The following is a 72,089-nucleotide window of genomic DNA, read 5'->3' on the forward strand; positions in this document are numbered from 1 at the left end:
TTGGGATGGTTCACACCATGTACAATTCGGAACAAGAAATTGACCAAACAAACCAAAATGCTAATATTGCAGGTGAATTCTCCCAAGTAAACAATGTCGCCAACTAGCAATGTCTAACTTGGAGGTGAGGGTTAGATTTTCAAAAGACCCAAGGGGGATGAGCAATGTACTTAGTTAGAGAGATGCTCTTATACCATGCTAACTTCGGCATGAAATAGGATTCAAATAATGACACAGGCAAAATGAATGAGACAAAGTTGAGTTTCAATCTCATGTGTTCGCAAGTGAGCAAATACAATATATACAATTTTGTGGCTTGAAGTGTTCAACCAACCTTAGTTCTTTCTATCAAGGCTGCTTTAATACATAAAATTGTTAATCCTAATGGTTAATTGAACTAATATAGATGTGTCTCAATGACCCTCTTCATTGATAGTGCTCAGAGCATCTACTGGTGCATGTTCACATGTGGACATAGTTTATTTTAGCTTTTAGCTTGATTTAGTTCACTAATTATCTTTAAAGGTCACATACTTGTAAATCTTTTCTTCTTCCCGTACTCTATTAAGGGGAACTCTATTAGTTGACACCTACCTAGTTTATGATTTTAGTGTCAACCTTGAATTCAAGGATTTATATCATGCAAATCTAACTACAAAAGAAAAAGAAATGAAAGCAAACTATCATCCATATTAGTGTTACACCTATATTACATGCCTTTTTTATGTTTTTGTTATATTGTAAATGTCATATGAACAAGTAACAATGCATTGTATTATGCCTTGCATGTAATGTGTTGTTGTATTATGCATGGTTGCTTGTTGTTATACTTCTCCATCACCCCATCGATATTAATAGAATAAATCATTGCGTATCATAGTCGTGGATTACATTGCCTTGTTATAGAATTGAATGTTGTTCAGCGCTATAATTTGAGCAAACAAGCATTACGATGAATTTATGCAATATCAAATGTGGTTGATTATACTATAGTCTCCTTTGTGAATTACCAATAATCCAATCCATCAATTCTACATATATTTTTTGTGACAATATCATTGAAGGTGTGTTACAACTGAAAATGAAGTATTTGTTTGATTATTCTTTTAATGAAGTACATTCCCTTTCCTGGGAGTATTTAGTTCTATGTCTATGCGAGATGTGCACGGATCTCCTTCCTTCCTTTGAAACTTTAATCAAGGCGACAATCGTCAAGAAACAACGGTGGGGGAATCCTCTCTAGCCCACCCATTCCCCGTCACCTCTTCCCTTATGAGGTCCCGGGTCGTGACAACAATAAAAAAAAAGGCCGAGTCTTAATAGACAAACTCTTAGGGTTTGGGCATTCGTTGTGAAATTGGGTGCACCATGTGCCATATCACGCGGCAACATCTTCGATGTGTGCTAGTGGGTGGGTTTGGGCCAGGGATCGTGGGCAATTGTAAGCCCCGTAGAGCAATGCAAAATTGTGTGGAATCTATCGATGAAAAATGGGTTGGAATTATTACCCCCTTGGGAGTATGACATGATTATTATATGCACAACATATATGGGTTGTAATGAAATTTGCAGAACCCATGCTGATCTGTTGCTTCCATACATACATACATACATACATACATACATACATACATACATACATACATACATACATGTGATAGGGATGGGGAACATATATGGGTTGTAATGATATTTGCAGAACCCATGCTGATCTGTTGCTTGCATACATACATACATACATACATACATACATACATTCATACATGTGATGGGGATGGCTGGCTGTAAGGTGGTGTGTGGATTTGATGGATCCTCAGTTTTCAGATGTGTGAACACACAATACATACATACACACACACGCACACAAAGGTTTGCACAAATTTGATGAATCAATGGAAAGCTTCAAATTTTGATATAATGGAGAAAAATGGGGCAAAAAGAAAGAAAGAAAGAAAAGGAAAGGAAAAAAGAAGGTAAGAAATGGAGGGGCGTGATAGAGAGAAATTGGGAGAGAAGGAGATTTAGGAGATAGAAGGCAGGAAGAAAGGAAGAAAGGGAAGGAGCAGGCAAATTTCTAACTGTCGTCCCTGCAGAGATAGAGATTATCGTCATCAAAATTATCATGATATTCGCCACCACAGTGGGATCGCATCAGACTGGCTTTGCCTTAAATAAACTACTATAATCAATCGAACGGATTGCAGATTTGGATTCATCACCATGGCTGCCACCACCCGCTCAATCCTCCATGTTCTCGAGACATTCCAAAAAGCCAGGATCACTTTCGTGCAAACCGTCGCCGATTTGGCAACTAAACCCCAGGTAATAAATACTAAATACCAAATCATGGATTTTGATTATTTCTGGCGGCATTCATCCATTCGATTCTTTCTTTCGAGTGTTCTGCCTTCAGCCTTTTCCTTTTTTGTCCTTACGATTTCATGTTTCTTACAATTTCTTTCTTTTCGGTAGTCGATTTGGCAACTAAACCTCAGGTAATAAATACTAAATACCAAATCATGGATTTTGATTATGTCTGGCGGCATTCATCCATTCGATTCCATTCGATTCTTTCTTTCGAGTGTTCCGCCTTCAGCCTTTTCCTTTTTTTCCTTACGATTTCATGTTTCTTACTAGTTCTTTCCTTTCGGTAGTCGATTTTGCAACTAAACCTGAGGTAATAAATTCCAAATACCAAATCATGGATTTGATTATTTTCTGGCTGCATTCATTCATTCGATTCGATTCAATTCGATTCTTTCGTCTATGTTCCGCCTTAAGCCGTTTCCGTTTCCTGCTTTTTTGTCCATGAATTTCCCTGCTTTTTGGGGGGATTTTTAGGTTTTTCATGTTTCTTACTATCTCTTTCTTTTCTGGTTTGGTTTCTGTAGAATGTGGACGTGCTTTTCCAGAGTGGGGTGATGGATCTTCTGAGGCCTTTGCTGTTGGATACTGTGCCACAAATCCAACAGACAGCAGCCCTGGGCTTAGCGAGGCTCGCGAACTACAGTGAAGAGCTTGCACAAGCCGTGGTCTCCCACAGCATTCTTCCGCAACTCATCTCATCGTTGAAGTAAGCAAGCAACTGTGTAATAAACCCACCTATGGTTTTAGTCATACCACATATTGCCTTCATGATGATGATGCATACGAAATCTTGGATTGATGTTAACTGTGGGTCCACATTTCATAGGCCCACACAAAATCGGTACAATAAGAAGGCGGCGGCATCCGTGCTCAAAGCTGTGGCCAGGCACACCATGGATCTCGCACAAGCTGTAGTCGATTCAGGTTCTCTTGAGAACTTAGTGCTATGCCTCGAAGAATTTGATCCGATAGTTAAAGAAACTGCTGTGTCGGCTCTCGGACAGATCGCGAGACATTCCGGCAAGCTCGCACAGGCTGTTACGGATGCGGGTTCTATCCCATTCTTAGTCCTGTCTGTTCAGGTTTTTACCTCTGGCAGGATTGCACTTTCCTTGTTACATAATTAACCTATTCAACATGATTTATTAACAAAGAAAATATAGAAGATGAGAGGCTGCATATACTTGAACCTGAGACTGAACCAATGGCTAATTGATGCATTCCATACTATACTATACTCATACAGTGGGTCCATTGTGCACAATACCGATGCCAGACCCACCAAAAAATGGACTCGTGAAGAGTGCCCCTCTGGTAGTTGGACATTAGTTCAAATTAGATACATGAAATTTGCAGCTTCTTAGACTGAAAACTAAAATATATAATATTGATAAGAGAAACATATGCGAATAGCTTTTGCAAATTAAGGAAATAATCTTCCTGCTAGGAACCAGAATTGTCTCTTCGACGAGCTGCAGCACTTACATTGGCGGAAATAGCAAAACATGCTCCAGAACTTGCTCAAATAGTGGTTGATGCGAAAACTGTGCCTTTGATTGCACCACTCGTGACACATTCCGACGCAAAACTCAAAAGACAGGTTTCGAAGCTAGCATTATAGATTAGATATTAGTTCTTCTATTGGATTGAATGATGAATATATCGCAATATGAAATATTTTTTGATTTTGGTGTAATAGGTTTGCTATTGCTTGAGCTCAATTGCAAAACACACCGTTGAACTAGCAGAGGTGAATTGCCATCTTCTATAATATCGATGCCCAGTGACCATTAAACTCTATTCTACACATTAATCTTCATGAATTTGAAGTAATCCATATGTTACGAAGATGTTTAAATTTCTTTCTTTGAGCTTAATTGGCTAGGTGGTTGTAGCCGCTGATGTATTTCCAAAGATCTTCTTGGCCCTCAAAGATATTGATCCGCAAGTACGGAGAAATGCAGCAATAGTGGTGAGAGAAGTATGTAAGCATAATGTACTACTTGCTCAGGTAGTTGTGAGCAATGGTGGTGCTGCGGCACTTGTTGAAAATGTGGCAGATACGTGTGGAAGTGAGAGATTGCCCGGTAACCAACTTCTCGATTCTAAAATACATTGGTTTCCCATCTTGCATTGATTGTTTGTCATAGATATGCAAAATCATGGCATTTATAAGTGTTTCAGAGCCCAAAGAATTCCTTTTAGTGAAATTTCCACCCATTGATTGACATTGTGCCAATTGAATGATGGAATAATATATTACACAAATATGTGCATAAAATCACTTAACACATAAGTAATCATGGATTGGTGAAGATTATTAACATGGTGATATCACACATGTAAGACGGCGTGATCATGCATTCAATTGTTTATCAAATGTTATGGCAATCAAGGCTGAATAGACGATTGCTAAACAGTCATGTAACCAGCTGATGTAACTAGAGAGATTGAATAGACAAAGTTGCATTATAACATTGGGCATTTTGCACCATAAGAGGATATAGCAGCTTAGTAATCATGATTGGTCACTGATGATGGGTTACAATGTCCATATGAAAACATGGTGTACGATCAATGCATGTAGGAGTGATGGCCATTGGGTACATTGCGGCGTTGGATGAGGCGCTAGCAAGCGTATTGATTGCATCAAATGGGATAGCGCCACTTGTAGACGTGCTTTGCAACGAGCAAGAAGATCATATAAAGAGTGCGAGTGCGTGGTCATTAGGGCAGATGGGGCGTCACAGCCCCATCCATGCCACGGCTTTGGCGGAGTCTTCTGCTCTCCCACACATTGTATCTGCCTTCCTCTCTCCCACTGCTAGTGAAGACCTCCAAAACAAGTGCAAGCGTGCTCTCAAAGCCATCATCGAGCACCTGACACACTTCCCATCTCTTGATGCTTTGCTCCAAGTAAGTAAAAAGAAACCCCAACGTGTGAAGATTGCTATTATCAAAGTTTGCATAAACCTTCAAGATTCATCGACGGGAAAAATTTAACGCTTGATTGTTGACCATTAAAACACCCTTGGCTAAACTCTTTAAGCATTATATTGATCAAAATTGGCAAGCATATTCAAGTTTAATGGCTTACTGTGAATTCATATTATAACACTTGATATTCCTCAGGGGCCAAGACTTCCTGATAGCACACTGAAGTCAGTGCTAGCACAACTGGCCAAAGTGTTGCCTAGTGATGCCGAGGCTCGCACCAAATTCGTGACTTCAGGTGGGTTTGAGAAACTGCAAAAATTGCTCCCATTGGAGCCTGGTAGCGAGCTCAAGGAACACATCGACAAGATCAACACTTGCTACCCGATCGAGATTGTTCATTACTACTCTCCTGGATACTCAGAAACCCTCCTCCAAAAGCTTACAGGATCCAAAGCCTCCACAATTGCAGCTGCGTAACCAGCATCATCGTCGTCATTGACGGACTGGAGAATGTGTGGAAGTTTGAGGGGGGATTAAATTCATGTCACACTATTTATGTCAAATACAATCATTTCCTTCACGAATGCTAAAAACAATGTGGAGTGATTGAAAATCTATTTGGGTTCAGGGACAGTGTTTGCAGCTAGTATGAATGTGCTGACACAAGAGTCTTTAACAAAGAAAAAATGTCCATATAAAACATTCTATCATCAACGTCATGGAATCAAATTCCATAACATTAAAATTCTGAGGGGAGTCCAACATCTATCATGAACGAATGTAGAGATGCTCAAATCCTAGGAACGTAGCCTTCTTTTTCTGTTTTAGGTTGATTTGAACCTAAGTTAGTTACAATTAACTTGTCAAATTCATAGCTCACTAACTGTACCACCGTCCACATAAATTTGGATGGTTCTAAATCTGAATTTAACCAACAAGAGTAAAACATTTGGATTAAGATATACAACCATACTTGTTACAAATTACATACTAATAACTATAACAAGATTCTAGTGCCTAGTAAATACTAGGAGTCACAAAGGGCTAGGTTCAAGCCTAAACCGAGCAATTAAACCGTTTTTAAATGGTTTGGCAGATTGGTAGTTCCTTTCGGTGTCGGTCAGGCTTGAGCTTCGTAAACTTGTTTGAGCTTGGTTTGGCAAAGCTGAAGCCGAACTGAACCAGATATGTGACTAAACTGGTTAACCCTTAACCAGTTTAGGAACCGGTTTGGACAAAGTGTTTATCCTTAACCGGTTTGTAAACCGGTTTGGTTTGGACAAGGCCGAACCGCCTAAGCCGAAACCGAACCATTGCCGATTCCTAGTAAATTATACTACATAGGAATGTGTAGCATTTGTTTCTACAAAAGCCTCATAAGGGTCTAGTAATCGTACTAGGATAAAATATTTCCATATTGAATTGGGGAGGATACTTGAAGTTCTCGAAGAGTGCACATTGTGTGCTTGTAGGCAAAAGAAATTTCAGAGGTGCTTGAGCAGCCATGGGTGGCCCTAAACTTCTACAACCTTTGGTCTCTTGGAGAACGAGCAACCCGTGGCTCTTTTTAGAATACTAGTTCTTTTTTGTACTTGAAAAAGCAACATAACTATGAGTTGATAAGCAAGGGTTTGATCGAGTGTTAAGAGTCTATTACTAATGAATAGACCCTAGTAAAGTAAAAAGAAGGAAAATAGATTGGATAGAAGAACCCGTTCCACCCGACCACCCCCGAGCTATGATCTAGACATAGCCAACCTACCACCGACGTCCCATACCGCCGAATATTAGGATGACTAATACCTTGGAAGAGATAAACACAATCATCGAGATAAAAGCCTAGCCTGCACCACCGGTGTCTAAGACAACAACCTTCCGACGTAATGTCCTTATGAGGGTAGCTAAGCCTCATATTTATACCTTTTCCTAGGCCCCTTGAATAGATGTGCCTTTCTAAAAGGCTCTCCATTCATTGGTTGTGCAAATCATAATTGTGCATGCACCTATCATTCCTTCTATCTAATCACATTAGTCCCCTTTTTAACATTAGTGAACATACCCTTCACTTATGTAAATATTAGTGACCTACCCTCACCCACGTTATGTGTACATAACATCAAGCATGAGTATTTACATATGTAATGTTGTTGCTTGCCATCCCACGATAGTTGACAATAAAGAACTAGCAAATTGCCGTTGTGACATGTTTCCTTTGGACAATAAACAATTACCAAACTAGTAATTAGTGACCTATCATGAGCAAGTGTCATTAGTACAAAGATGCTAGTCATCAACCATGGAAACATGTTGCCTCTAGTGATCAACAACATGTTCTTAAGCTACTTTTTCACACCCTCAGTACGTTTGTTGGTTTCCCTCCACACATGCTCGTTGTAGGTTCTTGTTGGCATTGCATTGTGTCGTAGAGGTCGCATACATAGGCTTGAGAACCTCTCCTTTGTTGTTAATATGTTTGCAGTAATGAAGGTGGACTGAGGTCGGAATCATAGAGTTAGAAAATGGGTTTGGTGGTCTCTCAGCTTGATCATGCAATCAAATTGGCACAAAAGTTGTGAAAAAAGGAACGGGTTGTGCCATTAACATTTCACATTTCAAATGCACACATGCAACTTCGTGACAATGTATTGTTCCATAATAGAGTTTCCTTTGTGGAATTGAACCAAGGAAGATGGGTTTGATTGTGGAGTTGTGGATTACAATATATTGTTCTTAATTACCAGGATCATTTGTATGTAAGTGTCAACTTTCTGGGGATATTCTATCAAGTTCACTTTTGTGTCCTTGCATCTACATCACTTTCATAGTTCTGAGTGGGTAATTGTATTCAAGTCACTAAGCCTATTTGTATATCTATGTATAATTGTGAAATGTACTTATATCATTGTTTGCATTCTGAACAAGTATGTGCACATGTTTGTGCACACACATATATATGTCAGTGGGGGAATATGTATACACATATGAGTAGGTTTATATATGTACATGTGCAAATGTTTGTGTAAAGAATATATATATTTAAAACTGGTTATATGTTTAAGTATGTGTGTGCAATGTGTTTCTGTATGTATATTCATATGGGTATGTGTAGTTATGCGTGCTTATGTATACATATTTGTATATGTGGGATATATTTATAAATAAATAAAAGGTAAAGTGTGAAGGGGTAAAATGTGTGTATATTATGAAATAGTCTAGTTCTTCATTCAAAAACTTGTTCCTTCCATTTCAATGTTTACACTTAGTTGGATGGTTATGTATGATAATTATTGGTTAGTTATAGGCGGTTCATGGTTAGTTATAGGTGATTCTTGGTGTTGGTGTAACGACCTTAACTAGACTATAGATAAAGTTACCATCGTTGGTTCTACTACCTATGATTAAGGTTATCTTAGCTAGAGTGAAATTAAGATGGATTGTCGTAAATAATACCATAATGTGTGTGTGTGTGTGTGTGTTTATGTGAATTTATAGAAGCATATATCTTTGTGTATGTGTATGTGTTTTTGTTCATGTATGTGTATGTGTATGTGTGAAGGTGAGAAAGGTCGCAAGAAAGAAGAAAGAAAGATATATTAATGTCTTCTAAGACCAAAATTGGCCTTGACACAATTGGTTTACAACAAAATGGGGTGTGTACCCAATCATCAAAAATAAAAAATAAAACTTAGATAAAAGAGTTCTAGTATTGTACAAAATGTGCTATGGTTTAACATATTCTATAAAGGAAATGACTTTGTGCTAGTCCTAGTTTCATTTCCATCCAAGTCTCTCAAAAAGGAGCAGGAGGTCAAAGGGTTTCAATGTGGGTGTGGCCTCTGGTTCCAATGTAAAAGGTACTCCAACCATTGCTTCTAGGCGGTGTAACTCAAGTTCCCTTATCTTCTTAATTGCTTCTACACCACAAGTTTCTTTGAGGCTTGACATCCTAGGGCATTTGGTTGTTCTTTAGTTTTCTGCTTCAGCAAGGGAGAGGCCGAGTATTGCAAGTGTGTCCACATTCATCGACTCCCCATGTCTGTTACCGGCCGGCAAAGGAGTCCAGAGTGGGAAACGGAGAGTTAATTAAGTAGTAGGAATGTGGTTGTAATTAAGCTATGAGTGTGGATGGACGGACCGGAAACGGTATGCCGTTCCGGATCCGGACCGATCCCGAACAGGTGCGGATGGCACCGTTTTGTAATACAGACCGGAAACCTATTTAAAGGCCCGGATACAATGTAATAGTTAACGGTTAATTAATGAAAGCTTAAGCATTGTTATCTCTCTGTGTTAATTGTCGTTCTGTCTTAATTGTTATATCTTACGCGTGTTATGAAAGACGATCCTAATAAGTAACTTAATTAAGTCAGATTAAGCGTTGAAGTCTAATCCGGTTGCCGTAACACCCTTTGGTGAAGTGTCTCCCATAGACACCCTGTGTTAGGCCATTGTCCGGCCCGAAGAGTTAACACAGTTTTTGGCGACCACGATTCCTGTTTTTGCAGCGAACGACGTCACGGATGGATGTCTAGATCAACGCACGACCTGGTTACAGATCGAACTCGACGCCTTACCGAAAGGAAAAGGAGACGCGAGGCTTTCCAGCAAGCGGCGCAGGAAATTAGAGTGGATCGCTCGTTTTCCAACGTAATCTGGAGAGTAGCGGAGGACTCCCTCTGGTTACAGCAAACATCGCACCCGGACGATGGCAACAGCTGTTGGCCTCTAAGGCCACTAAGGGAAAGGCGGCGGATGCAGAACAGGCGGCAGCAGGAAGTGGTAGCCGGAAGCGCCCAACGGAGGCGCAGGAGGAACCACCGGCACGGCCCGTAAAAGTCACACTCCGCCGACCGGTGAATCTAGAAGCGGACCCCTTGGCGGCAAAACTCAATGCCGGAGCTCAGGAGGAGGAAATAGAGGAGGAGCCTACGAAGCACCTCCAACGATGGTCGTCGACAAGGACCGTTGAGACAGTCGGGAAACGTTCGGACCCTCAGACGGAGGGAACACCGGCTCCCCATACTGAGACTCCCACGCCAAGGAAGGAACCGGAACCGGTGCATATGGCATCGGAAACAGAAGCCCCGGCACCACCGGAAACACCGACAAGTCCCATCCTGCCAGAGCCAGAAAGGGCAATGCAGCCTCCCTTGGTCAGCCAAGAAGAAGCGCAAGGGGAACCAGGACAACAGGATGGTCCACGGGCAGAAACGGAACTGCAACTCGGCGCAACCAGGCGGGACCACTCCTCTACAAGTGAGCCCATCTGTCAAACCTCCGTGCAAGTACAACAAGGCACCGGTAGCCTGTGGCTCCGGTGGATAGGCGAACAGATTGCCGGAGCAGTGGGGTATATTGAGGCGGAAGAAAGAGCGCAAAGCGAACGGTTGCTCGTCAAAGCGAATTAAAGAAGACTGCTGAGAACCTCCGACGGGCAGAGGAGAGCCTCCGGAAAGGCCATCAAGCGTACGACCGGCTAAAGGAGGAGAAAGACAAAGTGCTGCAGGAAAAGGACAAGCTGCGGAAAATGGCGGAAACAGAGATTGAACGGCTAAAGGAAGAGCTCCACCAGCAGAAGGACCGCGAGGACCGGGCCCGTCATCAGATCAACGCACGGCTCAAGCAAAAGACGGATGATTTTGAGCACCTGCACCGGGACTACAAACGGCTAGAAGCGGAGCATAAAGAACGGATGACCGAGCTCCAGCAGGCAGTTGATCAGGCCGCGACGGCGATCGCCGACGAACGGGCGGAAAATACAAGACGCTTGGACGAGGTGGAGAAGGTCTGGATGGAACTCCAGAGGCAGCAGCAGGAAGACAAAGAGAGAGCGTCAACAGTATTGCAGAAATTACAAAGCACATATCAAAGGCAATTGACGCATTACAAGGTGCAGGCAGAGGACAACGTCAAAATCATCAAACAACTGAAGGAGGAACGGCAAGCGGCGGAAACCAAATCGCAATTGGGAACGAGCCGGATTCAGTCCATCCTCCGGGCATGGCTGAATCAGACAAAACACTTGATTGATGAAAGCTCCGTAAAATGGTGGACAAAGTGGGCACAAAATGCGGCGGAACTCCAGTTGCTACGGGCGGATGTGGCAAACCGGCGGAAGGAAGGAGATGATTGTTATACGTTGACTTCCGAGGACTTCACCGCCATACGGGACGAGCTGGCCGACGACTTCCAAGTCCTGGCAGATGAACAGCTGGTGCAGGTCAGGCAGCTCGTAGCCCAGCTGGACGATGATAGGTTGGACGCTCAAATCCAGTTTGAAAGCTACAAGCGGTCCCGGGTGCGGGAAGAAAAAGCACGAGAAGCGGCAACGGTTAACCTTAGTGATGAGGAACCGTCGCCGGCTGAGGACCAGCCAGGAACCAGTCAACCGGAGACCACTACGACGCAGGGAGCAATGACGGAGACGCCGGTGTCAGAGCCACAAACGGAGGAGCAACCGCAACAACCACCAACGGACCCGCCGCAGCAGACAGCAACAGAGCAACAACAACAACAACAACAACAACAACAACAACAACAACAACCACTTCCAGATGAACCATTGGAGCCTCTCGAACAAAGCATTCTGGACATTTTAGACGAAGAATAGCAAGGGTCGGTTGTGGATTCGACATACAAGGTACTGTCCCGCGGGCGTGCCATGTGTTACCGGCCGGCAAAGGAGTCCAGAGTGGGAAACGGAGAGTTAATTAAGTAGTAGGAATGTGGTTGTAATTAAGCTATGAGTGTGGACGGACGGACCGGAAACGGTATGCCGTTCCGGATCAGGACCGATCCCGAACAGGTGCGGATGGCACCGTTTTGTAATACAGACCGGAAACCTATTTAAAGGCCCGGATACAATGTAATAGTTAGCTGTTAATTAATGAAAGCTTAAGCGTTGTTATCTCTCTGTGTTAATTGCCGTTCTGTCTTAATTGTTATATCTTACGCGTGTTATGAAAGACGATCCTAATAAGTAACTTAATTAAGTCGAATTAAGCGTTGAAGTCTAATCCGGTTGCCGTAACACCCTTTGGTGAAGTGTCTCCCGTAGACACCCTGTGTTAGGCCATTGTCCGGCCCGAAGAGTTAACAATGTCCTTGAAAAATTTCATTAGTTACATGTTGGTGAACATTAGAAAGGTTATGGTTAACATTTTGTAGCTTATTCTCTCTATGTTGTTTTATGTCTAAGATATATCTACCTAGTTTCTTTATATCTGGGGTAGTTAATAGTTTGGAGAGGGTGGGAGAGTGTCCTAGTATGTCTTGGTATTTTTCCCTTATCTCGGAATAAGTTTGACGCTTGCATGTAAAGTAATACTCATCCTCGGCTTGTAGATGAGAAGTCGGCAGACAGTCAGTACAGCCAGATCACTTCCTTCTCTGCTTCTGATGCTACATGTTCCATCATGAAGGATTCGAACTTCTTGTAACATTGGCGTGAAGCATGTTTCAGACCATACAAGCTTTTCTTCAGTCGACACACCAAGTTCTCTTTCCCTTTCTCTACAAAGCCTTTGGGCTGTTGCATGTAAATCTCTTCATCCAGCTCCCCATGCAAGAATGTTGTTTTGACAGCCAACTATTCAATCTCCATGTCCATACTAGCAGTATTAGAGATCTAGGTACTAAAGTAAGCTTAAGATAAGGATAAACAAATGATAGATAGAAAGGAGAAAGAGAAAGAAGGGTGTCGATCCACCCGACCACCCCCGAGCGAAGGGATCGAGACGAACTCGAGCCTCGATCGGCGTCCCATACCACCGCCGTGGCGTCGAGTCGTACCTGGTGCTGGCACGCTCGCTACAAGAGTTGGCCCACCACAAGAGCAGAGTCTCGATGTAGTCAAAAGATGATCAAATGAGGGTAGCTAGGCCTCTTATTTATAGCGATACCCAAGGCCCCTAGGCAAGTTCACACTTGACCTAATGGGTTGTCTCAATCCCGAGGATTAGAAGTAATCCTCCACTTCTTTACACTCTCGTTTAACCCTCACACTTATCCATGTGTATAGAATACTACGGTAAATTCTCACCACGGGATATTAAATGGTCATGCTTGTAACATACTCCCCCTCTTTAAAACATTGCACTCTTGCAATGGAAAGTTAGGGAAATTAGTTCTGAGAGTATTTTCGCGTTCCCATGTGGCATCTTTTATTGATTTATCCATCCATTTTATTTTAAATTCTTGGATTTCTTTAGTACGTAATTTTTTTGTTTTAACATCAAGAATTCTTTCTGGTACATGTGGTTTAGAAGATAATTCTTTAGAAGTAACCAGAGTTTCAGTTGTAATTGTATTGTCGTCAAAACCTAGAAGTTCTTTTAGACGACTCACATGAAAGACTAGATGAATTCCAACACCATCGGGAAGAGCGAGACGATAGGCTGATGACCCAATGCGTTTGAGGACTGTAAAAGGTCCACAAAACCGTGGGGCTAACTTAGCGCACTTACCCGTAGACAATGTCTTAGAATTGTGAGGTACATGTAAAAATACCTTCTGTCCAGGGTTGAATACACGAGGTTGCCTATGATGATCGACATAAAAACGAGCTCTATCTTGAGCTGTTTTTATATTATCTCGTGCAATATGCAACATATCTTGCATATCCCGAAGAAAGTTTTGCGTACTTCGCAACTCATCATGATGTATATTAACATCAATCGGGGCTCGTAGTTGAAAACCATACATCAACATAAAAGGACTATATCCCATCGACGTATGCTTGGAGTTGTTATAAGCAAACTCCAAATTTGGGAGATAACGTTCCCATTTTTTTGGTTTTGCACCAACATATGCTCGAAGCATGTGCTCAATAATTTGATTTACTCGTTCTGTCTGTCCATCAGATTGAGGATGATCCGTGGAGCTCATGCTCAACGTAGTTTCTAACTTCTTAAAGACTTGCATCCAGAAGTCACTAGTAAACTTTGGATCTCGATCACTCACGATATCCATCGGTAACCCATAAAAATGAAACAATTTGTCAACGAATTGGTAAGCCAATTCAGGAGCTGTACCGTGGTTTTAGTAGCAATAAATCTGGCCATTTTAGTTAGTCGATCAACTACAACCCAGATGGCATCATGACCTTTTTGGGTGCGAGGAAGGCTAACAATAAAATCCATGGATATACTTTCCCACTTATTATTGGGAATGTCCAAGGGATGTAAAAGTCCTGCGGCTTTAAGTCGCTCGGCTTTGTTAACCTGACACTGGTGACATTTAGTCACATAGCTATGTATGTCAGGATGCATCTTAGGCCAATAAAATTGAGTGGAGATAAGAACGAGTGTACGATGTATTCCAGGGTGCCTTGCTGAGGGTGCATCATGGCATTAAAAAAGAATCCTCTTTTGGAACTCGGGTAAATCTGGAACACAAGCCTTCCCATTACGGTATAGCAAACCGTTAGCAATGTGGAAGTATTCCTTCAAGGATGTGATGGTATCTGTTCTAGACTCAACTCTTGCCCAGTATTTTGCAAAATAACGATCATCAGGATACTTTCCTCGAAGGTGATCATAAAGATCTGATATTATTTCAGTGAAGCTAAGCATGTTAACTTCACGGATGCGACTTAGTGCATCAGCGATAGTGTTCATGGAGCCTTTACGATATCGTATGGAAAAATCAAAGTTCTGGATGAGATCAACCCATCATGCCTTACGACCTTTCAGGTCTTGTTGGTCACAAAAATATTTCAAGGACTCGTGGTCCGTAGTTACCACAAAGCGATTTCCATAAAGATAATGGCGCCATGTTTTGAGCACATGTATAACTGCAAATAATTCCTTTTTTTGAACGGTATACCGACATTGAGCAGAATCAAGTTTCTTACTCTCGAATGCTATTGGTTTACCATCTTGATACAAGACAACACCTATAGCATAATCGCTTGCATCGGTTTCAACCTCAAAAGGTTTTGAAGGATCAGGTAAAAGAAACAAAGGAGCCTTGCAAACCAGGTCCTTGAGTTCCTTAAAGGTGAGGTCTAGTGTAGCATTCCACACAATAGGTTTTGTAGACTTACACATTTGACCTTTTAAAAGATCAGTAAACGGTGTCGTCAATTGGGAGTAATTACGAAGAGACTTTCGCAAAAACCCGACAAAACCAAGGAATGATCGAACTTCTCGAATATTCCGAAGAGTGGGCCAAAGCTTGATTTTCTCAATGCGAGAAGGATCAATTTCAACTCCTCGTTTGGTTATGAGATGTCCAAGATAAGTAATTGATTTCTTGAAGAACTCACATTTTGAGATCTTCGCATAAAATTGTTTGTCACGCAATGTTTGTAAAACAAAGCGGACATGTCTAGCATGTTCTTGTAATGTACGGCTATAAACTAAAATATCATCCAAGAAAATAACGACAAATTTTTCAAGTTGTTCTCGGAAAATGTCATTCATTTCTTGTTGAAAAGTAACCGGAGCATTGGTCAAACCAAAAGGCATAACCAAAAACTCGTAATGGCCATAGCGCGTACGAAATGTCGTTTTAGGAACATTGTCCTCACTTATTTGTATTTGATGGTACCCAGTACGGAGATCAAGTTTCGTAAAATACCGAGCTCCCTGGAGACGATCAATTAGATTGTCAGCCCGGGGCAATGGGTACGAATTCTTGATCGTCACTTTATTCAAGTGTCGGTAATTAATACACATACGCCATGTGCCCTCTTTCTTTTTAACCAAGAGAACTGGTGCACCCCATGGAGATTTACTATAACGTATATAACCCATTCGTAAATAGTCCTTAAGTTGCTTAGATACCTCATCTTCTTCGGATCGACTTAAGCGATACGGAGGTATACTTATTGGTGCAACACCAGGTACAATATCTATACGATGGTCTATATTACGTTTAGGAGGTAACCCATCAGGTAGTTCACTTGGAAAAACATCATGAAAATCATTTAAGATTTCATCAAGTTGTTGTTGTTCAAAATATGTTAATTGAACCGAGACATTATCGATATTGTAAACGTGAATGTCCGGATCAAGTACACAATAAAATAACGTAGAACAAGACAACTCGGATATTGATGGACACGAGGAAACAATCGAGAGGGATTGTTTTTTTACACATTGAATAAAATGTGTACAATCGTTTAGTACAAAAGAAATGGAATGGCGAACCCAATCAATAAATAAAGAAGAGTTTTTATTATAAAACCAGGGATAACCCAGTATTACATCGGTGGTACAAAGATTCATTACATGGAAGTCTACTTCCTCTATATAAGTATCAATAGAAATTCCTAATGAATGAATCGCCCCGTTGATGTATTGTACTCTTCCATCAGCCAAGTGCACCGTGTAGGTGTGATCACTTATGGTGGGTTGGATTCCCCATATCTAAACCAAACGATCATTCACAAAATTGTGTGAGCTTCCCGAATCAAATAAAAATTGTACAGGAGATCCATTGATATACCCATTTGCACGTAGTAAATCATTGGGACCCAATACATAGTGAGGGAAAGAACATTGACAATTACTTAAATGATGTGTATAGACCTGAAGGACATTAGAAATCTGACCTTTATGGTCTACAGCTTTAGCTTTGTTGTTGTGCTCTTTCCGTTGGAGCTTTCGACATTGATCTTTTGTGTGACCCTTCTTTTTGCAGAATATGCAAAAAGGATGTTGTCGCTTACAATCGCGATCCAGGAATTCGTTGGGTGTCTTGCGTTTCCCAACAAATTGCGACTGCTTAGTCCCAGGCGCTTCGTTGGGTTTGTTGTGGTTCTTCTTCGAAGTGCGTTGATAGCGAAGAACTATTTCAACGGCCTCTTCGAAGGATTTTGGATCCTTATCGTGCACTATCCAGTGATAGTCCGAATTGGGGATGCCATTGACAAAACAAGCTATCAACCAATTGTCCCCTTCTAGACCCGATTTTTGGATTTGGGTTCTAGCATGGTGAACATAGTCTTCTAGCGAGGAAAATTTCCTGCTAGAGAGGTTCATTAAAGCTTCTGCTACCTCGGTTCGAGAGGGAGGTTGCCGAAATTGGCCCTTAAAAACCGTGACAAAATCTGTCCAGGTATCGGGCAATTTCCCCATAGTATGGAGCCCATGCCACCAGGCGGCGGCCTTACCCCCGAGTTCTCGGCCGACATATGCAATCTTCGTACTATCTGGCGTGGGATAGAGCTCAAAATGAGACTCCTATCGTCCCAGCCATGTGCAGATTGCCTCTTCGGTTCTTTCCTTTTTGTCTCCCGTAAATGGCTTAACGACAAACGATGGTTCACCTTGTCGCTCATCAGGTCTATTAATCTCACATTGTACACTAATGACACGTGCCTCAAGAGCACTTTGATATTGCCGAAGTTCGGTTATCTGTTGAGCGGTGAAACTAAGGTATTGGGTTATTTGTGCCAAATACATCTCAGTGGACATTTGTCCAGGAGGATTCCCTTGAGTTCCTTCCGCTTGAGCGGATGACATCGGGTCGTTAATTTGAGCCATTAAAGATTATTTCTGGAAAAGAAATAGGATAAGGTCAGAGAGATAGTCATAACATCATGTCATGATGTAAACATATCATGGGCAAACATTAATCGATATCATGATCTCACGTCAATACCCCTCTAGACGTATGAGATGAGGTTCAAGATCAGGTGACTATGGTAACACAAAGGTGTTTTAAAAACCATGGGGGTGACAATTTAATGTCTTTCCCTGATCTCTATATCGATTTTTTCATGGCGGCCCCCCGAGGCTCAACCATGTATGTTCCCGTCATGAATAGTTTATACACGAAAAAAAATGTTAACAATAAACTATGTTTCAGTGCCCACATATGTGGTTTCGGCTCTTTAAGTCCTATTACGAGGACCCCGAGGTGCACTTAGACCTTAAGTCTAAACATGTGTTATAGTCATATGTATCAAGGATGTTGTATGGTCTTGGTCATATTTGAACTCGAGACCTCGAGAACAAATACATTAAACACTTGAGCCAACCAAGTAAGTTGATCTTCTCGAATGCTTAATGTTTGATGCGTATAAGAGATATGCGAGGCAATTGATCATATATGTTTTTTTTTTAAAAGAACATATATTTCAAAGGTCCTTATTTCGCCCTCATTTACCAAAACTATGTTGGTACGTTACCTAACCTCAAGTCTCGTAATTACGATGGCATACGCCAAATTGCAACCTAATGGTCAAGCCAAATGAGCCTTCGTTTCGTAGTAGGCCCACGTGGCCCATCACATGGTCACGTCATTTCTCGTAAGAACGAGCTCATGGTGGCATCGTATCCATGTAACGAGGGAGGGATGTTGGATACGTGTGTCATTGGAGCGACCTCACTTGAAGTGGGTCAAGCCCTATGTACTCAACATCATTATGGCTATAGGCGTTTTAGATAATCAATTAAAGACCACTACAACATCATTGACTTAATGAAAAAAAATGACATATAAACTAAACACATGATTAGATGGGAGAAGAGAGAATAGAAAAAAAATTATGGAAAGAGTTACCAAAGTTCTTTGTTGATCGTTGTCTGGATCAAGGCCGACCGCACATCGATCGATCACCATCAATCAAAAGACAAATGAAAAACAAAGAAACATTAGTACATAAATCTGATACCAAATATTAGAGATCTAGGTACTAAAGTAAGCTTAAGATAAGGATAAACAAATGATAGATAGAAAGGAGAAAGAGAAAGAAGGGTGCTGATCCACCCGACCACCCCTGAGAGAAGGGATCAAGACGGACTCGAGCCTCGATCGGCATCCCATACCACCGCCGTGGCGTCGAGTCATACCTGGTGTTGGCGCGCTCGCTACAAGAGTTGACCCACCACAAGAGCAGAGTCTCGATGTAGTCAAAAGATGATCAAATGAGGGTAGCTAGGCCTCTTATTTATAGCGACACCCAAGGCCCCCAAGCAAGTTCACACTTGACCTAATGGGTTGTCTCAATCCCGAGGATTAAAAGTAATCCTCCCCTTCTTTACACTCTCGCTTAACCCTCACACTTATCCATGTGTATAGAATACTACGGTAAATTCTCACCACGGGATATTAAATGGTCATGCCCGTAACAAGCAGCTATGCTCAGAAAAGTTCTGATGGATGTCATCTTTACGAATGGTGCGAAAATCTCGTCGAATTCGACAACCTTTTTCTATTGGAATCCCTTCATCACAATGTGGGCTTTATATCTAGGTTTGTTGTCAGCTTCTCTAGTCTTCCTGAGTGGTCTCTTACCTTTCGGTAACTCAACCAGGTAGTAGGTGTAATTTTTGTGCAAGGAGTCCATCTCGATTTGCATTGCACTCTACCATTTCTCCTTGTGCTCATCAATCATGGCCTCATCATAGCACTCAGGTTCACCTTCATCAGTCAAGAGGTTGTATTGACTGACATTTGTAGTCGATGCTCTTCATTCTCTCAGTAGGTATCTCCTTCCACCCATTATCGGCTCCAGTTCGGATGCCTCTGCCGACTCTTCTCTTGGCTCAAGTTCATATGTGTTGATCAGTCATTGAGGGTTAGCTTGATCTGACTCGTATTCCTCGATCGACTTTAATAGGTTTTCCAACTCCTACTCATCTATATTGGTCGGTTGCTCCGAGTTGACTGACTCGGATTCGGCTGTTCCGACTAGTTGCCTCAGATAGCTGACTGTGTCGGTTCACTTGGCCATAAGTTGGTAGTAGTGGGAGTTGACTAGGAAGTCAATTCCAACTTCTGTTGCTTCCGATCCTCAATCGTCTTGTCTTCCAAGAAGACTACGTGTCAACTCCTCACTACTTTCTTATCGACTAAGTCCCACAACCTGTAGCCAAACTCTTCCTCCGAGTATCCCATGAATATGCATGGTTTCAACTTGTTGTCGAGCTTCGACATCTAATCCTTAGCCACATGCAAATACCCTAAACATCCGAACACCCTCAAGTGTCGGTGTGAGACATCCTTGCCTGTCCACACCCTTTGTGGGACATCACCTTTCAATGGTACTGAGGGAAACTTGTTTATCAGATAAACAATTGTATACATCGCTTCAACCCAAAATGGGTTTGGTAGTTTAGCATGAGAGCGTGATCCTTACTCTCTCCATGATCGTTTGATTCATCCTCTCTGCAAGTCCGTTGTCGTGAAAATCCGTCACTATGTGTCATGATATGACCATAGAACGTAATATTCGTGTTCGTGCAAGCATTCAAGTGTTTGGAAACGAACACGTTTGAAATGGGAAAAATACGTGGTCCTTTTTTTTCCATTTATTGTTATTACAATTTAGCTCACCCTAGTGGTAAGGAGTCATGCTATTGTTGTCTATGTCTTGGGTTCGATTCTCAATTTTCTCATCTCTTTCTCTCTCATTAGTACCATGTCATAGCAAAAATTTATGTTAATGTTATAATAGTTATTTTATTTTATTTTTTTATTATTAGAACTAAGCACAACCTAGTGGTAAATTGTTGTGCTACTATTACTTGTGCCTTGGGTTCAATTCCCAACTTTCTCATATCCTCTTGCCTCTTGTTAGTGTCATGGAAAAATTTTATGTTAGATTTTATGTTAGTGTCATGTTCCTTTTTCTTTCTTTCTTTCTTTCTTTCTTTCTTTGTTATTAGAAATTAGGTCACCCTAGTGATAAGCTGTTATGCTACTACTACCTATGTCATGTTTTCTTCATATTCTCGAATATACATTTTATGTGTTTTTGATCGTTTCTGTCTTTCTTTCTTTGTTATTAGAAATTAGGTCACCCTAGTGGTAAGTTGTTATGCTACTACTGCCTATGCCATGTTTTCTTCATATTCTCGAATATATATTTTATGAGTTTTTGAATGTTTGATTATAATCTCTATAGTTTATACTCATTTTTTTGTAAAGTTCTAAAGTGAGGATGATAGTTTGATTATAATCTCTATAGTTTATACTCATTTTTTTGTAAAGTTCTAAAGTGAGGATGATAGAGATGTTTTGATTCACATCCCAAAAGTATGCATGTGATACAATGCAAATATTGCAACCATACTTATGTTGGTGGTTCACAATGGATTAGAGTCCACTTATTGCAACCTTTTGTTACATGGGTCTAGCTCTTGACCATTAGACTATATGTTGTAATACAAAGGATATTTTTCATTTAAATTTTACTATAGAAAATTGATGTATATTCCAAATTTCTCTGGAACATTCTAGAAACTTCAAGATTACTCCTGAGAACACTATAAAAGGAGGCACAAGGCATTATTTCAAACCAAATCGGTTCAACGCCAGTCTTAAGCCTCCTAGCTACTATTGTATATTCTATTAACATAATATATATCTTTTGTTATCATCAGTCCCCCCCCCCCCCCCCCCCCCCCCCTTCTCTCTCTCTCACTCTTTCCTTCTCTCGAGAGTTCTACACCTCCCTTAGTACAAATCCTCATCTTTTAGTACTAATTCCTTCTTTGTCTTAGTACTGTTCTTGACAGTACTTCTTTGCCTTAGTACTATTCCTGATAGTTTGAACCGATTTTTAGTCTCCTTCCTTCTCTTCCTTATCTTCTTACTTCTCGCTCCCTTCATACTAATCTCGTATTCCTCTTTTCTCTCATCCTATGGCCACTATTAGCGCTCAAGAATATCAATCCATTTTCTCGGAGTTGCAATGCTTGAAAGAGAAGTTTCTTGCATTGGAACAAGAAAATCAACGACAATTGGGGGAGCTTCAACAAATCTCCTTAGAGAAGTAGCAGACGCAACAACAACATGGGGAACTAGCGTTACGCGTGCAACAACTCGAAGCAACCATAGTAGCGATGCAAAAACAAGGACCCAATACGCAAGGGATTCATAAAGAACCCAAGATCGTCCTTCCCATGAAATTCGATGAAACGCGATTGTAGTTTAGAGGACTCCTTAATAAAGCACGATTAGTCATTCAAATGCATCCTTCCTGATATCCCACCGATGCATCATGAGTGGGTTTTGTAGGCACGTTGTTAGTGGCTCAACTTTGGCATGTTTCGCTCCATTGTTAGAAAAGGAATCTCCTTTACTAAACAATTTTGAAGAGTTTTTAAGTGAGTTTAAAGCCTATTTTGGAGATACTGACACCATAAGGACAACGATCAACAAAATTCGACGATTACGTCAAGGTGATTGTCCAGCCTCCGCATACACTGCACATTTCCACATACTCGCCTCTGATATCCACTGGGATGACCAAGCACTAATGGAGAAATTTCATTATGGTCTACGTAACGATGTCAAGGATTAACTCTTGATATTCCCCAAAAAATCAAAGTCATTGACAGAAGCAATCAGTCATGCGGTGAGATGTGACAACTGTCTTTTCGAACGACGTTCAGAAAGTCAGTTCCAGATGCCAAGGGCAAGATCAGAGCCCACCTACGCCTCAGTGGTAGCAAAACCTTTTCCAAGGGAGTCATATAATACGTCTCTAGTGAATACTCCAATTCCAATGGAAATTCACACTACACGTCGTCGCAAACCATTACCGGAAGAAGAAAAGGAGCGACACCGAGCAAATCAACTATGTCTTTATTGCGGTGGACCAAGGCATATTGCAGTGAACTGTCCCCATAGGCCAAGAAGACAGGTAAACCAAATAGTTGCTAGTTCTAATTGTACTAAACACGAGTCTATTTCAGTAGGAATATTTGATAGTCCTAATAATACTAATAGCCCAAATCTATCGAACAAATTAGATGTCCTTAGTCAGTTAGAAGAAGAGTTAAACGATTAAGTACAACCAAAATATGAGTTGTTTGGTTGGACAACCCTAGATCTGTGCAGCCCATTAGTGGTTCCATTCCCTCTAAGCAAGTTAGCAATGTGTTCTTAGCCCAAGTTACAGTTAGTACTAAAAGTACCTCTCTAGTAAATGTCTTAGCAGTCCTAGATTCCGGAGCTAATTCTTGCTTCATGGATAGGAATTTTGCCCAAGCTCATCAGATATCACTAAGAAAACTCCCGTGTCCAGCCTCTATAGTAGTCATTGATGGTCGTCCCATTGCTTTCGGAAATATCATAGAAGAGTCAAAGCCCGTTAATATTGTTCTAGATAATTTAGCGTGTGTAGTATCCTTTAATATAATTAGTATCCCAGAACATCCCATTGTTTTGGGGTTACCATGTTTCGAATTACATAACCCAGACATAGATTCGAGAACATGAGAAATCCGGTATCGACAAACCCGAGGAACTACTGATAAGATTGCAACCATTTCACTACATCAGTTGCGTGAGGAAGGACGTAAGGAAGAAATGTTTCTATTCATAGTATCAGTAAAACCCTCCAACACCACTAAAGCAGAGTTCACCGTTCAACTTCCAGAGAAGTATCGTCATTATGCCGATGTGTTCAATAAAGTACAAGCCAATATGCTTCCTCACCATCAACCGTATGATTGCCCCATCGATTTATAACTAGGAAAAGAGCCACCATGGGGACCAATCTACAATTTGTCACCAACCGAGCTAGAAGTCCTTCAAACCTATATAGAGGAGAATTTGGCAAATGGTTTCATTCAACATTCGAAATCTCTTGCCGGCGCACCCATTTTCTTCATCAAGAAAATGGATTGATCACTTCGTCTCGTCGTAGATTACCATGGCTTGAATAAGGTCACCATCAGGAATAGGTGTGCACTTCCCCTTATCTCAAGTATTTTAGAACGGATCAATGGTGCAAGGTTCTTCACAAAGGTCGACTTACGAGGAGCATATAACCTCGTACGGATCCGACCAAGAGATGAATGGAAGACCGCATTTCGCACTAGATATGGGCACTTCGAGTATACAGTCATGCCATTCAGCCTCACTAATGCGCCAACAGTATTCCAGCACATGACAAATGATATATTCCAAAATCTCTTGGATGTTTGTTTGATCATCTATTTGGATGATCTACTAGTTTATTCGAAGACCCAAGAAGAGCATGATTCTCATGTACTATTAGTACTAAAACAACTTTGAGAACATGGTCTTTATACAAACCTAGAAAAATGTAGTTTCGGGTGCAACCAGGTGGAATTTCTAGGCTATGTCATCTCCTCGGAAGGCATCCCCATGGATCTAGCTAAGGTCAAAATGATGGTAGAGTGGCAGACTCCATGTTCGTTGCGAGATGTGCAATGTTCTTCAAGCTTTGCCAATTTTTACTGCAAGTTTATACAGGATTACTCAAAGCTTGTTCTGCCTCTCACACAGCTTACCAAGAAGGGACAATTGTTCATTTGGTCTAAAGAAGCAGACATGGCTTTTGAGCATCTTAAGAAGGCATTTACATTAGCTCCTATTCTAGCTCATGTTGATTCGAAAAAACCATTCATCATCGAAGCAGATGCGTCGGATTTTGCCTTGGGTAGCATTCTGTCACAACAAGGCGATGATAAAAAGCTATTAGGAGCTATTAGCAATACTGGACTCTTTTACACAATGGAAGCATTTTCTAGAGGGATCTTCTCATCAAGTCACCGTATTCAGTGATCACAAAAACCTTGCCTACTTTTATAATGCCCGTGTGTTAAATCAATGTCAAGCTCGGTGGGCCCAATTCCTCACTTGTTTCGACTTCAAAATTACATATCGTCCAGGAAAGCAACAAGGGAAGACAAATGCATTATCACGGCGCTCATATCTAGCATCACGTCTTGACGAGCCAGCTTTCGATAACCAAAAGCAAGTAATCCTACGACCGGCACGACTGCAAGCAACGCAGGTCTTCGGTATGCCCTTGGATTCCCACGTTATCGATACCATACGTGAGGACTTGTAGACAGATGCTTTTGCCCAACCCATTCTAGCACAAATTGATCCCTCTCGAACATCTTGTTCATAGTCGCAACAACCAGGTACGGACTATTGACAATTCGAATGTCATGATGGATTTCTATTCTTTAAAAACTCTTGTATATTCCTAATGGTTCTTGTCGCCTTCGAGTAGCCCAAAACTATCATGACACATATACAGCTAGGCATTTTGGTAGTACTAAAACATTAGATTTAGTACAACGATCATTCTGATGGCCCCATATGCGCAATTTGTCGAAGATTTTGTTCGTACTTGTGATACATGTTGCAGAGCAAAAATGCCAAGGCATCATCCATATGGTTTATTAGAACCATTACCAATTCCAAGCAAATTGTGGCAATCCATTGCTCTAGATTTCATCACAGATCTTCCGGTCTCTAAGGGATTCGATGCAATCTTAACAATAGTAGATCGATATACGAAGATGACCCATTTCCTACCATGTACTAAGGAAATCTCCAGTGAGGAAACCGCCGAAACTGTCATGCGTGAAGTATGTCGGCATCATGGCCTTCCCAACAGTATCATCAGTGACCGTGGATCCCAGTTCGTTTGGAAATTCTGGAAGCACCTCTTTAAAATGCTCAAGGTCCCTTGTAACCTCTCCTCTAGCTACCACCCATAAACTGACGGCCAAACAGAACGAACAAATCAAAAGCTAGAGCAGTATCTTTTGTTCTTTCTAAGCTATCATCAAGATGAATGGGCGGATATTTTCCACTTCGCCAAATTTGTGTATAATAACTCTGTCCACTCATCGACAAAGGTTACACCATTTTATGCTTATACGGGCTGTCACCCCAAGTGGTGTGTATTTGAAACCAAAGAGTTACACACACAAATCCTTGTGCAGAGGATCGTTTGGAACGGTTACGCAAGATACAAGCTGATTTATCTACTCATCTACAACAAGCTCGACAAACACACAAGGTTTACGCGGATCGTCATCGGCTTCCATCTAGTTTTAACATTGGAGATCGAGTATGGCTACTACGACGACATATCAAGACTACTCGCCCATGTGAGAAGTTGGATTATAGGCGATTCGGTCATTTCTGTATTATTGGAAAAATTAATGATGTCTCTTTTCATCTCGATCTACCTCCACAACTTCGGATACATCCGGTGTTTCATAGATAGATAGATAGATAGATTATATTATCGTCTTCGGAGGTCAAATATGACCTATGAGACCAAAAATATTACATTTCACGTGATATGTGTGAAAGTGAGTAGTGACTCTCGATGTTCAAGAACTTTACCAATGAATGTTGCAATCGAGAGTGCACATTGTGGTTGTGAGAGGAATTCATGCAAAGATTGGGCTCGATCGAAGAGATGTGTAAAGCATGGTCGAATATGATCAAAGGCAGAGCATTGTATCAAAGTGTGATACTCAGACTCGCGAACTTGTTTAGGGCAAAGTGTGCATACCCGACCACTCTCATCACTTGTACCCCAACGCCCTGTTTCACATCGCAATGCATGTGAGCTAAGTCGCATGGAAGCAATGGTTCGAATGGAAGATAACGGTATGGGCTCTAACATGTATGGATGTGTACGATTTCCCCGTTCCGCGAAGAATATGGTTTTGTAGTTAGGTGCAACATGTGTAGTATAATGTGTGAAGCGTGAGCCTCCACATTTGTCCCATGTCATGATACATTGGCGTTGCAAAAATGCCTCATTTACAGAGGAATCTAATGATGCATCATGAAGCAAGTGTCTCGCATCCCATCTACCAAACCATTTTTCTATATCTTGCATCCAACCGGAACACAAAATTTTGCTTTTATGCGTCTTTTGGATCTTTTTGCTTGCTTCCCACGCAATTCTAGGAAGTCGATGTGAGGGACTTTTTTGAACCTTAAGCATGTATTCAACAACCCTTTCCATGGCCATGATCTCAATGGGAAGCGATCCCGTCTCAAGGAGGAGGAGGGTGTAGGGCGTTTGTTTCTTAACTTGTAGAAACTTGGTAAGAAAATGCTTTTGGACATTTTCAAACTCTTTCCACATAGATTTAGGGATGCTACCGCCCCATACTTCCACCCCATAGAGAAGAACCGGTGTCACCAAAGTGTCGAAAAGATATTTCTTGAGGACCCAACACTTAATATCTCCAAGATTGCATGTGTTCTCAAATGCATAGTATGCTCGCTTGCCCGCCTCTAAGCGGCGTGTAGCACATTCATTCCATCTATGATTTGAAGGAACTTCAAGGCCAAGATATTTGAAGCTTTCCACACATTCAAGTGGCTCATTGTTGTACATAATGCATGGTTTATCTCTTTTTTGGCTCTTCACAAGCATAATCTTTGTTTTAGAGCTATTGACACTTAATTTAGTATGCATGCAAAATTTTTCCAATGCCTTCATAAGCTTTTGTGCATCTCCTAAAGTATTTGCAAAAAGCACTACATCATCTGCATATAGCAAAAGCATAATCACAACATTCCCAATGGCAAATTCTTCAACACATTCTTCCTTTGCAAACTTGGTAACCATTTCTTCCAATTCATCAATGCATAGACCAAATAGTGTTGGTGAGAGTGGGCATCCTTGCTTAACACCAATAGTGCTTTTGAAAAAATCTGAAAGTTTATCTCTCATGCGCACACAACATATAACCTTCTCATAAATTCGGGAAATTGCAAGCATATATTCACTTGGCACCTCAAGTTCTTCCATTCGCCTCCAAAGATGCTCACGAGGTACCATATCAAAAGCTTTCTTGAAGTCTACAAAGCAACAATATAAACCTTTACCTCTAAGGCGACTTTCCTCCGTTAATACTCGAAGGGTGATAAGGTGATCAATGGTGCTATGGTGTTTCCGAAAGCCAGCTTGTCCATAGGCTCTCTTACCACTTTTTTCAGCCCATACACTTATCTTTGATTCCATTATACATCCAAATAGTTTTGCCATTAATGAGCCAACCATGATGGTTCGATAGTTGTTTACATTATTTATATCTCCACCTTTATGTAAAGGTTTGATCCAATTTGTAGTCCAATCGTACGGCATACCATGTTGCAATGCATCATTAAACATATCGCTTATCCATATATGTGCTTCCTTTCCCGTCCATTTTGAGCATTTCAGCCTTTATACATTGAAGATCGCTTGCCTTTCGAGAGGCCAATTTCTTAAGTCCTATGCATATATCTTCAATTGTAAAGAAGGGAGGCATATGTGAAAGAGAACCATAACACATCATCTTTCCGGCAAGAGATAACTCATATAAATTCTTACAATGCATAGACAAGTCGTGAAGAGTTAAGTCACCATAACTCTCAACACGTTTTCCCTTTAGATTTCCCCAAAATTTAGCACATGCATGTGCTTTCTCTTGCGTTTGGATAAGTTGTTGAGTAACTTCCCATATTCTTCTCTTTCTTTGAATAAGCCTTTTATACTCATGCAAATGCTTTTGGTAATTCTCTTTATCCTTAACTACATCCAAAACCATAAGGCACTTTCGAGCTTCATGACATTCTTTATCAAACCATTTTTTCCTAAGTTTCTTGGTGCATTTCCAAGATGTGCGATTGGTCGAAAAACATTTGTTTGTACATGAGAGAATGACTTTCTTGAAAGCTTCCCATTTGCATTCTAGTGTGGCACCATGTTGTATCTTTGTCATTTGTAACATATCCTCAACCATCTTGGAATACATGGGTGCTCGCTTAAGGTTCATGCTCAAGTGCGGTTGTTTATTATCTTCAATAGCCTTCTCACAATCAAACCTATGCATACATTTGAGATCGATACATAAAGGCCTATGATCGGATTCCGGTGTCCATTCACCAAGTGAGAATTTATGTATACGATCCAAAATACATTCGGAAAGTAGCACATAGTCAATCACACTATTTCCATTGTGTTTTCTACATGTAAAACCATTAGTGTTGGGCCATAAGGAAATACCATTTGCAATAAGCAATCCGGTACTATTGCACATTTGTAGGAGTAACTTCCCAAATTGGTCCGGATCTTTTTCATCGCTAGAAGAGCGGTTATACATTTGCATATCCTCTTGCATCCTTGAGATATGTGGCATGAAAGATTCTTGTGAATCAAGTTGGAAACTTCTTGTACGAGCATTCATGTCACCAAAGACAATAACTTCCCCTTTGGATTTGAAATAAGCAATATCATCTTCTAGATTGGCAAACGGTTGATCTTTATCCAAACAAGCATAAAAGTTAGAATCTTGATGAGGGATGTAACATCCAACTACAAAAGTGGGCAAATCATTAGGTGTTTCTATTTTGAGCCATATGTAGCATTTATTTTCATCATTTTTTATGATTGACACATATTTCTCTATTTCCTTCTTAATCAAACATGCCACCCCTCCTTGTCCTCTTCTTTGTCTTGGATTTTTCTTCCATATCAAAGAGTGTACATTATAGTTTCCTAAACCTTGAATCCTTTGAGTATCATGCTCCCATGTCTCAACAAGAAGTGTGATATCCGAGTCATCGGTGAACTCCTCTATGCCAAATCCCGCATTCCATGGGTATCCATTGCAATTCCAAAAGCATAGTCGTAAAAGGCGTGGGTTAGTCTCATAGATCACGTGTCCCTATTTGCCTACATTTCCATCTTTAGGCACATCCTTAACCTTGTTTTTCAATCTTTCTTCATATGCTTTACGACGAGCATTTTGTTGTGAGATAGTACGATCTTCACTCACAAAGCATTGTGTACCTTTGAGGTATACCCAACTATTTTCGAGTATGATCCGCCGCTTTGTATCATCTGTCATTGTGCATACAATAGGCCTTTCCCCGGAGCGACTAACACCATGTTTCCCAACTCGGTGTGCCCCATATACATTCACATCTGACATCCCATAATGCATGCTAAAAAATTCACCAATGGCCTTTCCAAGGGATGCGGGTGTTTCAATACTCTCTTCTTTAATCCCACGGATGACAATGTTCTTTGATCGTCGTTCACGTTCTTTCAATTCTCGGACATCTATGTTTTCGATATTCTTCTCTTGATGCATCACATGCATACTAGATGAGTTTGATATCACATCCCCACCACATACATCGGCCCATGACTTCGTTGTACATACATTTTTCATCTCACTTACATCCCGCCTCATCGTGTCCAATTTTTCTTCTTTTAATGCTTCCTTTAACTCAATCTTGTTAAGGCGTTCATTTGTTTCAAAAGAAGCTCTTTTACATTCTTGAATCTCTTCTTGAAGTTTTGCAACCACTTGTTTAAGACTTTCATTCTCAATGACAACACTTTGGAGCTTAGTATTCTCTTTCATTAACGTCCTAATCTCTTCACCTTGCTTGTTTATGGTTTCTTGAAGAGAAATCAAGTGACTCATAAGCATTTTGTCCATTGCATTAGAATCAAGATTTGTTGGTGATCTCGGCTCATTATCAATTATACCCCCAAACTTTGCGGCGGTTTTACGAGTATTTGCCATTGAAGGGACAAACCCTACGGGAAAAGAGAGACAGAGAGGGAAGGAGAGAGAATGTACCTTTCACTCGATTTAGGGCTTCAAAATCTACCTTCCGTTTGAGGAACCGTGGGGTAAAGATGGTTGCGGATGAAAATGCTCATAACTTCTCGCTACGGTAACGGAATTCTGTAAATGAACATTCTTTAGAAAGCTCTCTCAAAGAGCTTTCCAACGAGCTATAGAACGTAGAAAACGATGGCCGGAGTGAACTTACAGAGAGCTTTGAAAGAGAGAGAGAGAGAAGAGAGAGAGAGAGAGAGAGAGAGAGAGAGAGAGAGAGAGATAGGCACAAAGAAACGTTATATTTCTCAATAACAACAGTTACAAAAATTTCATAGTTCTCTCCTCAAACCCTATCAAAACTACACCATCCCAGGTCGTATTAAACAACCTCCACCCTCGATCGAACTTGAAGATGGACTTGAGTACGAGGTTGCCTCCATCCTCGATTCCAACATTGTTCGCAACAAGCTCTACTATTTAGTGGATTGGCTAGGATACAATCCCAACGAGCGTACTTTAGAGAGTGTGAGCAATGCTCGTGCTCTTCTTGAAGACTTCCATCTTCAATATCTAGATAAATCGGGTCCTCAATCCAAAACAACTCGTGACACTCGTTGTTTTAAAGGGGGGATAGTGTCCTGATATGGCAAGAATCGAACCCATAACCTTATGTTACATGGGTCGAGCTCTTGACCATTAAACTATATAATGTAATACAAAAAATATTATTTTCATTTACGTTTTAGTATAGAAAATTGATGTATATTCCAGATTTCTCTGGAAACTTTAGGAGTACTCCTGAAGACACTATAAAAGGAGGCACAAGGCATTATTTCGAACCAAATCGGTTCAACGCCAGTCTTAAGCCTCTTAGCTACTATTGTATATTCTCTTAACATAATATATATCTTTTGTTATCATCATTCTCTCTCTCTCTCTCTCTCACTCACTCTTTCCTTCTCTCAAGAGTTCTACACCTCCCTTAGTACTAATCCTCATCTTTTAGTACTAACTCCTTCTCTATCTTAGTACTGTTCTTGCCACTATGTGCGGATCATGAGGCAGAACCGCCGGGGTTATGGACGGGAAGGAAATAGGGCTCACACGCACAACACAAGGAAGGCTGACACAAACAAGGCACGAGTATTCGAACGTGTTTGTGAAAAGGAGAGATGCATGGGCAAGCCTGAATCAACCTCTAGTCACAAGGCGAACGAATGCACACGAGGAAGGCTTACACACAGACACACAAGGAAGGCTTACACAAACAAGGCACGAGTATTCGAACGTGTTTGTGAAAAGGAGAGGTGCATGGGCAAGCCCAAATCAACCCCTAGTCACAAAGCAAATGAATGCACGTGAGGAAGGCTTACACACAGACACACGAGGAAAGCTTACTTACACACACGAGAGACAAAGTTGTGAATGCTTTTGTGAAAAGAGAGGTGCATGGGCAACCCCGAACGCTCCCTTGTTACAAGACATGCAAACACACAAGCAATGTTTACACACGGGAGATACAATTTCGAACGCCTTTGTGAAAGGAGAGGTGCATGGGCAAGCCCGAACGCTCCCTTGCCACAAGTCGCACGAACACACAAGCAAGATTTACACTAACACGCAAGACACGAAAGTTTGAATGCCTTTGTGAAAGGAGAGGTGCATAGGCAAGCCCGAAACGCTCCCTTGTCACTAGGCACACAAAGAAATAAGCAAAAATGATGATAACATATAAGATACGTAGGTGAAACCAAACATTATTTTATTGCAATATAATAGATTCTTTTATAAAATAAGAATGAATTTTACAACGGGTTTGATATGAATATGAGAGATAATTTACAAAGGAAGGGGGAAGAGAGGTGGAGGAAAGAAGAGAGTGGAATATAGAAGAAGGTGATTCTTTGTTAGTGATGCCTCTCGATGTTGTTGATCCTTCTTCTTTTGCCTTCCAATTGAGTAGAGCTTCCACGTTCCTTCTCCCTCCCCCCATTCTTCACTAGAATAGGCTCTTATTTATAGGTTTATGATTGCTTGCCTTTTTCCCCTAAACAAAATCTTGTCAATATGAGTCGACTTTTCTTTTCCTCACTATTTCTGTTTTCTAGCCCCAAATTTTATATGCAAGATATTCTTGGAAAGCTCTTTCGGTTAGCTTTCTTATGAATCTTTTCTTTTCTAATTTGGACATCTGACGAGGAAATGTTGAGCTTTTTTCTCTACTGTTTTCTCCCCATCTTTTTCTCTACTTTTGTCTACTTTTGAAATTTGCCTCTAACTTAATATTCATCATTATTTATAGTAAGATTCAATCCCTTGACCTTTTATTTATAAGTAATTATCTTTGGAAAATGAAAAAGTATTTTTGCTACCAATAAAGTTGACTTCACAATACTAGTTTATTTGAACTACTATTTTACTTCTTTTCAAGGGTGGTTTCACACTATGTGTTAGAAACATCCCGACACAGTTCAACTCAGTGTTCTTTGGTACTGTGTATTCGATTCAAATACCTTGAGCCTTGCAATAGTCTTTGAACTTCCCTTTATATTTGCCGCCATTGTCGGTTCAGATAGCCTTCAACTTCTGACTCGACTCTCGCCCGATCCTTGCCTGCAACTCCTTGAACATTAACAGTACTTGATCCTTCGACTTCAGTACGAAAGCCCATGTCTTCGGATTATAGTCGTCAATAAACGTTACGAAGTACAACCCACCTCGATGTGATGGAGTATCTATATAACACACATCTAGGTGCACTAGTTCCAGTGCAACTTCTCCTCCTCTTGGTGGTCTTGTGTGGAATGCTGCTCTATTATGCTTTCTGACTAAGCAGTCAGCACACTTCTCCAAGTGTACTCCTTTCACTTCTCGGAGAAGTTCTTGGTCTGCTAGCAGATGCATTCCCTTCTCACTCATGTGGCCTAGCCTCTTATGCCATCACTCTCCATTTGAGTCGACTGCCACATTAACTTCCGACTTCCACACTCGAGCATGCATAATATACAATGTGCCCTCTTTTATCACGAACACACCAACCATGGACTACGACGGAGCAGGGATGATGGGGCTACGAGCGATAAGTGGAACCAGAAGTGATGAGGTTAGAAACTCTAGAAATTATGAGCGACATAAGAGCATGAAGATAGAGATGAAGGAGACAAGATGGGGTGAAACGAGAATATTAGATTGATGTGTCAATGACTGGCGTTGAATCCCTTGAAAGGGACCAAGGATGTTACAAGTATTTATACAATTTCCCAGATTGAATATCTCTAGAATATACTCGAGAAATATCTAGAGAATATACCTGTTTAGAATATACCATAGAATAATTCTAGAATATACTAACAACTAGAGTATGCTTGAATGTACTATACACTAGACTCTACAATATATACAAGTTCACAATCAAATGTGGACAGTTCACAAGAGTTTCCATATGGTTAACACAACACAATGTACTATGTGTTAAAAGCCAGAGGTTCGAGTCTAGAATGTGGCATTTTTCTATGCTCGGGCCACTATGAGGTTTCCACTTGTAAGCCGAGAAGCACTCTCTCGACGGAGTTATATGGAAAGATGCACTCGAGTCGATTACCCAAGTGCACTCTTCACTTGCAAGATTTGTGTTTGCATGAACAAGACCTCTTCTCCACTTGTAGCTACGACTGATGTGCCCTTTTTATCAGGAATCTTGCTAGGTTCGACATTGTTACCGACACCTTTGTTCTTCTTGAGATGTCGGCAGTTCTTTTGGAAGTGTCCAAGCTTTCCACAATAGAAGCATGTTAGCTTACCTCTGGACTTGGATCGAGCATGCGATTTATCCCTCCTTTGTGGACTTCTTTGTATGTTCCTTCCTCTACCGATATGTTGAGTCAAGTTTGACTCCGGCCGGGACAGGACACCATTGTCCTTCCTTCTTGTCTCCTCATTAAAGATGCTTGTCTTTACCACTTGTAGAGACAAGTTCTCTTCTTGATATGAGGTGCTGAGAGTCAGCACAAGATTCTCCCAGTTGTCTGGTAGGGTACGCAGAAGCAAGATGGCTTGCATTGCATCCTCAAAGGGAAACTTGGTTGTAGCAAGTTGGTTCACATACCCCATGAATGTGCTTACATGCTCGACTATGCTTTCCTCGTCCCTGTACTTCAGCCTCACAATCTTTCTCATCAAGGATGTTTTGTTCAAGGCATTCTTCCTCTCATATACACCTGACAACTTCTGCCACATCTCGTCGGCATTTGTGTCGTTTTCCACATGCTAAAGGACACTTACATGGACACACTGTTTGATGTTGGCCAAAGCCTTCCTATTTAGGAGTTTCCATTCAAACTCTAATACCCCCTTGGGTATTTATGCTCTGTCAATGGGCTCGTACAAGTCTTTGACTATGAGAAGGTCTTCCATCTTTGTCTTCCAGGCTGCATAGTTCTGAGAGTTTAGAACTATCATACCCGGGAAGCCACTCACACCTCCTTCCATGCTTGCCTCTCAAGCTCTAATTCCAGTTTGATGCGTTTCGATCGCTATGATTCGTGACGAAGACCGATTGTGAAAAACACAATAACATGGAAGCAGAAAACAACATACGAACAAGATGCACACAATTTTACGTGGAAACCCTAAACAGGGTAAAACCACGGGAACAGACATTCCACTATATAATGGAGAATACAATATAAGATCAGAATACAACACTCTTCTCGCAGAGTGTATCAGCCACGCAGGGCTCTTGGTGTCTAACCTCACTTGGCTATGGCGTCGCTCTCTCTCTTGCATGATCTGTCTTCTCGTTGTAACTCTCTCTATAGGAACTCTACACTCTGCTCAAGCATAAAGCTTTGCCCTAAGTGTATTTATACTTATACACTAAATGGGCTATTTACAAATGTAGCCTCTACTACGCTCATTACTATTATTATACTAATATGAGATCAAAATACAACTCCAAGACTTGTAATAAGGATTCGAACTTTGAAGAGGTCATGGGTTCGAATCCTTATTACAAGTCTTGGAGTTTTGGTGAGGTCATGTGTTCGAATCCTTATTACAAGTCTTGGATTTTTTATATATGTTCATGACATTATTACAAGTCGTGGAGTTTTGGTATATGTTCAAATCCTTATTACAAGTCTTTGAAGAGGTCATGGGTTCGAATCCTTATTACAAGTCTTGGAGTTTTGGTATATGTTCATGACAATAACACTCTTCTCATAGAGTGTATTAGCCACGCAAGGCTCTTGGTGTCTAACCTCACTTGGCTATGGCGTCGCTCTCTCTCTTGCCCGATTTGTCTTCTCGTTGTAACTCTCTCTACAAGAACTCTACACTCTGCTCATGCATAAACCTTTGCCCTAAGTGTATTTATACTTATACACTAAATGGACTATTTACAAATGTAGCCTCTACTATGCTCATTCCTATTATTATACTAATATGAGATCAGAATACAACACTCTTCTCGCAGAGTGTATCAGCCACGTAGGGCTCTTGGTGTCTAACCTCACTTGGCTATGGCGCCGCTCTCTCTCTCTCTCTTGCCTGCTTTGTCTTCTCTTTGTAACTCTCTCTATAGGAACTCTACACTCTGCTCATGCATAAAGCTTTGCCCTAAGTGTATTTATACTTATACACTAAATGGGCTATTTACAAATGTAGCCTCTACTATGCTCATTCCTATTATTATACTAATAACAATATTAGTCAATCAATCAACTGGTCGACTAGCTGACTCCAGTGTTGATTCTCTAGTCGGCCCGACTAGTTGTTATTTTCGTCGACCATCCAGTTGGCCCAACTAATCGGTCGTGTCTTCGACTTGGATGACCTATTGAACTATCGTCTCTCCACGCCGACTCCTCTTTGTCATCGATTGTCGGCACTCAGTTCGACCAATCGTCTCCTCCCATAGGACGGACATACTCCTAACACATTTTGCACATTTTTGAAGATGCTTCATCGGAAATTTTTTGTTCGTTTGACCGTGAAAGGCAATATCTCACAAGCATGCCATGTGTTGGTTGGGCAGGACGACCAAACTATTAAAGGGTCGAAGGGAGAAGCACAAGTCGTAACCTATACAAGTGGAGCCGGACAGGTGTGGAGCCAGTCAAGAGCCGAAGAGGAAAAGTAACACATGTAAATAATTAGTTATAGAGTTGCAACGGTTTCGATAAAGAGTAGTAACAATTTTACTGTCTTGTTGTAATTTATCTATGCTTCCTATAAAAAGGGGCATGTGGCCTTGTAAAAGGTGGTTGGTCTGCATAGGATTAGTCATCATAATACAAATCTTATTTGCGTAAACTCTATTAGGAAATAGGTCCCTCCGGATGGGAAGTGAGAAGACCCGGTGAGAACCGGATGTGGAATACCCGGCAACGAAAGACCCGGTGAGAATCGGATGTGGAGTACCCGACAACGGAAGACCCGGTGAGAACCGGATGTGGAGTACCCAACAAGGAAGACACGGTGAGAACCGGATGACGAGTGCCCGGCAAGAGCTGGATGGAGAAGACCCGGTGAGAACCGGATGATGAATGCCCGACAAGAGCCGGATGGTGAAGGCCCGGTGAGAACCGGATGACGAGTGCCCGACAAGAGTCGGATGATGCAGGCCCGGTGAGGAGTGCTCATCGGATGAAGGGACATATTCGTAAATATGTTTCTGAGAGTCCATTGGGGCTATATTTGTAAATAGCCGAAAAGTCATATTAGTATAAATATGACTTAGGGCAAACTTAGTGTGTTGTAGTTGTCATTCTTGTTGGTGCAAGATTTGAGTGCAACCGTGTACAGAGAGAGAGAGAGAGAGAGACGAAGAGGACGTTGTCTCTGTTGTAACCGCCACTTGTGGCGAAGACAATGAACAAGAGGTCGTTGCCTCTGTGTTCATCTATTGTATATTGTAACATAGTGATAGTTTGCAGTCTGTGGACTGCTGTGGTTTTTCCCGTGTTTGGGTTTTCCACGCAAACATCCTGTGTACTCTTCTCTTTACTGTATCGTGCGTACATTACCCGTTTTTCTGTTTTTGATCCTACACTCGGTTGTGGCCGAGCGTTGTTTTTTGGGAGCGTGTAGTCCTGTCAAAGTGGTATCAGAGCAAAACGACACAGAAAATGGACGAATCGTTGGGAGGCATGTTCAAGCTCACTGGCTCCAATTACTCAGTGTGGAAGTCGAAGATGAGGGACATGCTCGTGGTTAAAGATCTTTGGTTGCCGGTTCAGTTCGGGGACAAGAGACCGGACAAAATCGATGTCACGATATGGGAGGTGATGCACATGAAGACAACGGCATACATACGGTGCTTCATCGACATGAGTCTATACAACAACTTCAATGAAGAGAGCAAGGCTCATGAGCTCTGGGAGAAGATCGGCATTATGTTTCAAAACAAATATGTTGTTAATCAGGTTTTGGTATTTCGGAAGCTAGTAAGACTCTGGTACCAAGATGGCTCCAACATGGCGGAGCACATGAATGCCTTCCAGGAGCTGATCCACCAGGCAACATCATTGGAAGTACCTCTCGCCAATGAGGTACTAGCACTACTCCTGCTCGGTTCCCTCCCAGATAGTTGGGAGACGTTGGTTGTCACTTTGGGCAACGTCGGGCCGGAAGGAAAACGGTTATCCCTAGCAACAGTGAAATCGAGCTTGCTAGATGAGGAGGCGCATCGAAAAGATAAGGATATGAGCTCCGACTCCAAAGAACTCCTTACCGAATTAGAACGATCAAAGTCAAGGGGGAGGCCTACTTGCTTCTATTGCGGCAAGCCCGGACAGTTCCAAAAGAACTGTCGGTACTTCTGAAAAGACAAGGAAACCGATGGTACCGATTCGAAGCGGACACTGGACCGAAACGGTAAAGATCGGAGGGGGCCGGACCGGAAGGGAATGACGGCAATCGCGGCAAGTGAAGAAGAGTTGATGCTCATCACCGAGGAGAGTGAGCTAAACCTTGCCAGCGACGAGATGACCTAGGTGGTCGATTCCGGAGCGTCGTTCCACCTTACCCCGGACCGGAAATGCTTCTCATCCTACACAATCGGTGATCACGGTTGTGTCTGGATGGGGAATGAAGGTACATGCCGAATTGTCGGCAGACAACACCAACCGGATGCAAGATGTTGCTGAAAGATGTTTGGCACGTTCCGGAGGTTCTTCTGAACCTGATATCAGTCGGTCGGCTAGATGATGAAGGCTACACGGGTAGCATCCGGAACGGTGTTATGAAGTTCAGCAAAGGGAGCCTGATTGTGGCTCGGGAGCGGAAAGTCAACACGTTGTACCTAATGAATGTCCGGTTATGTTTGGAAGAAGTGAACGTGGCTTCCGACATTGCCGGTGAGTTGTGGCACAAGAGGCTGTGTCACATGAGCGAGAAGGGGATGAAGAGGCTTGCAGACGACAACCTCATTCCAGTGAAGAACGTGCACTTGGAGAAGTGCACTGATTCTCTGGCCGGTAAACAAAACCGGACCTCCTTCTGATCGAGGCCACCGATGAAACGCAATGCACCACTGGAGTTGGTGCATACTGATGTGTGTCAAGTGGACACGAAGTCATATGCAGGATCGCAGTACTTCGTGACGTTCATAGATGACCACAGCTAGAAGCTGTGGGCCACACTGTTGAAGAAGAAGGATCAGGTGCTATCCGTCTTCAAAGAGCTCCACTCGAGAGTGGAAAGCGAAACCGGCCGAAAGCTGAAGGCAGTTCGAGCAGATAACAAAGGTGAATACCGGGGGCAGTTCGAGGAGTACTATTGCTCGAAGGGAATCCGGCTCGAATTTACCGTGCCGAAGACACCGGAACTAAACAGGCTGGCCGAGAGGATGAACCGGACCATAATGGAGAGGGTCCGGAGTATGCTGGCGCATGCAAAATTACCCAAGAAGTTTTGGGTTGAGGCACTGTCGACGACGACATATGTGATAAACAGATCACCCTCAGTACCCTTGGACGAAGACACGCCACAGAGAGTCTGGACCGGTAAGGAAGTGTCCTACCGGCATCTGAAGGTATTCGGGTGTCTCGCATACATGCATGTTGCTAAGAACCGGAGAGGAAAGTTGGATCCAAAGACCCGGCCATGCATATTCCTCGGACACGGCAATGATGAGTTCGGCTACCGAGTGTGGGACCCGGTTGACAAGAAGGTATTCCGGAGTCGAGATATTATCTTCATGGAGGACAAGACGCTCGCCGACTAGGAGTCGGAGAAGAAGATAATGAACTCCGAGTCGACCGGTAAGGATCGATTCTAAGATAAGCAAACACAACCGGCAAGAGACCGGTTAGCACTCGATGAACCGGCCGGTGACGATAAGGAGACAAGACATGCCAAAGAAGAAAGAATAGGTGAAACCAGAATCGGCCAAGATCCCGAATCGGATTCGGATGAAGAACAAATAGTGGAGCCGGTTGCCGAAGGTCAAAGACGGAGATATCCTCTCAGAGAGAGAAGGCCCCCCCGAAGATTTCCGGATGCAGAGCATGTGCTGCTGACCGATGAGGGAGAGCCGGAAAGCTTCGAAAAAGCGAAGGAAGACACCCACAACCGCAAATGGTTAAGTGCCATGCAGGATGAGATGGATTCCCTGCATGAGAACCATATGTACGAATTGGAGTTGCCGAAAGGAAAGCGGGCACTCCGAAACAAGTGGGTGTACAAGTTGAAACCGGGAGATGCCGGCAACCCCCCAAGATACAAAGCCAGGATCGTGGTGAAGGGGTTCCAACAGAAGAAGGGCGTGAACTTCGATGAGATATTTGCCCCGGTAGTAAAGATGACCTCCATCCGGATGGTGCTGAGTATAGCGGCAAGCATGGACCTCGAGGTAGAGCAGCTGGACGTGAAGACGGCATTCCTTGACGGTGACCTCGAAGAGGAGATCTACATGCAACAACCGGAAGGATTCGTGGAGAAACGGAAGGAGCACCTAGTTTTCCGGTTGAAGAAGAGCCTCTACGGGTTGAAGCAGGCCCCCCGACAATGGTACCGGAAGTTCGACTGCGTGTTTGTGAAGAAGTTCGACTGCGTGTCGGAAGCGGATCGGACTAGTAAGACATCCCATGCCGGAGTGAAGGGGAGTTTGTTAGGAAACAGGTCCCTCCGAATGAGAAGTAAGAAGACCCGGTGAGAACCGGATGTCGAGTACCCGGCAACGGAAGATCCGGTGAGAACTGGATGTCGAGTACCCGGCAAGGAAGACTTGGTGAGAACCGGATGACAAGTGCCCGGCAAGAGCTGGATGGTGAAGACCCGGTGAGAACTGGATGACGAGTGCCCTGCAAGAGCCGGATGGTGAAGGCCCAGTGAGAACCGGATGACGAGTGCCCGACAAGAGTCAGATGATGCAGGCCCGGTGAGGAGTGCTCACCGGATGAAGGGACATATTCGTAAATATGTTTCTGAGAGTCTATTGGGGCTATATTTGTAAATAGCCGAAAAGTCATATTAGTATAAATATGACTTAGGGCAAACTTAGTGTGTTCTAGTTGTCATTCTTGTTGGTGCAAGATTTGGGTGCAACCATGTACAGAGAGAGAGAGTGAGAGACGAAGAGGATGTTGTCTCTGTTGTAACTGCTGCCTGTAGCGAAGACAGTGAACAAGAGATCGTTGCCTCTGTGTTCATCTATTGTATATTGTAACATAGTGATAGTTTGCAGTCTGTGGACTGCCGTGGTTTTTCCCGTGTTTGGGTTTTCCACGTAAACATCCTGTGTACTCTTCTCTTTACTGTGTCGTGCATACATTACCTGTTTTTCTGTGTTTGATCCTAGACTCGGTTGTGGCCGAGCATTGTTTTTCGGGAGCGTGCAGTCCTGTCAAACTCTGCATCTATGTTCTAAGTTCTTTTTTTATCTATATTGTGTATGTGTAAAGTCGATCAGTTGTATCCGACTCGGATCGAGTTCAGAGTGTGTTTAAATAGCCGAACAGGTACATTATGTGTGATCGTACCTTTTAACTAACTCTATGCTAAGGTGCATTGTCCACTATGCAACCGTTTAGTGTCTAGCATCCTTCCAACCACAAGGCCTTGATTAGGGTACTTAGTGAGTAAGTATCTGACCCGTGTTACTTGAAACTAATAACACTCTGTCTGGAAATCTATAGGGGGCTCTCCTTCTCCTCAAGGGATACCTTCTTCCATCAATAGCCGGCTCTGGTTCTGCCGGCTATTCATCCAAGTCTGATCGGGCCTCATCGGTTGACAAAAGGCTATGTGTCATTATATGGCTCCAAAAGGATTCGAACCCATGACCTTGTGTTACATGGGTTAAATCTTTACCATTAAACCATGCATTGTAATATAAAAAGTATTGTTTTCATTTATTATTTCACCATAGGAAATTCATGTATATTATAGATTACTCTGGAACATTCTAGAAACTTCAGGTGTACTCTTGAGATTACTATAAATAGAGGCACATGGCATTATTCAGAACCAATTCGGTTCAAACTATCAAAGATAGTACTAGAGAGAAGGAGAATTAGTACTAGAGATAGAGAAGAAGAATGAGGATCAATACTAAGAAGGGGAAAAGTATGTGGAGACTCACGAAAGACGGAGAGGGAGAGAGGGAGAGAGGGAGAGAGAGAGAGAGAGAGAATGACGATAACATGTGGTATATTATGATAGGAATATGTCCCTCCAGTGGGAGGAGCCGACTATTCGGGCCAAGCACCAATGGTTGAAGAGTCGACTACAAGGAAATCGATTGTGAGAGTTGACTGGGTGAGCCAACAAAAAGGAGATCCAAGTCGAAGATGCAACCAACTAGTCGGGCTGACCATATGGTCGATGACCAGGCCGACTAATCGACCAGGTCGACTAGTCAGACCGGCTGGAAGTTGATCCTAGAGTTGGCTGATAGCTACTTATTATTATTATAGATAATAATAGTAGTGATGTATAGTAGGGGCTACATTTGCAAATAGCAAATACTGTGTATTAGTATAAATACACCTAGGGAAAACATTATAGTTGTGGCATAGTGAGAACAGTCGGTGATCCTCTGTTGTAGTGAGTGATAGAAAAGAGTGTGAACGAGAGGAGAGTGAGAGAGAGAGAGAGAGAGAGAGAGAGAGAGAGTGGTGCCATAATTGTGTTCTATAACAACATACGCCAAGGGCCCTATGCGGCTGATGCACTTGGTGTGAAGAGTGTTGTACTCTAATCTCGTCATTGTATATCCACTGTATAGTGAAACTCCATTCTCCTTGGTTTTCTCCCGTTTTAGGATTTCCACATCAAATCTGTGTACACTATTTTTCTATGTTTCCGAACTGTGTATTTTCAGCGCATCCCCTCTTGTGGATTGACGATTCGTTTCTCAACATATTATATGAAGAGAAGATACAAGAGTAGCTAGGAGGCTTACGATTGGCGTTGAACCGAATTGATTCTGAATAATGCCATGTGCTTCTATTTATAGTACTCTCAGGAGTACTCCTGAAGTTTCTAGAATGTTCAAGAGTAATTTGGAATATACATGAATTTCCTATGGTGAAATAATAAATGAAAATAATATCTTTTGTATTACAATGCATGGTTTATTATTTTCATTTATTATTTCACCATAGGAAATTCATGTATATTCCAGATTACTCTAGAACATTCTAGAAACTTCAAGAGTACTCCTGAGAATACTATAAATAGAGGCACATGGCATTAATTCAGAACCAATTTAGTTCAACGCCAGTCTTAAGCCTCCTAGCTACTCTTGTATCTTCTCTTCATATAATATACCACTTGTTATCATCATTCTCTTCTCCCTCCCTCTCTCTCTCTCTCTCTCTCTCTCCTTCTCTCATGAATCTCCACACACTTTTCCAGCTTTGCATAAACACCATGTTCTCGTAGTCCTCAAGTAGTACTAATAGTACATGAGAATCATGCTCCTCTTGTGTCTTTGAATAAACTACCAGATCATCCAAGTGGATAATCAAACAAATGTCCAAAAGATCTCGGAATATATCATTTGCCATGTGCTGGAAAACCGTCGGTGCATTGGTGAGGCCGAATCGGGTGGGGAAAGTTTTCCATTCGTCTCCTAGTCGAATCCGTGTGAGGTTATATGCTCCTCGTAAGTCGATTTTTGTAAAAAACTTTGAGCCATTAATTCTTTCTAAAAGACTCGAGATCAGGGGAAGTGCATACCTATTCCTGATGGTAGCCATATTCAAGCCATTGTAATACATGACTACATGAAGTGATCCATCTTTTTTCTTGACAAAGAAAATAGGTGCATCGGCTGGAGATTTCAAATGTCGAATGAACCCGTTTGCCAAATTTTCCTCTATGTAGGCACGAAGAACTTCAAGCTCGATTGGTGACAAGGTATAGGCCGGTGCCCAGGGTGTCTCTTTCCCGGGTTGTAAGTCAATAGAACAATCATATAGTTGATGATGAGGAAGCGTACTAGCTTTTACCTTATCAAAAACGTTGGCGTAATGATGATACTTCTTTGGAAGTTGAATTGTTGACTCCTCCTTAGTGGTGTTGGAAGGTTTTACAGATACTGCGAATACAAACATTGATTCCTTGTGACCTTCCTCACACAATTGATGTAATGAAATTGTTGAAATCTTACGAGTAAATCCTCGAGGTTATCGATAACCGATTTCTCTCGTTTAGATCCAATCTACGTCCGGATTGTGTAATCTGAACCATAGTAACCCCAAAACAAGTGGATGATTTGGTCTACTAATTATATTAAATGATACTAAACATGCCAAATTATTTAGGAAAACATTAATCGGCTCTAATTCTTCTAAGATATTTTCGGAAGAAATAGGGCGACCATCAATGACTACTACAGAAGCTAGGCAAGGGAGTTTTTTTAGGTATATCTGATGAGCTTGGACAAAATTCTTATCCATGAAGCAAGAATTGGCTCTAGAATCTAGGAGTGCTAAGACATCTACTGGAGGGTTACTTCTAGTACTAATTGTTACTTGAGCTAGGAAGACATTGCTAATTTTCTTAGAGGGAATGGAATCACTAATGTGTTCCACAGATCTAGGACTGTCCAACCAAACGGCTCCTATTTTGGCTGAACTTTGTCGTTTAACTCTTCTTCTAATTGACTAAGGACTTCAAATTTGTTTGATAGGCTTGGGCTATTAGGACTATCTGACACTCCTAATAAAATAGACTCGGGTTTAGTACTATTAGTACTAGCGGCCATTTGATTTACTTGTCTTCTTGGCCTATGAGGACTATTCACTGCAATATGCCCCGGTCCACCACAATAAAGAAATAGTCAATTTGCTCGGTGTCGCTGCTTTTCCTCTTCCGATAATGGTCCACGACGATGTGTGGTGTCGATTTCCATCAGAGTTGGAGTATTTGCTAGAGACGCATTATATGACTCTCTTGGAAAAGGTTTTGCTACAACTAAGGCATAGGTGGGCTCTGATCTTGTCCTTGGTATCTGGAACTGACGTTCCGAACGTCGTTCGAAAAGGAGGTTATCGCATCGTACCGCTCGACTGATTGCTTCTATGAGCGATTTTGGTTCTTCCAGGAAAGTCAAGAGTAAATCCTTGACTTCATTATGTAGGCCATAGCGAAATTGCTCCATCAATGGTTGGTCATCCCATGGAATATCGGTGGCAAGAAGACGGAAATCCGTGGCATAAGCTGAGGTTGGGCAATCACCTTGACACAGTCTTCGGATTTTGTTGATTGTCGTCCTAATGCTACTAGTATCTCCAGAATATGCTTTAAACTCACTAATAAACTCTTCAAAATTATTTAACAATGGAGAGGATTTTTCTAATAAAGGGGCAAAGCATGTCAAAGTTGTGCCTACTAGTCCCACTCTTGATGCATCGGTGGGATATCGAGAAGGATGCATTTGAATTACCAAACGTACATGATTAAGAAATCCTCTAAATTGTGATCGTGTTCCATCAAACTTCATAGGAAAACCGATCTTGGGTTCTTTGGGAGTTCCTTGAGTGCTTGATCCCTGTTGTTGTAGTGACACAATAGTTGCTTTGAGTTGTTGCATACGTAACGTCAGCTCCCCATGTTGTTGTTTTTCTAGAGCTATTTGTTGAAGATCCCCCAACATACGTTGATTTTCTTGTTCTAGTGCTACAAACTTCTCTTTTAAGCACTAGAGCTCCGAGAAAACGGATTGGTATTCTTGAGCGCTAATAATTGCCATTTACTAGGAAGGATAAGAGGATTAGTATGAAGGGAAGGAGGTTTAAGACTGGCGTTGAACTGAATTGGTTCTGAATAGACGACAAGCTCGGTGGGTCCAATTCCTCACCTTTTTTTACTTCAAGATTATATATCGTCGGGACAAGCAACAGGGGAAGGCGTATGCATTATCACGACGGTCGTATCTAGCTCCTTGTCCTCGTGATCCGACCTTTGACAATCAAAAGCAAGTAATCCTGGGTTCGGCACGACTTCAAGCAACGTGGGTCTTTGACACTCCATTGGATTCTCGTGTTATCGATACCATACGTGAATATTTGAAGACGGATGTTTTCGCTCAAGCTATTCTAGATCAAATCGATTCTTCTCAAGCATCTTGTTCACGATCACAACAACCAGGTATAGATTATTAGCAATTCGAATGCCATAATGAGTTTTACTCTTCTTTAAGAAACTTTTGTATGTTCCCAATGGTTCGTGCCACCTTCGAATAGTACAAAACTGTCATGACACATACACAGTCGGACACTTTGGTAGTACTAAAGCGTTGGATTTAGTACAATGATCATTTTGGTGGCCTCATATGTTAAGATTTGTCGAAGACTATGTTCGAACATGTGATACATGTTGTAGAGCGAAGATGCCACAACACCATCCATATGGTTTGTTGGAGCCATTACCGATCCCAAGCAAACCATGGCAATCTATTGCTCTCAATTTTATCACAGATCTTCCGGACTCAATGGGCTTCAATGCAATCTTAACAGTGGTAAATTGATATACTAAGATGGCACATTTCGTGCCCTATACTAAAGAAATCACTAGTGAAGAAACCATTGGAATTCTTATGCGTGAAGTATTTTGGCATCATGGTCTTCCCAATAGTATCATCAATAATCATGGAGCGCCATTCGTCTCTAAATTTTGGAAGCATCTCTTTAAAATGCTCAAGGTCACCTACAATCTCTCTTTCGGCTATCATCCCCAAACAGATGGACAAGCAGAACGCACCAATCAAACGCTAGAACATTATCTTCGGTGTTTCCTAAGCTATCAACAAGATGATTGGGCAGATATTCTATAGTTTGCTGAAATAATAATTCTATCCACTCCTCTACTAGGGTTACACCACTCTGCGCTTATATCGGCTATCATCCTCGCTGGTGTGTGTTAGAAACTCCTGAGTTACCTACAAATCCTAGTGCAGAGGATCATTTGGAGCGGTTACGACAAATTCAGGCAGAAATATCTACCCATCTACATCACAGTAGCAAACACAGAAGAACTGTGAGGATCGTCATCGGCTTCCATCCTCTTTTAATATTGGAGATTGAGTATGGCTATTACAACGACATATCAAGACTACTCGATCGTGTCACAAACTGGATTATCGACAGTTAGACCCTTTCCATATTAACAGAAAAATTAATGATGTTACTTTTCGCCTTGATCTGCCTCTGCAACTACGGATACATCCGGTATTTCATAGTTCTCTCCTAGAACCCTATCAGTACAACACTATTCCAAATCGTATTACATCACCTCCCCCCCGATCAAACTTGAAGATGGACCTGAGTACGAGGTTGCTGCCATCATCAACTGGACCAAGATTGTTCACAACAAGCTCTATTATTTGGTCGATTGGTTAGGATATAGTCCAAGCGAGCATACTTGGGAACCAGTGATGAATTTGGCGAATACTCGAGCTCTTCTTAAAGACTTCCATCGTCAATATCCGGACAAACCAAATCCTCAATCAAAGACAACTTGTAACACTCTTCATTTAAAGGGGAGGGGGAGGGATAGTGTCATGATATGGCTCTAAAAGGATTCGAACATTATACAAGGTGGAAGGTAAAAGTATATTGACAAAGGAGAAAGACTCAACATTATACAAGGTGGGAGGAGGGTGCTTTATGTAGTCACCCTCTCTCTTCATTAACTACAAGCCTCATGGAGCATGGGGACTGTGAAAGCTCATAAGTTATGTGTCATAGAATATGATTCTATGACTCATACTAAATGTTAGAATACAAAGTGGTGACATAATGATGACTCTTGACCGTTGGAGTGTCTCTTCACTCTCAAGGTCAGTTCACACACTAGACCAAGTTGAGCTTGATTCTCAACAAAACCCATGACCTTGTGTTATATGGGTTGAACCCTTACCATTAAACCATGCATTGCAATACAAAAGATTAATATTTGCATTTATCATTTCACCATAGGAAATTCATGTATATTCCTAATTACTCTGGAAGTACTCCTGAGAAACTTCAAGAGTACTCTTGAGAGTACTATAAATAGAGGCACATGGCATTATTCAAAACCAATTTGGTTCAATGCTAGTCTTAAGCCTCCTATCTACTCTTGTATCTTCTATTCATATAATATACCACTTGTTATCATCACTCTCTCTCTCTCTCTCTCTCTCTCTCTCTCTCTCTCTCTCTCTCTCAACTCTCTCTCTCGACTCTCCACACACTTCTCCCCTTCTTAGTACTGATCTTTGTTACCCCGTACGAGATGTACGGAGAGTCAAGTGTGATGAGCGATGGTCGAATGTTATCATCATGTTGTGTATGTGTAGGGGGTATAAATGTAGTTGTGAGTCTATACGTATGTGAACACATGCACACGTGTGTGCATGTGGATGGATACGAGGAGGTGTGAGTGAGTATCTAGTATGAATGTGAATCCCCTTGGGAGGGGGGTGGAGCCATTCTAGGCACCACCCCCCACCCCATAATGCTTCTCAATGCACATGATCTCTCTCGCCATCAATCCCATACTCTCCATCATCATCATAACCACCATGTCTATCTTTATCATGATTATCATCGTCCTTAACCCAAACCCTAAAAACCTATAACACCTTTTGGCGACCACTAAGGAGACCCCCCTTTGGAGACAGAGTCGAAGAATGATTCGCGGATGTGCAAGCCATAGTGACTAAGTGCAAGAAATGGCGAAACGTGAAAATGACAGTGAAGATGTTGGAGGAAGTCTATGGAGGAATGCAGAAATGCAGAAATGGAAACAACATTTTGTGCGAGTCAATGTGTCAATGTGCATGGTTCCGAAAGCGGTTAGCGACAATGTGTGTGTTTCGTGTTACCCGTTGCTTTGGGTGAACACCTTCGATAGATCTGCGTCTATCGGTCTTCAAGGGCGTGGTACGTGAAGGCTTGTAACAGAGGCGTCGAGAGAGATACAGGGCTCAGAGAGAAAACACTAGCGAGGTCTTGATAGACGTGGCGGCGTGAAACTCATAGGTATGGATCAAAGCACAAACTCATGCAGCAAAAATAGGCACAAATCAGATATATTACTATGACAAAAAAGATTACAGAACACGGCCTATGGCCGGTGACCTTACGAGTTTATCTAATTACGAAGGACTAAGCTAGTGCTTCCGCTTATAGTTTTCTCTTCCCCCTTTTCTCTGAGGTACTGGTCCTCGTTTAAATAACTTTTCCCCTAATACACAACCGAGCCGTCGGTGGCCCGTGATACTCGGACTCAGCGTTTGCTAATTTCCTAATTTTACATTTCTGTCCTCTGGACAACACCTGGCACGCTCGTGGGACAGGACCTTGTCCGTCGGACCCACGACTTACAAAATACTAACAATATTACAAAAATTGCCTTTTAGGCGTGATCCTCGTTTCATTCCTCCTTTAAGATGTCGAGGATGTTTTCGGGGTTCGGGGTGGTGGCAGGGTGGTCTGGTTGGACTGTCGGTGCGGGGGGTTGAGTTTGGTCCGGGGGTGGCATATCTTCTCGGACGTCTGCCTCAGGTGCGGCCGATTCTTCTGGTGGGGGTGTGGGTTCGTCGGCGCTGACCTCTACTTCGACAAGCTCTAGTACTGTGTGGGCGTCCATGGGATGTTTGTTGGCCGGGGCAAGTTCCTCCTGTGCCGTGTCCGTGATCTCCTTGCTGGGAGGTTCTTCTTTCTGCTCTGTGGCTGTTGGAGGGCTGGTGGGGATGGCTACGAGTCATTCTCGTTCGAAGGCTTCTGCTTCCAGGCGAAACAGCATCTGACCGTCATTGAAGTCCTCCATTATTTGCTCGATTGCCGCGGTGTGAGATTTTGCCAAGGACTGGTAATCCTTAGTTAAATCTGCACACAGGTTTTGTATGCTGGCTTCGTCCATTTTGTAGAAGCCGCGGCCCTCCTTCCGTCGGTTCTCGGCGTCGGTGAGTAAAATATGCAATTCGGCAGCTTGTGCTGCCCATTCGTCTCCTGCGTGACTTAATGTTTCCTCGACCTTTTTGGTAAGGTGTTGGCGTTGTTTCTCGATCAGTATTCTCATGCGTGTCTCATCCATGCCGGGCTGTGCTCGGATAGCTGCTAATTCCTGTTTTAAGCCATCGACCTCGGCCTGAATCTTCTGTGTTCTTAGCTCATAGATGGCCTGAGTGTTCTTTGCATCCGCGGTTACGAGCTGGAGAGCCTGCTCGTCACGCTTGGTGAGTTCTTCGGTGGCCTGCTCCCGTTCTTTTTTACACGTGGCCCGGATTTGTTCCCGTTCGACGATTCTCTCTTCTTGTAGGGCGAAGTAGGAATCCGATAATGCGTCTTTTTGCTCCGAAAGTAGCTTGCATTTGAGGAAAAACTCATCAGCCATCTCTTTAAGGGTCGTACGCTGACTCTGCAACTCGGCATTCTCCGCGTTCATCCTCTCCTCCCGTTGGCAATTTCTTTCCTCCTGCCGCTGGTTCCAGTCTTTTGCATTGTCGAGCGCGGCCTGTAGGTCTAGAACCTCCTTCTCTTTCTTCACCACTGTGGCTGCGTATTCTTCCAGCTTGCTTTTGAGTTCGGCTTCCTTGCCCGCGGCTTGCGCTTGTACCTGGCCCAGTGCTTCGTTCTGCTTGTGTATCCTTTGGTCGGCCTGGGCTCTTATCTCGGCCATCTGCTTGGAAGCTTCTTCTTTTAGGCGAGCCATTGCCTCTTGATGTCGTTGTTCGTGTCTCTCGGTTCGCTGTTGTTCTTCTTTAAGCTCCGCACGGTAATCCCGGAGCGGGGGTTCTGTCTGGGTTGCCACCTCCTTGGGTGCACAAGGTGGTGGTATCTCGGTCTTCTCCATGGGCGTGGGCGCCTCGGTTGTTGTGTAGGCATCGACCATTTGTAACGAGTCCGTTTGTGTACTGGCCTGCACCTTCAGGATTGAGTCGGTGATGGTGCTTTCATCCATCATTGTTATGCGTGGAGGTGCTGGGAGGGCCTCGGTGGTCGTTACCGGAAGGCTCAAGAGTTGTTGTTCCGGCCGGTTTTGCTCCCAGGCTTCCAGCTTCTGGTTCGTAGTGTGCCATAGTTCTGTAGCCATCTTAGCCTGTGTTTGGGCTATTATTATCTTTCGGGCCATGTCTTTGGCTGCCCGCGTAGTGCGATCCAGGTCTCGATATGCCTCGATAAGGGCCGTGTTCAACTCGGGGACCTCCATGAGGAGAGCAGCCTGTTTTGCCTGCTTCTTCCTCCCGATTTTTTGTAAAGCCCTGTCCTCCTGGGGCTCAATTTCACCTATTAGCGCGCGTTGAATCATTTTTGTTTCGGCGTGCTCCTCCGCCATTCGAGCTGCTGCCACGACTTGGGCTCTGGCGAGGAAGTTGACCAGCTCGAATGACGTACCGAGGCGTAGGAGCGCACTAAATTCGTAAGCCTCCGCGGGGAGGTCCTTATACCCGAGAACTTCATCCTCCGAGATCTGCGTTGTCTGCCCATGCTCAATCGTTCCCTGGTTCAGCGATGCCTCCGCAGGGGTGATGGCCATGTTGCTCTGTCTGACCACTAAGGCTTGCTCCTGTTGTGGCTCTGTCTGTTCTTCCGAGGACTCGCGGTTGAGTCGTCTTCTCTTGCTTGGCTGTGTTTGGGGTTCCGGGGCCGGTAGTGTCGTTTCCTCCGCCTGCTTCCTTTTCTGGGGTCGTGGTGGTGCAGCCTGCTATGTGTTTGGGCGTGGGCTAGGTCTTGGGGACGTTACCGAGGGGCGCGACGTTGGTTGTCGAATGGTGACGTCATCGGCCGTGTTGTCTTCCGCGGCTACCTCCTCCTCCCATTCTTGGTAGGTCTCGGAAACTACCCTTTTTTGTTGGGGTTGGGCGGGTGGTGGTGCAGATGCAGTTTTTTGGTCGGCGGCAGGGGGTGAAGGCGATGTGGGCTCCTCCCATGCTTCGTGGCTGATGGCCACGAATTTCTCTCTCTGCCTTCGTGGTGGTGGTGGGGACGTGAGTGTGCAAGGGGAAGGAAGCGAAGAGGGTGGGTATAGAACCATCAAAAAGTGGGTAAGAACAGACAACATCTTCTTACCAAACTGAAATGAAGCTAAGGCGGTGCGGAGTCCCTCGCCTGTGATGATTCCCCAATCGATTCTGTTTCCTTCATACGCGTTGATGATGATGGTTGCCTTGTTCTGCGGCATGCTCGTTGGGTTCGTATGCACGAACGCATACTCCATTAATATACGAGCAATCTCCCCGAAAGCTTTGTTGGGACCGCCATACGTGCGATATGCCTTCCCTGAGGCTGAGTACTCACCGAAGTACGCCTTCATCTTTGATGCCGGGGGTATGTCGACCTCATGGTCCCCTCCCCGTTGCAGGTCCAAAACAGCCCGAAGCACATTGTTGGTGATGGCTTCGGGACTTATACGTTTAGCCACAGTTTGGGCATCTGGGTGCGCGGGGCCATCGATGATCTTCAGGTAACCGCCCATTCCTCGTTCCTGGAGCCAGGCGCGGGTTTCTGTTGAGGCGGTAAGAGGCATGGTGGAGATGGAGATGGGGTTCGACTGTGTGGAAGCGTGAAGCAAAGTGATGAGGCGAGGGCGAGCCACAGGAGGAACAGCAGGAAGGGGAAGTCCAGCAGAGGGGTTATGAGAGCGAAAGAGGGCTTGAGAGCAAGAACGCTTAGCGTGATGAGGGCTAGACGGGGTTTCTGATCTTGAGAGCGATGGAGATGGGGAGTGATAATGGTCTGTGCTGTGTTTTGGAAACAGTTTTAGTAACTTACTCCTAGGGTTTTGTGCCTGAAGTGAATCATGAAGATTCTGAGTCGTGGGTGCCATAATAAGTGACTAGCACCACGTGTCCTGAAGGTGAGTGGGGTGCTTCTAGTGCTTTGCATGTGCTTAAATAAGTACTAACTGAGTGGTGGCGAGGGGTGCTCCTAAAATTGTGGGTGCCTAGGTGGGTGGTGTAGTTGTAGCTAATCAGTGGCTAAACTATGGTTAATCCTACCTACTACTACTTTTATTAATTTCAAGAAGGTGGGTGAGTCCTTATTCAGGGGGACACGTGGCGTCCTCCGTGGTGATCTCCCGAGTCCTGTGTTTGCCGTGTGGCTCGGTAAACGGATTGGGTGGTGTAGTCCCTCGATATGGTCAAAGTCGAAAACCATTGGCCCAGCTTTTGACCGTGTCGCCGGCGAGTGTGCCGAGCTAGAACGTCCCGTTGAACTCGTTGATAATCCAGAATGGACCGGTCCACCGAAATCTTAATTTTCCCGGCATTGACCCGAGTCGTGTTTGGAAAAGAAGAACTGGTTTGCCAATGGTGAGCTCCTTCTCCAGCCCATGTCGATGTCGATCCACGAAAGCCTTGCATTGCCGTTGGCGTTGTTCGAGCTGGGCCATACTCTCTATCCTATCTTCCCCGAGTTCGAGGAGTTGTTCCAGCCGGTATTGCTCGGATTCGGCCTCGGGGAGCCGTGCTTTGACTTGAACTCGGAGGCTCGGGACTTGGAACTCGACGGGCATTACGGCTTCTAACCCGAACGCCATTCGAAAGGGGGTCGATTGGATGCTTGTTTTGAAAGTCGTACGATACGCCCACAGCACGCTCTGGAGTTTGTCATCCCAATCGGTCCTGTTTTCATTGACAATCTTCTTCAGTATGGTTTGGAGGATTTTATTGGTCGATTCTGCCAAGCTGTTCGCCTGCGGGTAGTATGGTGTGCTTTTCTTGTGCACCACCGCGTAGTGGTGTGTAAGCTCACGTATTATATGATTGATGAAGTGCCCACCTTGGTCACTAACGAGCTCGATTGGACATCCGTAACGGCACTAGAGGTGCTCATACACAAATTTAGCCGTGGATGCCGCCGTGTTATCTCGGAGTGCCTTAGCCTCGACCCATTTGGTGCAGTAATCCGTGGCAACGATAATATACCTATTCCCTATTTGGGCCGCAAGTGGTTTGAAAGGGCCTACAAAATCCAAACCCCATTTTTGAAATGGGTCCAACGGAAGAATCGGCTGGTCTGGCATCCGTGACTATTCCATTGGTTGCCCCAGACGTTGGCACAAATCGCACTGTCGGCAAAACTCGTGAGCGTCTTTCTTCGTTGTCGGCCACCATAATCCACTTTGCAAAACTTTCCTTGCCGTGGAATCCCCGGCGTAGTGTCCCCCAGCTACTCCCTGGTGGGCTTCCTAAAGAACGGCGTTCTTCTCGAATGGCCGAATCGCTTGGCGCCATATGCCGTCCGAGCCTTTGTGTTAGAGAATGTCCGAGACGAGGCAAAAATTCCGGCTACGCACTGCTATGCGTTTTCTCGTGTCAAGGGTCATGTGCTCGGGAGGTACACCGGTAGTGAGAAAATGGGTCATCTCCGTGATCCATTCATCTCCGTTATCGTCTGGTACCGTGGTCAAGTTAAATAGGCTGGCGTCCGGTAGCTCGTCGTACGTTGTTTTCGCCGGTTCTCCTGACTCAAGACGGCTCAAGTAATCGGCGACGGTATGTTGTACCCCGGGTCGATGCTGAATCTGAAAATCAAACTCTTGTAGTAGGAGCATCCACCGAGCCAATCGTCCGGTGAGGGCTTGTTTATTGACCAAATAAAGAAGGGCCGAGTGATCTACGTGAAAGGTAAATTTTCGGCCCAAGAGGTAATGCCGAAATTTATTGATGCTATAAATCATACCAAGGGCCTCCCGCTCGATGGTGGAGTAATTCTTTTCCGCAGTCGAGAGCCGTCGGCTGGCGTAGTACACGGGCCTATACCAATTCGGTGGTGTGCATTGCATCAGGGCACTTCCGATGGCGATGTCCGAAGCATCTACGAAGACATGAAACGGTTCGGACCAAACCGGAGACTGGACCACCGGGGCATGTGATAGCATTCGTTTCAGGGTCTAATAGGCCGTGTCCTCGACTGACGTCCATTGGAAAGGAAGGCGATGGACTGCCGCGTGTAAGGGTGTCGCGAAATCGGCCATGTGTCGTATCATTCAGCTGTGCCTCCGGATCTGTCCCAAAAAATGGCTTAGTGCCTTAGCATTCGAGGGTGCGGTGGCATTCAGGATTGCCTTTACTTTATCCGGGTCCATAGCGATGCCTTCCTCGAGGATTGCCGTTGGTGACTAAGAACGCGCATTTCGTTGGGTTTAAACTCAATCGAGCTTGGCGACATCGGTCCAGGCAGAGTCGTAACTGGGTCATGTGTTCTCGTCGATGGCCATACACGGCGAAATCGTCGAGAAAGACTTGCATGAACGCCGGGATGTAGTCATGAAAGATTTCGGTGATGATGCGTTGGAACGTAGCCGGCGCCGTTTTTAGACCGAACATCATAACTTCTGCTACAAAAACACCCCATTCCATGACGAAAGCGGTTTTCTCCTGATCCTCCAGGTGCATTCTTATCTGGTTATAGCCGTTGAACCCGTCGAGGAAACTGTAGCATTCGTGGCCGGCTACCGTGTCGAGGACGCTATCCGTGAATGGGAGAGGGAAACCGTCGGTGACTGTTGCCGCATTAAGCTTCCGATAGTCGACGCAGACACGGATTTTTCCGTTCTTCTTTGGGACCACTACGATCGGGCTCAACCATGTAGCCCGTTTAACAGGGCGAATGAAGCCCACTCGAAGTAGTTCGTCAATTTCCTCTTTGACTTTAGCGGCGTAGTTGGGGTTCATCCTGTAGCGCCTCTGCTGAACCGGCCGAGTGTCGGGTAAGATGTGAATTTGATGTTGGTAGTATTGAGGATCCAGCCCCTTCATATCGGTGTAAGACCAAGCGAAAACATCCTGGTAGTCGGTGAGTAATTTTACGAGGCATACCCGTTCGCCGGTTGGTAGATTATTGGCAATTTGTACCGTACAGAGATTCTCGTCCGAACCGAGGTTTATTGTTTCCAGGGTTGATGCTTTCACTCGTTGTGAAATGGCGAGTTCACGTTCAAAAGCCTCCCGAGCATGACGTAGCTCGACAACTGTGGTTGCATCTGGTTCATCCTAGGGTGGAGACTCCTCCGTGACTTCCTCGTCTTTAGATGGCTCGATGGTTGGTAAGGCATTGATTTTGAAGAGAGGGATGATCGTGGGATGATCATCTAGGAAGTCATCGACCTCCTCATCGGCCAACCCGTCGAGCATATGGACCCCTTCCGCGTATAACGGCGAAGTGTTGAGGGCGACGGGGACTCGTTCTTCAGTGATGATTTGGACTTTTGTCTTTCCTCTTCGGAACGAGATCATGTTGCGTTGCCAATGTTGCTTGATATTCGTTGTACGCAACCATGGTCAACCTAGTAACATTGGGTAGGCGCCTTGTGTCTCCAGTCATAGCATGACAACCGAGATCGTGAACATGTGGCCTCCAAGTGTGAAGTCGAGATTGCGGGTTAAACCAATGGGGCGAACGGAGCGGGTGTCGGCCATCCGAAGCCAAAAGGGGCATGGTTCCCATTGATTCAAGCCTAGGTTGAGACACGTTGACTCGCTAATAACGTTTACGCCGGATCCGCCGTCAATGATGCATCCGTGCAGGTCTTGTCCCTTAATGATGATTCGCACGGCTGGGTTCTGAGAATCCATGAGTGGTGGACCGGTTCCTGCTTCGGTGAGGTGTACCGGTGGTGTCATGGCCTTAGTATTGGCCTGGAGTGCCGCTAGGGTGTCCCGAAATCTCGGCATGAGTGGTAGCAGTTTATGTAGGGGCAGCGAGATGCGAGAGTTGGTAAGAACATCCCATAGATGGTCGTCCTCCGACGACGTGGATGGTGTCGGGGTTTGTGGTACTTCACTGGGCCCGTCCATCATGTCAGTTTGCATGCGTGCGGCATTATTTTTATTGGCCGTGTCGACCCATTCTTTTGCTGCCTGTTGTACATCATCCTGGATTTGCCACTGAGTAGTCTGTGCTTTACTCCGGGTAGTGACCGTTTGAACATCGGCCATGATACTGTTCACCGCGGGTGCCTTGCCACGGTTGGTTGTCGGACATTGCGTGGCGTAGTGGCCTGGTTGATTACATTTAAAACATGTCACATTGGTCGAGTTGCTGGTGTCCGCTCGGTCTGTGTGTGGATGTTGTTGTTGTTGATTCTCGGTCTCGTTTGGTGGTGGGTTGTTCTGAGGTGCGTTGGAGTTGCGTTGGTCATGTTGAGGAGCGTCCCGTCGGCGGTTGTGATTAGGTCTTCTATTGTTGCGTGTGTTGCGGTTGTCGTTTCGCCGATCAATGCGTGAGTTCCTTCGGTCATACCGATCATCGCGATCGTCATCGTATCGAGCATAATCGTCGTGTCGGTCATCGCGATAATAATCACGGCGGTTATCACGTTGGTAGTCGTCGTCTCGGCGCCATCGATCCGGGGATCGCGGTTGGTCGTTATCCTGTCTCGGTAGATATATCGCTCGTCCTGCCGAGAGTATGTATTTCGTGGCTCGATCTGGCGGACCGGTGCTGCCGTTGTGCGGTTCAGCATATTGTCAGGAATAGTACTAAAACAGAGATGGAATTAGTACTAAGAAGAGTAGTACTATTAGTACTAAGAGGACGGGACTGCGTAAGATTCCCGAGAGAGAGGAAGTGAGAAGAGGAGAGAGAGAGGGAAATAGGATGATGACAGCAGCTCTTATATTATATGAAAGATAAGTACAAATCGACTAAGAGGCTTAAGACTGGTGTTGAACCAATTTGGTTCAACATAATGCTTAGTGCCTTCTTTTATAGTGTTCTCAGGAATAATCCTGAAGCTTCTAGAATGTTCCAGAGAAATCTGGAATATACATTACTTTCTTATAATAAAACATAAATGAAAATAATATTCTATGAATTACAATAGATGGTGAGATGGTTAAGAGCTCGACCCATATACCATAAGGTCATGGGTTCGAGTCTTGCCATCTCATGACACTATCTCCCCCTTAAAGACAACGAGTGGAACGAGTCAGCGCTACTTGCGGACCGGGTTTGTCCGGATACTTTCGGTGGAAATCAGCAAGAAGATCTTGTGCATTGGCAACATTCTCGACGGGTTCCCAAGTACGTTCGCTCGGACTATAACCGAGCCAATCGACCAAGTAATAGAGTTTGTTGCGAACAAGTTTGGAATCGAGGATGGCAGCAACTTCATACTCCGGGCCGGCGTCCAACTCCAGTGGGGGCGGCGGTGGTGTCACACGATCGGGAATGGTGTTTGCTTTATAAGGTTCAAGAAGAGAACAATGGAAAACCGGATGTATCTGAAGCTGCGGAGGGAGATCAAGGCGGAAGGTGACATCATTAATCTTCCCCGTAATACGGAAAGGACCGAGTCGTCGATAATCCAACTTGTCGCACGGTCGAGTAGTCTTGATGTGACGACGTAAGAGCCATACTCGATCTCCGATGGCAAAAGAGGAGGGAATCCGATGACGATCCGCATAAGTCTTCTGTGTGTGTTGAGCATGACGAAGGTGAGTAGAGAGATCCATCTGGATCTTGCGTAGCCTCTCCAAATGATCCTCGGCACGAGGGTTGGTAGGTAGCTCCGGAGTGTCGATCACCGACCAGCGAGGATGGAAACCGGTATAAGCGAAAAATGGGGAGACCCGAGTCGAGGAGTGAATAGCATTATTATACGCAAACTCCGCAAAGTGGAGAATCTCGGCCCAATCGTCCTGTTGATAACTCAGGAAACACCGGAGATATTGCTCCAGCGTTTGGTTTGTTCGTTCCGCCTGTCCGTCGGTTTGAGGATGGTAGCCGGAGGAGAGGTTGCAGGAGACCTTGAGCATCTTGAAGAGATGCTGCCAAAATTTGGAGACAAATTGCGGGCCTCGGTCACTGATAATACTGTCTGGGAGGCCATGATGCCGAAAAACCTCACGCATAACAAGAGCGGCGGTTTCCTCGCTAGTGATGGCTTTAGTACATGGCACAAAATGTGCCATCTTCGTATATCGATCGACGACGGTTAGGATAGCATCGAACCCTTTCGAGACCGGCAGATCTGTGATAAAATCAAGACAAATAGACTGCCATGGCTTACTTGGAATTGGTAAAGGTTCCAACAAGCCATATGGATGGTGTCGTGGCATCTTTGCTCGGCAGCAAGCATCACAAGTCCGAACGTAGTCGTCGACAAAACGGCGCATGTGGGGCCACCAAAAAGATCGCTGCACTAGCTCCAACGTCTTAGTACTACCGAAATGTCCCGCCGTATGGGTGTCGTGACAATGTTGGACAATTTGAAGGCGACAGGAGCAATCGGGGACATATACGCGCTTTTTAAAGAATAACAAACCATCATGATATTCGAATTGTCGGTAGTCAATACCTGGTTGTTGAGACTGAGAACAGGATGCCCGAGAAGTATCAATGTGCGCTAGGATGTCTTGAGCAAAACTATCCGTCTTCAAGGTTGCACGTATGTCATCGGTAATCCGTGAATCCATCGGGGTGTGAAAAATCTGCGTCGTGTGCAATCGTGTTGGACCCAAGATTACTTGCTTTTGATTATCAAATGTTGCTTCACCAGGACGAGGTGCAAGATATGAACGTCGTGATAGTGCATCTGCTTTTCCTTGCTGCTTCCCCGGTCGATATGTGATTTTGAAGTCGAAACGCGTGAGGAATTGCGCCCACCGAGCTTGTCGTCGATTTAGTACGCGAGCGTTCTGAAAATAAGCAAGATTTTTATGATCGCTGAAGACAATGACCTGATGTGGAGAGCCCTCTAAGAAATGCCGCCATTGTACAAATGAATCCACGATGGCTAATAACTCCTTGTCATGTATTTCGTAGTTGATTTCTGCGACATCGAATTTGCGCGAATGGAAAGCCACCGGATGCAACTCTTCTTTATCACCTTGTTGAGAAAGGATGCTACCGAGGGCGAAATCTGATGCGTCGGCCTCCATGATGAATGGTTTGCTTGTATCCACATGAGCTAGAATCGGTGCTGATGTAAAGGCTTTCTTAAGATGCCGAAAAGCCATATCTGCTTCAATGGACCAAAGAAATGCTTGGCCCTTCTTCGTAAGTTGTGTGAGAGGTAAAATAATCTTCGAGTAATCCTGTATAAACTTACGGTAGAAGTTAGCAAAACCTAGAAAACATTGTACATCTCGTACCGACCGTGGAATTTGCCACTCTAGTACAGTTTGGATCTTAGCTGGATCCATGGCGATGCCCTTTGAGGAGATGACGTAGCCTAGAAATTCCACTTGCTTGCAGTCAAAGCTACATTTTTCTAGCTTGGCATAAAGACCATTCTCGCGGAGTCGCTTTAGTACTAATAGTACATGAGAGTCGTGCTCTTCCTGGGTCTTCGAATAAATCAACAGATCATCCAGATAAATGATCAAACAGATATCCAAGAGGTCTCTGAATATATCATTTGCCATGTGTTGGAAGACTGCGGGTGCATTGGTTAGGCCAAACGGCATAACAGTATACTCAAAATGCCCATACCGCGTGCGAAAAGCGGTCTTCCACTCATCTCCCGGTCGGATCCGCACGAGATTATACGCTCCGCGTAGGTCGATTTTAGTAAAAAACTTGGCACCATTAACTCGCTCTAAAAGACTTGATATAAGAGGAAGTGCATACCTATTCCGGATGGTGACTTTATTTAATCCGCGGTAATCAACGACAAGACGAAGTGAGCCATCTTTCTTCTTGACAAAGAAGATGGGTGCACCGGCCGGAGATTTCGAATGACGGATGAACCCGCTTGCCAAGTTCTCCTCTATGTAGGCTCGAAGGACTTCTAACTCGGTGGGTGACAGGTTGTAAATTGGTCCCCATGGTGGCTCGGTTCCTGGTTGTAAATCGATGGGACAGTCATAGGGACGGTGATGAGGAAGGGTACCGGCTTTTACCTTGTCAAATACATCGGCATAAGGATGATATTTTGCCGGAAGTTGTACTGAGGAGTCCTTCTTAATAGTGCTGGAAGGATGTACTGATATGGAAAATAGGAACATTGCCTCCTTGGGTCCTTCTTCGCGTAGTTGATGGAGTGAAATGGTCGAAACTCGGCGAGTTGATTCTTGGGGTGGTCGATATCGGACTTCTCTTGTTCTCCAATCTATGGCTGGATTATGTAACTCAAGCCAAGGTAATCCTAGGACAATGGGATGCTCTGGACTACTAATTATATTAAATGATATTATACACACAAAACTACCTAGGACAACTTGAATGGGTTCTGATTCTTCTACAATATTCCCGGAAGCAATGGGACGACCATCAATGACCACTACAGATGCGGGACAAGGAAGTTTTCTTAAGGATATCTGAGAAGCTTGGGCAAAATTTCGATCCATGAAACAGGAATTAGCTCCGGAATCTAAAAGTGCTAGGACGGGTACTGGGGGAGTACTTTTAGTACTAACAATGACTTGGGCTAGGAACACATTGCTAACTTGCTTGGAAGGAATGGAACCACTAATGGGCTGTACAGATCTAGGGCTGCTGTCCAACCAAATGGCTCCTATTTTGGCTGGACTCAATCGTTTAACTCTTCATCTAATTGACTAAGGATTTCAAATTTATTTGAGATACTTGGGCTATTAGTACTATGAATACTATCTGACACTCTATTAGTACTATTACTACTATCAGACACTCCGAAGGGAAGAATTGACTCAGGTTTAGTACAGGCGACAATTTGATTTACCTGTCTTCTTGGCCTATGGGGACAATTGATGGCGATATGTCCTGGTCCACCGCAATAAAGGCATAATCGATTGGCACGTCGTCGTTGCTTTTCTTCTTCCGATAACGGGCCGCGTCGACGCATGGTATCGATCTCCATCGGTGTCGAAGTATTTGCTTGAGGTATGTCTCGTGCAAACGGTTTAGCCGCGACTGCGGCGTAAGTGGGCTCTGGCCTAGAGCGTGGTATCTGTAATTGACGTTCTGAACGCCGTTCAAAAAGGCGGTTGTCACATCGAACTGCTCGACTGATTGCCTCCGTAAGAGACTTTGGTTCTTCGGGGAAAGTTAGAAGTAGATCTTTGACATCGTTTCGCAAGCCATAGCGAAACTGCTCCATTAGTGCTTGATCATCCCAGGGTATATCTGAAGCAAGTAGGCGGAAATCCGCCGCGTAGGCAGAGGCTGGACGATCGCCTTGACGCAATCGCCGGATCTTGTTGATCGCCGTCCTGATGCTGTCGGTGTCTCCAAAGCAGGCTTTAAACTCACCAATAAAATCTTCAAAGTTATTAAGCAAGGGCGATTGTTTTTCTAGAAGCGGAGCGAACCATGCCAAGGCTGAGCCGCTAAGTAGCGTGCCTATTAGGCCGACTCGAGATGCATCAGTGGGATATCGGGAAGGATGCATCTGGATGACTAAGCGTACCTGATTAAGGAATCCCCGAAATTGCGAACGCGTTCCATCAAATTTCACAGGAAGTCCAATCTTGGGCTCTTTATGAAATCCTTGGGGACTGGATCCTTGTTGTTGCAACGCTGCTTCGAGTTGTTGTACCCGTAACGCTAACTCCCCATGTTGTTGTTGCGTTTGTTGTTTTTCTAGAGCGATTTGTTGCAGATCCCCTATCAGCCGTTGGTTTTCTTGTTCCAAGGCAACAAACTTTTCTTTTAGGCACTGTAGCTCGGAGAAAACGGATTGGTATTCTTGGGCGCTAACAGTAGCCATAGTATAGGGGAAAGGGTAGGAAGATGAGGGAGAGTGACAAGTAGGCTAGAGGAAAAAATTGGTTCAAACTGTCAGGAATAGTACTAAAACAGAGATGGAATTAGTACTAAGAAGAGTAGTACTATTAGTACTAAGAGGACGGGACTGCGTAAGATTCCCGAGAGAGAGGAAGTGAGAAGAGGAGAGAGAGAGGGAAATAGGATGATGACAGCAGCTCTTATATTATATGAAAGATAAGTACAAATCGACTAAGAGGCTTAAGACTGGTGTTGAACCAATTTGGTTCAACATAATGCTTAGTGCCTTCTTTTATAGTGTTCTCAGGAATAATCCTGAAGCTTCTAGAATGTTCCAGAGAAATCTGGAATATACATTACTTTCTTATAATAAAACATAAATGAAAATAATATTCTATGAATTACAATAGATGGTGAGATGGTTAAGAGCTCGACCCATATACCATAAGGTCATGGGTTCGAGTCTTGCCATCTCATGACACATATTATATTCTCACTGCTCGACCGTGTGAGCTCGAGACTGACAGATCGGACACTGTGGTCAGTGGGGACATTCGAGGGCCAGGTGCCCTGATCCTGAACACGCACTGCATTGGAGGGCTTGGCGAAAGCAATTGTCCTCTTGGGGAAGAACGTTTTGCAAGGATGTCATCGAGAAGGTCGTGCCGTGCTGGTTCCGATCGAGGGCGAGAACGCGCGCTATGACTTGTTCGATAGTATGGTTGGCGAAATTTGTAAGTGCGAGAGTCGTTCGTAGAGGCTCTCATAAACTAGATAGGAAAGTGTCTGGTATATGTTGTGCCGAGACATCATCGGCCACTTGTCTGTAGAGATCCTAGAACCGGATCGTGAACTGCACGACCGTTTCGTGCGGTTCCTGGCATATAGAGAAGAATTGCCGGAGCAGTTCCCGTTTAGGCACCTCGCGATGAAAAAGTTCAAGGAACTTTGTGCGCACGATTTGGAAAGTGGTGGCCTCTCCTATTTCGAGGCGAGAGTACCATCGTGCGGCCGGTCCATCGAGGGAGAGTGTGAACTCGGCAATCTTCGAGGCATCGATTTCGGCCGGCGTGAGGCGATGCGTGGAGTGGTTAGCCTACCACATGGATATGAAGGCACGGACGTATGACTCCGCGTCTGGTTCGTCGGTATATCGTGGGTATGGGTACGGTATGATGTCGTACTGTGGGTCTTCTGGTAGCACCGGAAAAGGGTTTAGTTCCGGTTGATTGACCTCCGAAGGGCTCGACGGGGGTTCTGGTGGTGAATCAACTCGCGATCGAGTGTCCGGTGGTGAGGATTGCACTGGACAAGCCTCTAATTGATTGGGAAAGGATTGGTTAGTGACCGCCGAGTCGGAACTTCCTTCGACTAGCTCAGGGCGTCGGGCGGGTGGCCGAGACCGCGTGGTGCGAGAGGGCGCCATAACGGCGGCTGGTGGTTACCTTCAACGAAGTTCGTTGTGCACTCACAGCTGTAACCGGGCGTGCCAAATTGTGTTACCCGTTCCTTTGGGTGAACACCTTCGATAGATCTGCGTCTATCGGTCTTCAAGGGCGTGGTACGTGAAGGCTTGTAACAGAGGCGTCGAGAGAGATACAGGGCTCAGAGAGAAAACACTAGCGAGGTCTTGATAGACGTGGCGGCGTGAAACTCATAGGTATGGATCAAAGCACAAACTCATGCAGCAAAAATAGGCACAAATCAGATATATTACTATGACAGAAAAGATTACAGAACACGGCCTATGGCCGGTGACCTTACGAGTTTATCTAATTACGAAGGACTAAGCTAGTGCTTCCGCCTATAGTTTTCTCTTCCCCCTTTTCTTTGAGGTACTGGTCCTCATTTAAATAACTTTTCCCCTAATACACAGCCGAGCCGTCGGTGGCCCGTGATACTCGGACTCGGCGTTTGCTAATTTCCTAACTTTACATTTCTGTCCTCTGGACAACATTTCGAATGCGTGGTGCAAGATGCACGGCTGGACAAACAGCGATGCAGAGGGAACCGACGCCAGCACGACCAGAAAGAGAAGCCCACCCGGAGACTGCAGTGGAAGACGCAGTGTGTGGAGCGGAGGCCGGCAAAATGTGCTGAGAATGCACGAGAGATGGTTCCAAATGAAGCAACACAGAGAGAGTTGGAACCGGAATCGGAACCAGACCCAAAGTTGGTTAACATAGAAGGGCCAATGTAGACAGAGAAGGAGACGTTGTCGTTGACGAGACATTGACGGCCAGAAAAACTGACAACGCCCAAAAGACATGGACGACTGACTACACAATATCAAAACAAAACGAGGCAACTGGACAAGCGAGACTGCACAAGCACAAACAGAGACGAATGGACGGCCAAAAAGGAAGCATACAGACTCAAGCGACACAACCGAAAATGGGCAGGAAAGAACCGGAGAGATGACCGAGAAGACGGACCAGACACACAGCCAAAAGACAACGGACAGACATCCGGATGAGCGGCCGGCATGCACAAAAGTGGCCAATGTGGCCACCAGCGGCAAAAGAGAAGCCGGTGTGGCCGGATAGGAGCGGAAGAACGATCGATAACAACCAGAATGGAGACACGGGACAGAGATGGAGAAGCGGTCGGAGTGTCCAGATAGGCCCGAACAGAGACGGATGAGCAACGGCTATAGACACGTCGAAATGGGCCAAATAGGACTACCAGATCGGAAAACGAAGAGCAGCCAAACTGGCCGGATAACAATCGGAGCGGCCAAACTAACCGGGCAACAGTCGGAGCGCACAGAATGGTCGGGAGCGACCGGACAGGAGCCGGAGAGCCTGAATGGCCGGACAACGGCCACAACGGCAGTCTAACGTCATCCGTATGAAGACCGAATAGAGCAGTCAAGCAATGAACCTCGGCCAACAAGGCCGTTGACAACGATAGAGAAGTCAGCCAACGACAATAGATGGAGACGGCAACGGCAATGGAGCCAGAGACGGAAATAGAGACATATTGGACAAAGACGGTGACAGAGACGGCGACAGGGAGCGGCCAGACAATGTCTAGAGCGGCCGAACCGGTGGTCCGATTGTAAGAAGGCTATCGGATGAAGTGGCAGTGATTGGATGTGTTGAACAATGGACAAACATAGAACAAGCAATGGACACACAGCGAAGAAATAGTGGTGGTAGTAGAAGAAGAAGAAAGAAGAGAAATGCGAAGAAGAAGAAGAAGAAGAAGAAGAAGAAGAAGAAAAAGAAGAAGGAGAAGTAGAAGGGATCGTGAACGAGAAGGATGCAGAAGAGAGAGAAACAAGAACTGTCTCTGACAGAGACAAGAAGAGATCCGCATACAGGAAGAGAAAGAAGAGAGACAGGAAAAAGATGGACAAACAAAAAAGAGTGGGAGAGGCAAAACAGGAAAAAAAAAAGGAATGAAGAAAGAAAGAAAAGAGAGGGGGGAAAAGGAGATAGGGGTATCGAATATAATTATAAAAACCTTGAGGGTACATAATTTTATAAAAACATAAGGGTACATATACAATTTTCAAAACCTAAGGGCATTGTCATTCGTTTAGAAAATTTTAGGCTAAAAATACCTAAATTTAAAAACTTATCCACCTAAAGAAATGGACGTGATCGACCACGACAACCCACACAAAAATTAAAGGAAGAACACACATACATACAACATATTTTTGACGACCCGAATGATTTTACGAAGTTCGTAAGTCGACAGAACGAGAATGTTTGTGTCGCGGAAGATTTGTTGACCGACAAAGATGTTCGAGTCAAGCACTCCGATCGAGGGAGTCGATCAATGAAAGGACCGATGGAAGTTCCGGTCGAAGAAATATCATCATCAAGGCATGTGGGATCGACGTGCAAGGCACTTTCCCACAAGCGTGCCATATTGTGTTACCCCGTACGAGATGTACGGAGAGTCAAGTGTGATGAGTGAGGGTCGAATGTTATCTTGATGTTGTGTATGTGTAGGGGGTATAAATGTAGTTGTGAGTCTATACGTATGTGAACACATGCACACGTGTGTGCATGTGGATGGATACGAGGTGTGAGTGAGTGTCTAGTATGAATGCTCAATGGGGCTTACACCCCTATGTATCTACCCCCTCTTGTACTATTTAACCCCTTATGGGGAATGAATGAAACATGAATGATCATTTTCTCTCTCAATCTCTCTCTCTCTTGTGATCTCTCTCTCTCTCTCTCCCCCTCAACGTTGAATCCCCTTGGGAGGGGGGTGGAGCCATTCTAGGCACCACCCCCCACCCCACAATGCTTCTCAATGCACATGATCTCTCTCGCCATCAATCCCATACTCTCCATCATCATCATAACCACCATGTCTATCTTTATCATGATTATCATCGTCCTTAACCCTAACCCTAAAAACCTATAACAATCTTCATTCTTCCTCTCTATTTTTAGTACTAATTCTTCATGTCTCTAGTACTATCTCTTACACTGTGTTCTGCCAGACAGTTGGGAGGATGATCTTGGTGTTTCCTTTTCCTAGTCAACAATGGCCTTATCCTCCTTAAAGACTATGTCACGGCTCCTCATGTCCTTCCTATCTATTAGGTCCCATAGTTTGTAGCTAAATTCATCTTCTCCATACCCCAAGAAAATACATGGTCAACACTTGCTATTCAATTTCGATCTCAGGTCCTTAGCTACATGCACATATGCCAAGCTTCCAAACACCCTCAGATGCCGATAAGATACATCTTTTCTTGTCCACACCCTCCATGACATCACCATCTAATGGCACTGAGGGAAACCTGTTTATAATGTAAACCGATGTCATCAATGCCTCAGCCCAATAGGTTTTTGATAGCTTGGCATGAGAAAACATACATCTGACCCTTTTCATGATCGTTTGATTCATCCCCTCGGCCATACCATTTAGCTCAGGAGTTTTGGGTATTGTATACTCTATCATTACTCCTTGGCATCGGCAATACCCCTCAAACTTCCTATGGTACTCACCTTCGTTATCGGTCTAGACAACCTTCAGCTTCTGAACTCCCTTTCAACTCTAGCTTGGAATTCTTTGAAGACGGACAACACTTGATCTTTCGTTTTTAGTACAAAAGCCCACAATTTCCGGTTATAATCATCTATGAAAGTAACAAAGTATTGTGCACAAGCATGTGATTTTGCATCTACGTAGCATACATCGGTGTGTACCAATTCCAAAGAGTCTCTTCTCCTCATTGGTGACCTAGGGAGAAAGGCAACCTTGTTCTACTTGCCGGCTAGGTAGTCCACACATTTTTCTAGATGCACCTTTTTCACCTCCGGTAGGAGCTCCATTTCAACAAGCATCTGCATCCCTTTCTGACTTTTCTTATTCATGTGGCCTAGCCTCTTGGGCCACAACTCACCGGTTGTGTCGACTGCCACATTTACTCATTCCAGCATTGTCATGCATGTATCACATACAATGTATTTTGCTTTTGGGCACGAGCCATTATCAAGTTCCTTTTGCAAAATTTCCAACTTCCATTTCGAAAACTACCATAATAACCTTCATCATCAATCCGTCCAGTCGATATCAGATTCGATGTTATATCCAAACATGGTATACATCTTTGATAAACATTTTGCAACCTATAGAAGTTAGCAACAATACATTACCAATGCCCACAATCTTGCATGCCCCTTCATTTTCCATCTTCACATAGTCATAATCTCCAGCTATGTAGAATGAGAAACATTCTCTTTTGGGTGTCAGGTGGAATGATGCACCTGAGTCAACTACCCAAGCAGACTCATCGTTGACAAGGTTTACACAACTTTGTTCACTGACAAACAACAACTCTTCCTCACTCACGGTAATGACTGACATGTTCTTATTGTCAAAAATCCTTTTCAGCTCAACACCCTCAGCACTCCCTTTGGCCTTCCTATAGTGTCGGTAGTTATTCTAGAAGTGCCCTGGCTTCCCACAGTAAAAGCACATGAGCTTTCCTCTGGATTTTGATCTCGATTTGGACTTGTCCCTATTTTGGGGACCTCTTTGCCTGCCACTCCCTCTACTAAGGTCACTTTCTGTGACTATGGCCTTATGGTCAGAGTTGGATTCTTTGTCCTTTCGATGAGCTTCTTCATTCAACAAGCTCGACTCCACCATGTCTAGGGTCAGTTGTTTCCCTTGTGGTGTTGAGTTACCCAAGGTCACCACAAGCGTCTCCCAATTGTCTGGAAGAGAGCTTAACAACAACAAAGCTAATACCTCATGAGCTAGAGGTACTTCTAGAGAGGTGGTTTCATTAATAAGCCCTTGAAAGTCATTCAGGTGCTCAGCCATATGCTTGAGCCATCCTAATATCTCAGCCTCACTATCTTCTTGAAGACTCAGACTTTGTTTAGAGCATTTTTTGTCTCAAACATGCTCCCTATTTTCTTCCCCAAGTCATTTGTTTGTGTCTTGTCATTGACGTTCTTGTATAGACTCATGTCTATAAAACATCTTATATATGTTGTTGTCTTCAAATGCATGACTTCCCAGGTTGATGCATCAATCTTGTCAAGTTCGTCTTTGCCATATTATAATGGCAACCATAGGTTTTTACACACCAACATATCCCTCATTGTCAACTTCCAAACTAAATAGTTTGGGCCGGTCAGCTTGAACATCCCACCAAGGGATTCCTTTGTATTCTACTACTTTGGGGAGGTTATGAACCTTTGCTCTAATAGCAGTTTGAAGTGAATATGAAGAGCCAGCCACAGCCGGCTAATAAGTGGAAATGGAAAACAACAAGAAAAACAGAATATGACAATGACAAAGACACAAATGTTTAGCGTGGAAACCTTGAAAGGGAAAAACCACGAGAGTCCACTTACTCCAAACATAATCACTTTCTCTAGATGTTTATACAAGTCTCAAGGCCACTACCTTGAGTCTTCTTCGCCTCAACCAACGGATATACAAAGAGAGAGAAAACGTAAACAAAACAAAGCGAATGCCAAACCTGGTCTATGTTGAGCCATCGATCTCCACAAATCGGATTCACAAATCGTCCATTACACAAGCTCGATCTCTACAGTACATAGTCGTTCTTCTCTTCTAACTTCAGTTCACAGTTTACTCTACTTCTGCACACACGTATGATACATACCCCTAGGGTTTTTACATGCATACATATATGTATGTATTTACATATATGTCCCTAGCCGATTACAATGGCCCTTAGTTGGATCAGCTCCCAACCGATTATAGTCAGCTCATAGCAGGCATATAGTTGGGCAACTGACTCTCAATTGGACAGTCGGCTCTTGGTACTTAGCCGACTCATCTCCCATCAGGAGGGAATCTTTCCACAATAGTCCTTGCCCTCTACTCACCTTCTCTATGTTTTTACCTAACTGTCTATTGTTGCCAACCGAGCCGACTGCTTGATATGTAAGCTTCCACACTTTAACCTTTTTATAAAGTGCGTGAAAACATATTACAAGGAAAATGCTTATATGATCCATTTATGTCAAAGCTACATAGAAAGCTTGATTGTTGTATTATGTCATCGCTTGCTATAAAGTTCATTTGTTCAAAGTAACTACCCGAAAGTTTTGGTCAAATTAGATGTATGCACAATAAAGTGGTTAGAAGTGTTATGCAATCACTTTTGGAAGGATTCATGTTCTTTGATTAATCAATCAAGACTATAATGGAGGATGATATTTTATTATGACAATAAGAATTTGTTTTAAAGATAACATCTACAAGTTTGGGAAGGATTGTTGTAATTTTGATGAATGAGAGTAATCTTTTCATGGATAAATCCGGAGGCCGGTCATTGTTTTGCCACAATTAGCAATTGCATGTGAAAGAGCGATTCCCAAAATGAATGAGATCAAATCCAACTCTCTCCTAAAAAGTTAAGATTATTGTTGTTTGTTGCCATCAATACACAAATGAGACCAATTTTGACGAGGATATGTGGACAAAATGCTTTGAAGCTTGGTAGGGTATGCAAAATAGAATTGTGTAATTGACAATAGCAATAAGTTGATATAAATGGTTTTCTAATATAAATAAAACCAAATCCAATTCTCTCCTAAAATGTTAAATTTATTGATGTTTGTCAACATCATTACACCAATTTTTAAAAGGTAAAGCGGACAAAATGTTTTGAAACATGGAAGTATACAAAGAATAAAAGTATAGGATAATTAACAACATAATGTTGATAAATGAATATGTCATTACCTATGTATAGAAATATCATCTTTTTTTAATATTATATGTTTATTTATGCAATCATTATTTTTTTGTGGCCGGTTACATCAACAACATCTTTCCATAATGTGTTATGTGGGTCTTTCAATAAATGTTATATTTACTTATTTTTACTATAGCAAGCAATGACAAACTTCATGGTGGCATTTCGATTATGTGGATTTATGATGAAAAATTATTAAAGACATGTTTTGGTTAATTAGCAAAAAAATTAGAATATCAATGGACCACCAACTTAGGAATTTGTCGTTCCCATTGGATTGACATGTTTTAACTATACAAATCCCATGCAATTGTAGGTTGCATGCCAAAATATGTCCCTCATAATGCTTTAGGTTTTCTATGTATTTAATATCTATGATATAGATATTATAACTGTCATGTAGCTATGACTCTTGTCTTCCTCCATGTAGCATATGATATAGCTTAATATCTCAAAATGTTAGTGTGATTATTTGAACCTATTTGCTAATGAAATAAAAGTAAAGCAATTGCTTATTACACGTAAACCTATATTCATCTATCTATACACCATAACTATTATAGCGCCAACCTACACATTTGCATTTGTCAATCCATCATTAATGCTCTTCACATGCACATTTTTATGGTAAATATGATTGAACCCATAGTGCACAAATTTTTAATGTCATGTATACATGTGTAAAGTATGCATCATTTATATTAGGATATTTTTCCTTGTTAATAAAGTATAAGACACACACCTTGATCCAAGACAACTCATCCCTATATGAGCTTGTTATAATGGAGTGAATATGTTAAATCCAGAAGTGGTCACCTTTATATGTTTCTGAGGAATCGCATTAACCATATGTAGTAAAGGAAACTTTATTTATGATGCTCTAAGGAATCGAATATTTCAGAAAAGTTCAATAAAAAGGATCTTGTAATGTTACCTCGATTATAATGTACATACATTTACAAACTTGAAATGCCCCCATTTTCTTCGAAATCTCCATTGGCATAAACTTACTCATTGATTTATCACAAGTAGATCATGATGTTATTTATTGGATTACATGCACCAAATGTGTATGTCATTCACTAAAAGGTGTGATCATATTCAAGTTGAAGGCAACTAGTTGTTATTCATATGATTGTTAAAATGACA

General features: G+C 43.4%; 1 protein-coding gene across 1 annotated transcript; it reads left to right on the forward strand.

The window, feature by feature from the left end:
• The first annotated feature begins 2,121 nt into the window (after positions 1 to 2,121).
• LOC147861045 (uncharacterized) lies at positions 2,122 to 6,052 on the forward strand. The gene is made up of 8 exons (XM_087323181.1): positions 2,122 to 2,322; positions 2,892 to 3,073; positions 3,194 to 3,449; positions 3,815 to 3,967; positions 4,067 to 4,117; positions 4,253 to 4,454; positions 4,955 to 5,283; positions 5,500 to 6,052. The coding sequence occupies exons 1-8, from the start codon at positions 2,221 to 2,223 to the stop codon at positions 5,779 to 5,781; spliced, it is 1,557 nt and encodes a 518-aa protein (XP_087179307.1). The 5' UTR covers positions 2,122 to 2,220; the 3' UTR covers positions 5,782 to 6,052.
• Positions 6,053 to 72,089: the final 66,037 nt, after the last annotated feature.

The sequence above is a fragment of the Azolla caroliniana genome, unplaced genomic scaffold (assembly GCF_043228905.1).
Source record: "Azolla caroliniana isolate FFs.n. ecotype wild unplaced genomic scaffold, voAzoCaro1.0.p SCAF_8, whole genome shotgun sequence".
NCBI classification, from domain to species: Eukaryota; Viridiplantae; Streptophyta; class Polypodiopsida; order Salviniales; family Salviniaceae; genus Azolla; species Azolla caroliniana.

Excerpts from the sequence above, each read along its gene's own strand:
- LOC147861045 (XM_087323181.1), top strand. The coding sequence starts at position 2,221 with ATGGCTGCCACCACCCGCTCAATCCTCCATGTTCTCGAGACATTCCAA. Across the intron at positions 3,450-3,814 it reads TCTTAGTCCTGTCTGTTCAG|GAACCAGAATTGTCTCTTCG; the intron begins GTTTTTACCTCT and ends TCTTCCTGCTAG. Across the intron at positions 4,455-4,954 it reads TGGAAGTGAGAGATTGCCCG|GAGTGATGGCCATTGGGTAC; the intron begins GTAACCAACTTC and ends CAATGCATGTAG.